The sequence below is a fragment of the Trichosurus vulpecula genome, chromosome 7 (genome assembly GCF_011100635.1).
Source record: "Trichosurus vulpecula isolate mTriVul1 chromosome 7, mTriVul1.pri, whole genome shotgun sequence".
NCBI lineage: Eukaryota > Metazoa > Chordata > Mammalia > Diprotodontia > Phalangeridae > Trichosurus > Trichosurus vulpecula.
Window position 1 is genome coordinate 256,049,985 of NC_050579.1, and position 72,089 is coordinate 256,122,073.

The 72,089-nt window shown below is 40.3% G+C and overlaps 2 protein-coding genes, 1 non-coding gene and 1 pseudogene across 6 annotated transcripts; 2 read left to right on the forward strand and 2 right to left on the reverse strand.

Annotated features, from left to right (window-relative positions):
- Positions 1–4,711: 4,711 nt before the first annotated feature.
- PGBD2 (piggyBac transposable element derived 2) lies at positions 4,712–19,241 on the reverse strand. 4 transcript variants are annotated; one of them, XM_036765989.1, is made up of 4 exons: positions 19,033–19,241; positions 15,271–15,332; positions 7,931–8,000; positions 4,712–6,802 (listed from the first exon to the last, which is right to left on the reverse strand). In XM_036765989.1, the coding sequence occupies exons 3-4, from the start codon at positions 7,945–7,947 to the stop codon at positions 5,044–5,046; spliced, it is 1,776 nt and encodes a 591-aa protein (XP_036621884.1). In that variant the 5' UTR covers positions 7,948–8,000; positions 15,271–15,332; positions 19,033–19,241; the 3' UTR covers positions 4,712–5,043. The 4 variants fall into 4 exon arrangements, with proteins under 4 accessions (XP_036621884.1, XP_036621886.1, XP_036621885.1 ...); XM_036765991.1 differs by having other exon boundaries at positions 4,712–6,797; positions 19,033–19,215; XM_036765990.1 differs by lacking the exon at positions 15,271–15,332 and having other exon boundaries at positions 19,033–19,215.
- Positions 19,242–28,808: 9,567 nt separating this feature from the next.
- On the forward strand, positions 28,809–29,270 carry LOC118858737 (annotated as a pseudogene).
- Positions 29,271–33,825: 4,555 nt separating this feature from the next.
- LOC118857902 (L-amino-acid oxidase-like) lies at positions 33,826–58,441 on the forward strand. The gene is made up of 8 exons (XM_036768372.1): positions 33,826–33,999; positions 37,977–38,013; positions 42,487–42,704; positions 43,294–43,406; positions 45,962–46,163; positions 53,330–53,398; positions 53,996–54,132; positions 57,613–58,441. Exons 1-8 carry the CDS (start codon positions 33,826–33,828, stop codon positions 58,439–58,441), a joined length of 1,779 nt encoding a protein of 592 aa, XP_036624267.1.
- A 4,933-nt stretch (positions 58,442–63,374) lies between these two features.
- On the reverse strand, positions 63,375–63,482 carry TRNAL-CAA. Its single transcript has 2 exons — positions 63,445–63,482; positions 63,375–63,420 (listed from the first exon to the last, which is right to left on the reverse strand). It is a non-coding gene; the product is annotated as a tRNA-Leu (tRNA).
- Between the last annotated feature and the right edge of the window lie 8,607 nt (positions 63,483–72,089).

Genomic DNA, 72,089 nt, shown 5'->3' on the forward strand with positions numbered 1-72,089 from the left:
TACAAAGTGTAATGGTAATGAAATAGGAAGATCTTTGCCATTCATTGATAGGCCTACGTGAGCTGCTTTGAGGTTGGGTCATATGGAAGCTGATGGTAGAAGGAGCTTGCCCAACAAGTAGAGCAGGAAAGAGCAGAGCTGAAAGTGTGAGACAGAACTGTTGGAGAGAGGCAGGCACAGGCAGAGCAGCTGGCCTGAGTGAGAGAGGGGCATTTTGCCTAAGGGAGCTTGTTTGTGGGGAGGCCTGATGGAGGGAAGGCTTGGGGATGGTGGTGCTCCCTGCATTGGGAATGTGTATTAACTTCTTTATTACTATGATGGATTTGGCTTTCTGGTGTTTGAATAAATGTCTTGGTTTCATCTTTGAGCCAGAGAGTCTGTTATATTTTGCAATTCAAACCTGAGAATATGCCTGCATATTCATAGCAGTGTCTGTGGGTATTGCATTGGCGATATAAGCACTTGACAAATATTATCCCATTTGACCCTCACAACAACATGTAAGGTAAGTATCTTTGGTAATTTTACCAGTTTTAAAGATGAGATGAAGTAACTTGCCCTGGATCATATATATAATCAGAATCCTGATCCTGGCCTAACCAAAATTAGTATCAATTATTTGCCATATTACCTAGTACACCATTTTCTTATTTTTACATGTGAATGTTTATGTATGTTTGATTGTCACTAACTAAAGCCTAAACACTATCATTAAACATTGGAATTTCAGAGCTCTTCAATGTCCACAGAAAATTTTCTAAGCGTCTTGACTTTTGGCTCTGGCTCTCAGGTACTTTTGGTTGTTTGAGGATTCAGAGTATCATCCAAGAATAGACAGAAGAAATGAAGGAAGAGCTGAAATAAGAGATTAAAACTTAAGTTAGAACACTTGAAAAAAGAACAAACAATGCAAGAAAGTTTAAAACCTTACCCACATGGTCAACACCCTGAAAAAGAGAATGTTGCATCCAAGTCAATGGTTCAATGAAACAACATATGTTACAAGAAAGTGAAAAATCTAGTATCAAAAATGACTGACCTGGAAAACGGGATGGAATAAGAATTTAGGCATTAATTGATTTCCTGAAAACCATCACCAAACAAAAACCTGGATACCATGAAATCATAAAAGAAAACTGCCGAGAACAATCAGCCGCAGGGCAAAGTGAAAAAAAGAATATGACACTCACCTCCTTTAAAAAAACACATACACGCAAACTGAACATACTCAGAAATGTCACAGGCACAATTCAGTTTTCAGGTCAATTAGGAATACTACAAGTGGCCAGGAAGAGATTAAGCACTGGAGAACCATAAGCAGGATCCCACAAGACTTGACAGCAACCACTACATAAAGAGGAAATCTTGGAATCTGATATACCAAAAATCAAAAGACTTATGACAAAAGGCTTACAATAACAATAAATAATAATAACTTATCCTACAAATTTGAGTATAATTCCACAGGAGGAAATAAAACCATTAATAAAATAGAGTACTTTCATGTATTCCTATTGAATACATCAGAGCTGTGGAGAAATCTTTGAAAGAGGAAGAGTAGAGTGACCAGAATCAGAGGAACAATTTACACAATGAGCACAAGAATAACATAAGAGGAAAAAACTTTGTAAAACCTCAGAAAACTCAGAATTTTGGCCAAAGCATGACTTCAGAAGACTGATAATTATGCCTGTTTGTTACAAGAGAGGGCTTCTATTGCGGTAGGATTGAGTTGGGGAAGGCAGTTAGTGAGAAGTGACAGGTATGAAAAAAAATCAATACAATTTTTTTAGTTGAAATAAGAAAAAGAAATTTAGATTGAAACACGAATGGCAATTTTGTTACTAATTTGTTAAACTATATATGTGTATGTATATGTATATGTAATATATACACATATATCTGAATGTATATGTTGTATGTTTAAAGTGTGCCTGTATATATATATTCATATACATATATCTACGTATATAATCTGCGACTTGCAGAGAAGAGAGAAAAACAGTGAATGAAACACTGATGTGAATTCCTTTAGGGCACAGACTATGCTTACCTTGAATATCCTAGCATATATAGTATATACATATATAGCACCTAGCATATATAGTAGGTGCTTTAAAAGTTTTCCTTGAATGAAGACAAATTTGATACTTTATAGATATTGAGGGTTCTTTTTTGTACTGTTCTCATCTTCTTATCTACACTGTTGTCTTTTTCTGATGGAAGTCGTTCCCTTAACTTTAGCACTGAACCTAAAACATCTAAGGAAGACTAACTTATTGGATATGTAACTAAGTTCTTTCACTCCAGCAAATGTCTCCTGAAGTGTGTGTCCTATGGCCACAATACAGGTAAAAATTACATTAAACATGTAAAAACATCTTTATAATGACCAATATCTAAGACTTAGGATCTAAATGCTTGTTGGAAGAAATGAATTGTGACAACAAAGCAAGTGCCCAATGTTTAGGAAATGACTAACTGCTATATAACTATAACAAAAAATTATTATACCATGAAGAATGATGTAAATGAAGAATCCATAGAAACATGCTTATACTTGTTTTAAGGCGAAGGAAAGAAATCAAAGCAGAAAAAACCAATATACACATTGACTCCCTAAAATGACATAAATGAATCAATATAGAGAGGCAATAAAGTTGTAGTCCAATACAATAGCTAATCTTAGTATTATACTGTCAAAGTTTCCTTCTGTTAACATATAATAAATTATATTCTAGAGTATGTGTTTTATGAGAATCTGGAATGGGCCATGGCCTTGGACAGAAATAGACCAAAGAGATTCTCATTTTTAACCTCTTCAGTTTCCATGAGATTATCACTTCATGTGACTCACAAACTTATATACCCAGATTGTCTCTACCTTGAGTTTCAGTCTTGCATCACAAATTGTCTGTTGGACAATACAAGCTGGTTTTCTTGGATACATCTCAAACTCAACATGTCCAAAAGAGAACTCATTATCTTTCCCCCAAAACCCACCGTTCTTCCAAATCTTATTTCTGTCAAAGGAACCACCATTCCCCCAGTCTTCCATGTTCTTAACCACCGTATTATCCTCCACTCATCACTCTCCATTACCCTATACATCCAACCAGTTGCTAAATCTTGTTCCTAACTCCACATTTCTATTATCTGACCATATCTTCAAGCCATGAGCTTGGTCCCTGCCCAACCTCCACTTAATGGCTGTATTTTGGGCACTCCCACCTTAAAGTGAATGTCAGTGGTAACTGTTTCTCTTTGGAACAGCAACCCTAAGGGTCTTCCCCTCCTAGCTTGATTTTTTTTTCTTTTCTTCTAATTAAAGGGGCCATCCCTTCACTCACTTCTTAAAGTGGCCTATTCACTGAATGGATGTTACCTCACTCTGAGTATGTGAAAAGACATTAGCCTTAAAGGGCCAGGGTCTCCCATTGCATCCTGGGTCATCTCCAGTCATCTTGATGAATATCTGGTCACTGGATCCAGATGGCTCTGGAGGACAGACTGAGGCTGGTGACCTTGCACAGCCCTCCCTCTCTCAAACCAAAGTCAACTGAAAGTCATGCCATCATTTCCCTGAGGTCCTCTTTGAAAATGAAGGACAAACACAACCTTCCTATAGCTACCACCTAGGTCCCCATTAGGCCTAGAGGACTGCAATGGCCTCCTAATTGTTTTGGTCTCGACAATATCCCCACTTAACTCATACATCTGTGAAGTGATTTTCCTTAGGGTCAGATCTGATCACATCACTGTCTTATCAATGAGCGGTTTCCTTATTGTCTCAAGGATCAAAATATAAATGCCTCTTTGATATTTAAAGCCTTTCACAACCTACTCCCAATTTATCTTCACGAATATATGCATGTGCATGTATATATGTATGTATGTATGTATGTACACACACACATACACATACCTATTTCCCTTTGCTTCCAAGTCCAGTAAAATTGGCCTCCTCTGTTCTTCACACACTGGACCTTTCCCATGACTGGAATGCTTTCTCCCTTATCTCTACCTTACAGAATCCCTTTTCCTTTGAAAGATAGCTCAAGCCCCAACTTCTATATGAAGACTTTCTTGCTCACCAACCCCCACCCCCAACTGTTAGTGCCCTCTCTCCCAAACTGGCATTTAATTACTGTGCTGTCATATTCATTGTGTATAAATATGTATATATGTATGTATTCATAGACGTAATCTTCTACAACTATGTAGAACTATATACAACCAGGTGGCAGAGTGCTGGGCCTGGAGTCAGGAGGACCCGGTTCCATTCTGATCTCAAGACATCAGCTGTGACCCTTATCATGCTTGCCTCAGTTTCCTCAATTGTAAAATGGGGGTCATAATAGCGCCCACTTCAGAGGGTTGTTGTGAGATACTTGTAAAGTGCTTAGCACAGTGCCTCACAAACAGTAGGTACTTGATAAATGCTTGTTGCCTTCCTTTTATGTGTCTTCCCTCATTAGAATATAAGGGTAGTGATTATATTATTTTTTTAAAATTTTTTTACCTGTGCCTAAAATAGTGCACAGCATATTCTAACTTCTAATGCGTCTTGATTGATCACTGATTTCTAGTTATTGCCTATATACTCTCCTCACTCATACCCAACCATATTTAAAAAAATAAATAAAAACAAAGAGGATGGAAGGGCATAGAAATAACAATGGTTCAACAGCATATAACCAAGCATTTCAAATAACTAAACATCGACTCTTTATTTTTTTTGTTTTTACTATATTTAGGCACAAGACACCAAAAATGGGATTTTATTTGGGAAAAAAGCGAATGATGAAATGAAGGGGAGGGAACAAATAATGCAAAAACAAACTATTAGAAAGTCAAGTCCAAAAACATTTTTCAATACACAAGAACAGAAATGCTGCTCTAACTACTATACATAATTGAATATTATTACATATTAATTGAAATAAACCTTTGGATATATAATGAGTAAACTTTAAAATGTTACACTCTAATGGACTGCAAACCATTGTTTTTTTTTTCTTTTTGATGCATGTCCTCAAGTGGTTATTTTATATGGTATTCTCTGAAACATTTTGCATGAACACCTTTCTGGCATTTTTCACATCTGGTGTTTGTCTGAGAATGGCAAAGGGCACATCGGGTTCGCTTATCTTGGTGAATGATCCAATGACCAATCATGTCAAATCTGCTCTCTGTTTCTAAACGTCTGCTCCTTCTTCCTTGGGATGATGTGTCAGCATTGCTTTCCAAATAGACACAAGCAACATATCTTCTGAAAGCCAAAAGGTCTACCTGCGTCTCTTCACTACAGATTCTGTGAAGCTGCCATGCGTTGTTTAGAGCTGCGTCAATAATGTAACCTATAAAGCTAGAGTACCATTTCATTCCTCTAATTTTCACCTTATACTTGGAGATATTTTGGTCCATTCTGGCAACCCCTCCCATCTTCTCATTGTACAACCTTACCAATGACGGCTGATGTACCTGAGTCCTAGTTTTGGATGCACTTGAATAACGATTTGTTAGTCTTACAGGTTCTATTCCAACTGCATTGGAACATACATCAATAACACTGCTATCATGCCAACGACACACAATGATTTCCTCACTTTCATCCACTTTGTAATCAAATGAGCCTTTTTTCATTTTTTTAAAGTCTTTGGGATCTTTGAGTGGGCACCTCTCAGTCATGTATTCATGGACAGTTCCTGTGGCCTTCACTCCCCTTTCCCTCAAAATGGACATCAATTTGACACTTGTAAAAACTTTGTCAAAAAAAATATGGTATGGCAGAGAGCCTCGTGCCTGAAGTGCATCTACAAATTTTATCACCATACTTCCTCCTAAATCTATATCCTTTTCTGGCTTTGTGAATAATGTTCCCTGAGAGGGCTCAAACCAGACTAGGTACCCTCTGCTAGTTGTTCCACACCAAATCTTATAACCAAATCGAATGGGTTTTCCCTTGTGCAACTGCTTAGATCCACGACGTCCAAAATATTCACACATGGATTCACCAAAACTATAGTATTCCTCTAGGGGAGCATGCTTTTGGAAATTCTGATTCATCAAAATTATGAGAGGCCTTACCTTTGCAAATCTATCACTCTCATCAAGTTCACTGTTATCAGCAAAGTGTAAGTATGAAAATATTAATTCAAACCTGTCCCTTCTAATTGCATCAGCAACAAGGTGATGATGTGAATCAGGAGATGTTTCCCAAAACATTCTCCTTCTTGGATAAGAAATATAACCACTCAAAATCAGTATACCCAAAATGCACTTTAATTCCTGGGCTGTAAGACCCAGGTTGACATTTTTCTGCCAAGCATAACGATTGGTTTCATTGACAATGAAATTAATTGTTCCTTCATCAAAAAACAATTCGAAGAGTCCAACTGGGCTCAATTCCTGGCTCTTAAGATACTCAATATGAGGATCTGATGCAGACCAACTTACAAAGTCAGGTCTAATATCTCTTTTAGTCCAAACCCTCCTTGGTTCAGCAATTTTCTTCTGCCTCTTTGTTGATGGTTGTAGTTCAAGTTCGTCATTGTCTTCCCCAGTATCAGAGCTATCTGATACCACAGCAGCATGCAGCATGCTTCCAGGCAAGTTCCCTCCTTTATGTCCATCTTCATCCCCTGAGTCCTCATCAGTGAAGTCTCCTGTGGCATTATCAGGTGGTGAGATGAATATAATTTCTTTCTCTTTGGTGGATTCATCTTCCAGAGAATTCAGAACTTCAAGCAGCTTAGCAGATCTCATCTTAGGGCTAAACAATTTTCCAGATGCATCTCCTCTAAAAGTACAGAACACAGACATTACTGGGAGGGAGAATACTCTGGATTAGATCATCTTTAGTTGCCTATTATTATTATTTTTTGGAGGGGGGAGGGCAGGGCAATTGGGGTTAAGTGACTTGCCCAAGGTCACACAGCTAGTGAGTGTGTCAAGTGTCTGAGGCCGGATTTGAACTCAGGGCCTCCTGACTTCACTGCACCACCTAGCTGCCCCCTTTCTTTTTTTTAGTTGCTTATTATTTTTAAAGGTGATACTACATAGGAAGAAAAGAATATTTCCAAATTTTTACCCAGGCACACAGCAACAGGAAAACAGAAGCAAATGATGAATAACTGCAGATTTTGCCAAATTTTAGACTAAGATGCTACCTCAGTGAACACTGAGTTCCCACCTTTCTTTTTTCACATGAGAAAACTAATGCCTGGGTGGGTTAAATAACTTATCCAAGGTCATACAACTAATGAGTGGCACAATCAGTCCTAGGATACAGGTCTATTAATTCCCAATTCAATGCCTGTTCCACCATACCACACTGGCTGCTTCAAGTCCACAGAATTCACAAACCAACCCTCAAGCATTAATTTCCAAATCCTATCATTAGGAAAACAAGCATGACTTACGCAAGTCCTTGGAAACACTAGGCAGTTTTTCCAGGAACACCCCCCAAAAAGTATACATCATCTTTTTAGATACAGAGTGGGTAACATACCCATTGGTGGCACTCAACCATTCCCTATAATATACACTCTCTCTGTTTCTATCCTTTTTCATCTCTCTTTACTGTTTCCTTTACCTTTATCTTCCTTTCTTCCCATTTCTCTGATTCCTGGGCATTGCTTAGTTGTACCAGCAGCACTTTAAGATGCTGACTCTTATTCTCAATAATAAATTTTTTGTTCTGGCCCTGTGATTTCATCAGTGTCTTAGAAAGTTGCCCAGGGAATTAAGAAATTAAGTAATTGACTTGTCTATAGTCACACAACCAGTACATGTCAGAAACTAAACTTGTACACAAAACTCTTGACTCCAAAGTCAGCTCGCTATCCATGACACCACACTGCCTCTCTATTACTTAAATTGAGAGTAAATATTGTCAGAATATACTGTACAAAATGGTAATTCCTACCTTGAAGTTGATGCCATGATGAGCTGGGGAAAACAGATCTTTCTTCACATTCAAGAGTCCAAGTTTCTCTCTACAACAATAAAAAATAGTGTTTTTGAGAACTGAATCTTAATTCAAACACTTTCCTAAAAGATAAACACAAAACTTTAGACAATTTAAGCCTAGAAACAAAAGTTTCTGATTCGAAGTCTTCTTTCATCAAATGACTTCTTCCATTCACCCAATATTCAACAATATTTATTAAGGACCTACCACATGCAAAGCATTGTACTAAGGAAAATAAATCTGTTTCACAAATTTTTGTAAGTTATTAGGAAACAAAAGAAGTGGTCTTTTAACAGAAATATGCTGAAATAGTCTTGGAAATACTACTACTGTTTAAAAAGGTATTTTATTTTCAAGCAGGTATTAAAAATACATTCCTCAAGTGTCATAGTCAGGAAATGATTGAGGGGAAAAAAAATAACCAAAATTAAGAGGAATGAGCAAAAACTGACTAACAGTTATCAAGAACTCTAGGAGGCAATGGAGGCAACTAACAGGAAATAGAATCTTGGAAACACTATGGTATATGAAGTGGAAAATAATACCCAAATAGGAAGCAGAGGCTCTGGGTTAGAATTTTGTCTCTGAAATTTACTACCCAAATCACTTTACCTATCTGGGCCTTGATTTCTTCATGTGTAAAATGAGAGGCCTCTGAGGTCTCTCCTAGTTCTAGATCTATGATCCTATGACAGAGCTGGCCTAGATGCTCTCCAAGGTTCCTTTTAGCTCTAAATCTATGATCTATGATTTTTTTCATAGGAACCTCAGAGGTCATCTAATCCAAATTTCTACCTAATTCAGCAATCTACTGACAGATGGTCATCCAGCCTCTGCTGGAGTACTTCTAGTACTAAGGAGTTAAGTACTTCAAGTTCCAATTTTGGATAGCTTAAGCTCTTGGAAAGTTATTTAAAAATCAGTTGTAATGTTTCTTTTTTTTTAGTTGTGATGTTTCTTTATGACTTCCCTCAATTGGTATGAACCCCACTCAACGGAATACAACAAGCTTGCTTACTTACTCCCTCCTTTATGTGACAGCCTATAAATAGTCAAAAGCAAAAATTAAGTCAATATTTATAATCTTCTTTAATGAGCCTGCATCTCAGAGCTCATAAAAGTGAAAACAAGCACTAAGTCTAAAGAAGGAATTATTGGAGGCTAGATCAGTAAGACAGCTACATCCAAGAAGTTGGCAATTAAGACAGTTTTATGTGTGTCCATATTTGCCAATATGACAGGTAAAGAAGGTTCCGGAAAGATCTTTGTAGAATGGTCAACAGTCCAAGGTAGAACTCTTTGGGAAAGCCAGTTTCCACCCTCAGAGGCAAGAATATGAAGTGGAGTCTAAGAATACCAATGTACTTGGCAATATAAATTCAACTCAACTAGACAATATAGACTGATCCTCCATCCAACCCAGATTTGACAGAGCTAGGTGACTGAGGACATCTAGAAAAGGTTGAGCTAGGTAAGAGGAGAAAAGTAAGACATATTTAGTTCAAGTACTACATCAAAGACAAAGCTTAATTGTTAAAATGTATATTGCCATGTAACTTTTCTCTTTATCAATTTAATTTCAATAGAGAGGAAGTCCCAATAGTCTTAGCTTTTCGAAAAAAAAAAATTTAGTAGCTTTCAAAAAAAAAAAGAACCAGTTTTTTGCTACTTAAGCTTTAATCATTTAAAAGTACACCAAGACTTCTTGGGGTGCCATGTATTTTCCTATTAGTAGCAAACCCTTTTAAAAAAAGCAGCTAATTTCAGGGATCAGGGTTATGAGCATCCCTCCACAAAAGCAAAGCTGGATCAAAGAACCCAATTTGTGGTAAGGGGTAACAGCAGCAAGAAATTATGAGATGAAGCCCTGGGGCTTGCTGGTTAAGGTTGAAGCAAGGCAATAATTTTTTGTTTCCCTAACCGATTCCCAATCTCAATTCCCAAAGAAGCTATCCCAAAATTCTTCTCTCTTCAAACTTCCTACACCTTCCCCGACCACCACCCTATCAGTTGAGGACCTCAATAAAGGTGAATATTTTCTTTTCTTCACCTCAAAACCCTCTCATATCATCTCTCTCCTCTCCACTTTCCTCCAGTCTCTGATAATTAAGTGGTCCTTTACCTTTAGTTCATTGCTTCCTGTTTTTTCCCAGCAGACTTCAACTTCAGTCATCCCTCATCTTGTTCTTTTAACTTTCAACTTTTCCTATTAGTTCCTTCCCTTCTGAGCCGTTTAATGTTTGCCTCAGTTTCCTCCACTGTAAAATGGAAATGCTACTAGTACTTACCTCCCAGGGCTGTTGTGAAGGATCCAATGAAATAACATTTATATAGCGCTTAGCACAGTGCCTGGCACACAGTAGGTGCTACATGTTGTTGTTCAGTCGTGTCCAACTCTTTGTGACCCCATTTTGGGGTTTTCTTGACAAAGATACTGGAGTATCTTCTCTAGCTCATTTTACAGATGAGGAACTGAGGCAACCAGGGTTAAATGACTTGTCTAGGGTCACACAGTAAGTGTCTGAGCCTAGATCTGAAATCAAAAAGGTGAGTCCTTCTGGTTCTAAGCCCAATCCACTGTACCACCCAGGTGTCCTATAAATGCTAACTATTATCATTATTATTACTGCTACTTTCAAATATGTACAGTCTCCTTAAAAAATTCTCACTGTCCCCTCTAACCACATTTCTATATTTCTCCTCCCTTTCTAGATTTCTATTTCTCTCCTTCCTTTTTCTAGAAAAAAACTATCTACACTCACTGCCTCCAATTCTCATTCTCCCACTCCTCTACCCTTTCCAATTTGGCTTCTGATTTCATCAATCAACTAAATCTGCTCTCTCCAAAGTTATCAACAATCTTGTAATTGACAAACTTGTTAGTCTTTTCTTAGTTTTCAATCTTTTTAACATCTAAGCTACATCTAATCCTGCTGACCATCCTCTCCTCCTGGATAAATATCCAGAAAAAAGTTTTCTTTTCTCGGTTTTCCTGAGACTACTCTATCAAAGTTCTCCTGCTACCTGTCTCACTGGCAGCTTTTCAATCTCTTTGCAGGTTACTCACTCATATTATGCTCTCTGTTGGTGTTCCTCACCCTTCTCCCTTCTCTCTACACTTCCTGTCTTGAGTTATTAGCTCCCATTGGTTTAATTAGTATCTCTATGCAAAGGACTCACAGATCTCTATGCCCAGTCCAAGCGTCTCCCTGAACTTCAGTCCACATCAACAGCTACCTCACATTTCAAACTGGATGTCCCAGAGACACCTCAAACTCAACATGTCCAAGAGAATTATCTTCCCCCTCAAATCCCCCTTACAAATCTCCCCATTCAGCAGAAAGCACCACCCTTCTTCCAGTCACCCAAAATAATAACCTTAGTTTTCCCACACATGCGATTAGTTGGCAAATCTTTGTCTCTAATTCGACTGCTCTCTGATACAACTGCTTCTCTTTGTTCATACCTACTACTTTAGCTCAAGCCCTTATCTCTCACCACCTAATGCTCTCCCTGCTTCAGGTCTCTCAACATTCCAATTCATCCTCATACTGTTGTTAAAGTTACTTTCCTTAAGTACATATCTGACCATATCCCTCCCTTACTCAATAAACTCCAGTGACTCCCTTACCTTTCACCTTTCAGATCAAATATAAAAGCTTCATGTTTTAAACCCTTTCATAACTTGGCCCCAATCATACATTATTCTCTTTCCCACACTCTCTAGTCCAATCCAACAGTCTTTTCTGTTCCTCACAGGGCAGTCCATCTTCTTTCTGTTTGCCTTTGAAGTCACAGATCTTTCCTACCTCCTGGAATGTCCTTCCCCCTCACCTTCTGCTCACTGACTTTCACAGTGAAATCATCACTTTTAATATGAAACCTTTCCTGAACCTTCAACTGCTTGTGCCCTCTTTGCCTAACTACCTTGTATTTATTTTGTATTTATTCTGTACACATTAATTCTATTATGTGCATATATGTACATATGTGTATACACACATATGTGCACATACATAAACATATATCTCCTATGACAGAATGTAAGCACCTTGAGAGTAAGGATTCTTTTATTCTTTGCATTTGTATTCCCAGTGGCCTGCACAGTGCTTGACACACAGTAGGCACTTAATAAAAGCTTACTGATTGAAGGAAAAGTGTAGCACTATAACTTGATGGAAAAGTTATTGGATTTAGTTCAATCTTTTTTGTGTGTGATGGACCCCTTTGGTAGAATAATGTCAAAGACTTTTCAGAATAATGTTTTTAAATAATCAAAGGAAATGATAAATTTCAGTTAGAGGTTAGTAAAAATAAGATGTAAAATCTTTCCCAATCAAATTCATGGATCCCTGAAATCTATTAGGTGCTAAAGCAGGGGGAGGAGAGAGGGAAATCTGTAGACTCCATGTTAAGAACCCCCTGATATAGTGGAATATAACCCAGGGACAAAGTTCAGTGGAAAATGGCACTGAATTAGGAGATGAGTTCTACAAAGTACTTTTCAATTCAATAAACATTTATTAAAAGTGCCTACTATGTGCCAGGCACTGTGCTAAGCACTGGGGATACAAAAAGAAGCAAAAGATGGTCCCTGTCCTCAAGGAGCCACTAACTAGCTATCTGACCCCTATCAATGTTTCCAACCACCAGTCAGAGCTACAAACTTGAACCAGTCCATGAAACTTTTACTACCAAAAGTCCCTATTTCTCAAAAACTATAAATTTTTAAAAACTGACTTCCTCTTGCATATTGCTCTTCCTACCTTTGGTTCCTCCCTCCTCCTACCTCTCCCCCCTCCCCCCGCCTTACCTAACTGCCAGAACTTCTTTGGAGCCAAGGAGAGATGGTAGCCTCACTGACGAAGATAGAAAAACTAATAGTAAAGAATTTAGATACTTTAGAAGTCTGTACTTCAGTCTGGGATGGCCCAGATAAAGAATAGGATCATTAAGTCTCATTCTATAATTTTATGAAAACCAGATAAACTCATACAGCCGGCTGCTACTGCTTCTAACGACAGTTATCAAGATTAGAATGTCAACTCTCGTAAAAAGGGCCTTTAGAAATCACTTCACATACCCCAATTCATTTTGATGATAAGGACACTGAAGTCCAAGGAGTTTATATAGCTTGCTTAAGGTCACACAGCTAATTAACAAAAGGCCAGGGCTAGAACACCCAGGTCTGTATTCTTACCACTGCCATTTCATTGTAAAAGAGAAGCAATTTCTTAGTTCCAACATACTTTTGTTAATTTTCTTAAATGTAGAAAAACTACACAGGAAACTATACAACCATGATGGTCATGTAAATAGAAAGAAGAAATGTATATGAAAGATGTTGCGGAAGTAGAATTAATAATATTTGGTAACTGATGGACTAGGTACCTAGTTTCCTCTATACCATTCGACAATGACTGACCACTTCCCACATGCAGACCCCAATACTGGACACCATGGGAAAACACAGAGGATGAAAAAGACTAGGTTCTTCGTCTGGAAGAACTAGCTTCTAATCTATTGGGGAACTACATTACCAATGCATAAAGAATTCCAATTCTAATGAGGGAGCCCCTCAGTCTAACAGAGGAAACAAAGTCCTTGCCCTCAGGTAACTTAAAGTTTAAAGGAAGAGCAGAAAATATGCAGAGAAGAGTATAATTCAATACACCCAATTCTCTGATTTAAATTGAAGCCCTCCATGACGAGAAGGTAGAAAAATTTTCTCTCTAACATATGGTTCAGAGGGAATTGTGCCTTCCAGAGCTGTAGAGGAAGAAGTAAGCTGAATATATTACCAAATATTTATGCAAGTGCAAAAGGGCACCTACGGAATTATCTCCACAGATACAAACACAACCTCAATGCCTTAACTTTAGCTAAGAGAAAGCAACAAAAGATGAAGTGGGAATAAGTGGTGGTGAAAGGCCCCCACTGAACATCTCAGTAACAAATCAATAAAACAAATACAAAAACAGAAGTATTTCCTCCTCTCTTACAAGCAGAAGAAAATTACTTTTAGAACCTAGGACAGGACGGTAGGCAGGCAAGTAACAAGCGTTTATTAAGCAATAACCATATGCCAAGTCCTAGGCTAAATACAAGGCATACAAATACAATTAAAAGACAGTCCCTGCCATTAAGGAACTTACATTCTAATGGAGACATAGAATCATAGAGCTAGAGTCAGAATCGATATGAATTCATTATCACTTGAATCGTATACCCTGCTAAACATTCCCACATTCTGCTAAAAAAAACTACCTTAGAATTAGTTACAATTAGATAATAACTGACTCCTCTGCTCCTAATCACAGACAAAGCAATGGCTCATACCATGATTTAGACAACTTTTTTAGTAATCCCTAATGATCATAGGGATGAATAACTGAGTAGGGAGCTTCTCTAGGCTACTACAGCCTAACTATAATACTCAAAGTAGCTATGTCACAGGGTTGTTGTGGAGCTCAAATGAGATAATGTATGTAAAGCTCTTAGTAAACTTTAATGCACCATACAAGTATCAGCTGTCTCACATGACTGTTTTGAAGAAAACAATTTGTAATCCTATGTACTATACAAATGTTCAGCTATTATCATTATTTGTTCCATCCTTTTACTGCCAATCTTCTAGAAAAGTCTAAAAACAATCTATATTTTCTCTCCATCATCAAAACTCCTTGCAAATTGGCTCCCATCCACACTGCTTTCTCTGACTTGCTAAAATGCCTGATGCAAGTCCTTTCTCAGTCTTCAAAAATCCTGACACCTTCTATATACCATGGAGATAAGTGATCACACATTTCTCTGAGATACTTTTGCTCCCCAAGGATTCTGAAACAATATTCTCCTGGTTATTCTATTTCTTAAACTATTCTTCCTCTGGCTGATCTTCCTTGTGTCATTTCAAGAGGATTACCAGAAGGCTCTGTCCTTCTCTGCTTTTCCTGGTACAGTCTCCCTTGGGGATGTCATTCATTCTCATGGATAACCTCTATGCAGAAGACTCCCAAATTTATATCCTCAGTTCAAATCTCTTCTTAAGTCTCCAGTTCTATATTACCAAATGCCTGCTATGCATTTAAGCCTGGATATCTTGACATCAACAGCATCTTCAAACTGTTTCATAGGTTTCAGAGCTCAAGGTACTTCAGCAATCATATTGTCCAACACCTTCATTTTACACTGTTCAACTCAAAATAATTATTAAATACTTACGTACAAGGCACTGTATTAGGAGCTTAGAATGTATTTTTTAAAAAACCCGTAGTCCATGTCCTTAAGGAGCTTACCTTTGTGGAGAAGGTTGTAAGAAAAGACTTCCAAAGTCCATTCTAGCTCCATATCTATTATCCTAGTAAAAAAAAGCATAAGGTTTAGAGTCAGAATATCTGTATTCAAATCCCAGCTCTAATACTAATACTTTCTGACTGTATAACATTACATTAGCAAGTCCTTTAACTGAGCCTCTGCTAACTCACCTAAAAAAAGAAAAGTATTTTATCAACCTTAAAACACCATACAAATGTGAATTATTATTCCACAAGGGGATACAATAAGTACACACATAAATATAACCAAAGGTAATCTGAAAGGAAAAACACTAGGTCCTTGGGAAAGAAGCAGAAGGAACTCATAGAAGGCTTCATGATGAAGTCATATCTGAACTGAATCTTCAAGGAATGTAAAGATTCTGATGGATGAAGATGGGGAATTTGTGCAAAGGCAGAGCTGGGAGATGCAATGCTGAGTTCAGAATCTCAGTCAGTTTGGCTACAAACAAGAAAGAGGAATGGTGTAAAATAATGCTGTCAATGTAGGTGAAAGCAAGCCTGTGGAGAACTGATAAAGCTTGACAGCTTCGTGGAGGATGGACTGGAGAGAAGAGTGAAAGGAGACCTAATCAGGAGGCTATTACAAAACTCTAGGCAAGAGATGAGGACCTGAACTAAGGTTGCTAGTGTGGTGAATGAAGAAATGATAATGAACACAACAGACATAGAGATTGAACTACCAAGATTCAGCATACGATTAGATATGAAAATTAAGAGATTCTGAAGAACTGAGAATGACTCCAAGCCTGGATTTAGGAATAAAAATGATTAATTTCAGTCTGAATATATTGAATCTGTGATGTTGACAAAATATCCACATGGAGATATCCAGTCAGCAGTGACTAATATGGGATTGGAATTAAATGAGAAATTTGGGTGAATTAAGTAGACTGTTTAGGACACAGTCCCACATTTAGCCAGTAGGAAATAGATGAATATCTATAAAAGGAGACAGAGAAGTAAGTACACTGATAACCAAATCAATGGGGACAGAGTAAAATAAATGTTTATTGGTATACAACAAATGTTACAATTGCTTAACACTTGCAAGAAGTGGATAGTAAGCAAGTATAAGGAAGCACACACAGATGAGTCTTTTTAAGTATTGTGAAAGTGAGAAGAAATGCAGAACAATCGCTTAACAGGATGACAGGTGAAGGTTCTTTTATCTGTAGGCAGCAGAGAAACCAGTAGATAGGGCAAGGTTAAAAAGGAGACAAGGAAAAGGAATGATACATGAGGCAAGCTTCTAGAAAGGGGACACCATCATGAGCACACAGCCTTGCCAAAGGAGAATCAGCCATTCATCAGAGACTGGGTTTGGAGATGAGGATTATACGAAAATATGACTGAGTTCACAACAGATGGTGAAGTTTTCAATGGGGCAGGGTGATCTCCTGAGAACCTCAGAAGTATGGCTCAAAGAAAAAGGCCAGAGTTGGTCTGGAACAAAGACTTTGGGGAGCTCAAGAGAAACAGGTGGTAAAGAATAAAACTTTTGCCATGTAGTGTTAAGACTCATGTATGATGAATTTGCAGTGGACTCAAGATGGCAGTCTGAGCAATTCCTCTCTCCTCAGTGGTAATAGCACTCACCTCTTCCTGATCATGTGATGGAGGAGGACTGCTACATTCCAAAGAGAATTCAAAATTTCCAAAAGTGAACTCATCTCCTGTCCTCCCCAATACAAAAAAAAAGGTCCCTCTTTCTAAATTCTCAATTTCTGCTGTTTTTCCAATTTCAAAACCTGTCAAAGCTGCCTCTCCCTTTTTTTCATCTCCAAATACAAATCACCAAGTCCTGTTGAGAATACCTCCACTGTGTCTCTCAAACATGCTCTTTTTCACTCCCACAGTCACTATTCACTATACCATGCTGCCTCTCCATCATTAAATTGGTATTTAAATTATGTACCAGTCTTTTCTCCTTTGCTCTAGAGATAAGCTCCTTGAAGATAAGAGGTTTATAATCTCAATATTTCATTACTGTATTTCTAGCACAGTGTAAATGCTTAATGAATGTCATTTAAAAATGAGAAAATGACAAGGTTAAAGAAAAAATGATGATGGTAGGAAACCATGTGTTTCTAGCGGTGCTCGAGACCCCAAACACCGACACACTGGGAATGTGTCATTAATAAGAAGTATATATAAGGAGTGAAGTACAACCCAAATGGGTGGCATCACTATCTAGTTTTAACAATTATTAATTTTTTTTACATCATCCATATTAACCTACAAACACACACATTTCTCATAATTCTACCACGGATTTTATCAATCTTCTTCTATGTGGAAAAAGATACACAAAATAAAAGCCTTTTTCTAACCAATAAAGAAACAAAATTAAGCTTAAACTATATGAAAGGCAGGTGGCAACATAACAAAATAGATTTTGACTGTTCAGTGGAGATGTTTTACAGTAAACTGTTAGGAATTTAAACTTAAAGGATCATGCAATCAAAAACTGAAAGGGACCTTATTGATAACGCTGTTCGGCCACTTATTTAATTCTAACGATGAGGAAATGCGGTTGAGAGTGGTTAAGGAACTTGTCCAAAGTCAACCGAGGAAGTAAACGCAGAGCTGGGTTTCCAATCCCAGTCCTCCAAAACCGATACTGCTTCCATTATACCATACCGAGAAAGACCCTATAAGGGCACATGAGCTGAAGGGGAGCGAAATGAGCGGAACTAGAAGAATAATTTATAAAACACACAATATTATACAGGAAAAATTTGAAAGACTTGACAAAAGTCTGATCAATGTTATGGTGAGCCTTAAGCCCAAAAGAATGAAGATGAAAAACACCACTCACCTCCTGACGGAGAAAGATAAATGACTTAAAATACAGAAATACATTTCTGGATGTGGCCGGTATGGGTATTGGTTTTGCCGACTAAGCAGCTCTAATACCGAGGGACAAGCCTGTTTTCCAGGCTTGGTTTTGTTTTTCAATTTGCTCAAGGAGCGAAAGCAGGAGGGGCTGATTATTTTTTAATTGAAAGTATAAAAATAATAAATTTTCAAAAATTGAAGCCTACGGCAACATGCATAAAAAACCCTGAGAGGCACAGATCAAACCACGAGTGCTAAATCTGGGGGCAACCACTGCCCGAATTCACCCACATAAAACTCGAGCGCTTCCGATCTTAAATCAAGTCACAGCCATTCCCACCAGCACCGACTCCACCTTTTAAAGCGATTCGCAGGGGCAAGGACAAATCCGGCCCAGGAGTGCTCGGGGAGGACCACCGGCAAGGACTTCCTGGGCGGGCGCGCTCTTTCCGCAGCCCTCCTTTCTCCGCCCCTCGGCCTCCTCCCTCCCTCGGGGGCAGAGACCGAGCAGAGCCGGGGAAGGTGGGAAGCGCGTGCGTCCGGGACTCTAAATTCGAGGCCGGCCTCGAGCACGATGCAAACCCAGTTGGGGGGGGGGGGGCGGGGCAGGGACAGGGGCCAAGCATATTCCTCTCGGGAAGTCCTGGCGCAGATGGCAGACCCCTCAGCGGTAGGGACTGGAGTCTCCCTGTCCTAGGGGGCCGGTAGTGGTGACAACACGACGTCATCGTGACGAAAACCTGGCTGGGACCTCCACCCCCCCCCCACCACCAAAAGGGGGATCCCAAAGCTTCGTTAAGTGCGAGGACGGGGTGTCGTCAGGATGAACTGAACCAATATCTTAGTAAAGAAACGGAATAACGGACCATAAATGACGCCTACCTGCGGGGGAAAGGGACGAGGGAGGAAAGCGGGCTCTCCCCCGGCCACCAGCCCCAAGCATTACCTCTACGCCGCTCAGTACAGTCTGGGCAGAGCCCAGCTCAGACAGCCCGCAGCGGGGACCAGCAATGCGGGAGCCCGGACCTGCGCAAACCCGCCGTCTCGTATGCGCAACCTCCGGCACAAAAGCTGTTAGAGCGCGTTTCTCCGGGAGGCCCCGCCCCTTCCGGGCTGCTTGGCATGGTTTCCGGGAAGGCTCCCTAAGTAGCTGCTGCGGGAGGCTTGGGGCACCGCCGGCCTGAGCGAGTTACGGGGGGCGAAAGCGGAAGCCGCCGCCTCGTTCGTGAGGCGTTTCCAGGCTACGTCATCCCGACCTTGCAGAAGCAGGTGGATTTCTCCCCACGACTTCAAGAACGCAGGCGGGTTGTGCTTCCTCCGCTCTGCGGCAGGGGGTTGCTACTTGACGCGTTTCTGCCGCCACTCCGTGTATCTGAGCCGGGAGCAGCGTCCCACCTGGAGCGGCGGCCAGCGTCTCACCTTCCCCTTTTTTCAGGGCTAGGAGGCCGGGGATGGCGGAGGGCCTAGAGTGCCGGACTTCCAAGTTCTTAAGATCCGAGTTCAAGTTCTGCACCCGATGCTTGAATAGATGTGTGACCGTGGTTAGACCGTTTAACTTTTGGCAGCCACAGTTTTCATCTTTGTACAATGGGGGTGATGATCTTAGCCTCCTTCACAGGTTTGTTGTGAGCATCAAATGAGAAGGGTGTAAAATTCTGCAAACCCTAAAGCATTATTCTTTATGTGTTATAATGACCCTGGCAAGGTTATTGTTTTCAGTCTCTCCCCATCATTTCTGGTGTAGGGTTTCTTTGCTTTGTAGCATGTTTTGTGTGTCCCATTATCCCATCCATTGTCTTATCTAATCTCATTTTACAGTTGATGAAGCTGAAGCCCAAAGAAATTGGCTTATGGTCCCACCATAGCGGGACTTATTGAATCTAGGCTCTCTAAACCAACAATTCTAGTTCTCTTTTTTTCTAGGGAGGCTAGCCCATAGGATGAATTGTTCATATCAATGTATTGAAAAGATCACTTACCCCAGGAGTCCTGAGTTATAAATACAGCTACTTTACATATTCAGTCAGCTCCCCAGTCTAAGCCTCAGTTTCTTCTTCTGTGGTCACTCAGTTTGAATATAGATGAGTAGGATTATAGAGTTTGCAATCTGAAGGAACCTTGGGAATCCTCTGGTGAGCTCCTTGAAGGCGGGGACCTTGCTTTTGCCTTTCTTTGTATCCCCTGCACTTAGCATAGTGCCTAGCGCATTGTTTAACAAATCCCTATTAACTGACTAGTCCAAAGATTGATATAAGTAACTTAGCCAGGTTTCCTTTGGTCTTGTTTTCTTTTTTAAAGAGAAATAGGAAAATTCCAACCCACACGTTCTTAAGCAAAACAAAGAATAGGGAAAAAAGAAATTTAGTCAAATATATGTCAAAGTAAAACAGTGACAAACAAAAATAACCTTTTTTTTTGTATGGCAAGTGAAGTGATAGGGCAAGAAGGAATGCAATCAAAGAGAAAGGAGAAAAGAGTATCTATATGAAAGAATGGGGACTATATTAAGAGGTAAGGAGATGGAAAGGAAGATTCAATTACACCCATTCTAAAGTCAAATTCAACAAGCATTTATAAAGTGCCACTGAATGCCAGATACTGTACTAAATTTGGGGGATATAAAGAGAGCCAAAAAAAAAAGGACCCTGTTCTCAAGGAACTCAAAATCTAATACAGGAGACAACATGTAAGCATCTATGTGGAAAGCAGATATACACAAGAAAAATTAGAGATAATCTCAGAAGGAAGGCACTAAGATTAAGAATGACTGAAAGGTTTCTTGTAAAAGGTGGGCCTTTAGCTGAGACTTGAAGAAAGCCTGGGAGGGCTGGAGGCAGAGATGAGGAAAGAGAAATCCAGGCACTGAAGACAACCAGTGAAAATGCCCAGAGGCTAGAGATGGAATGGAGTGTTTGAGGAACCACAAGGAGGCCCTTGTCACTAGATCCCAGAGTACCTGGAAGCCTCTGGAGTTTACTGAATGGAGTGGAGTGAGGGGAGAAAAGTTGATGTAGTCAGACTTGTATTTTAGGAAGATCAATTTAACAGCTGAGTAGACTAGAGCAAGGAGAGGGAGACCAGAAAGAGGTGATGAGGGGAGAAGGGGACATACAAGAGATACGAAAATTAAAAACAATGGGATTTGAAGACTGATTTGGATGGGCAGAAGAGAGGGGTTAGAGAGTGAGAAGTCAGGGATGAGACCTAGGTTGCCAGCCTGGATGATAGGGAGGATGGTCATATCCTCAATAGTAATAGGGAAGTTAGGAAGAGGGGAAGATTTGGAGAGAGAGATGAGTTAAGATGTCTGTGAGACATCCAGTTTGAAATGTGAGACCGGATGACAGAAAAAGAAATAGGTCTGAGTGTCATCTGCCTAGGCATGACAGTTGGACCTATGGGAATTGATGAGATCGCCAAGTGAAACAGTATAGAAAGAAAAGAAAAGGAAACCCAGGACAGAGCCTTGGGAGATACCCAGAGTCAGCAAGTGTGACCTGGACCAAAATCCAGCAAAAGAGACTGAGGGGTGGTCAGAGACTGAGGAGAAGCAGGAGAGAGTAGTGTCATGAAAACCTAGAGGAAAAAAATAGTGTAAAAGAGAAGGTGGTGACTGGCAGTGTCAGAGGATGCAGAGAGGTCAGAAGGATAAGGATTGAGAAAAGGCCATTGGATTTGACAATCAGATCATTAGTAACTTCAGAGAGAGCAGTTGCATTGGAGGATGAGACTTAAAACCAGAATGTAAAAGGTAAGAAGAGAAGGAAATGATAGAAATTAGAAGCACTGATTGTAGATGACCTTCCGAAGGAGTTTTGACAAAAAAGGGAGGAAAGATAAGAGGATTATCTCTATTAGATAATAGATAATCTCTATTAGAGATTAAGTGAGGGTTTTTTGAGGATGAGAGAGACTTGGGCATGTTTGTAGGTAGAAGAGAAGCAGCCAGTAGGCAGGGAGAAACTGAAGATAAGTAAGAAAATAGGGACGATGGAAGGGACAGTTTGCTGGAGACAGAATGGAACAGCATCACTTGTACACGTACAGCAATTTGGCAGGAGAAGGTCCCCCTCTTCATGTAAAATAAGATTAAAAGGCTAGATAGTAGGAGAAGGCACCTGAGTGATGTGAAGTGAAGAAGAGGAGAGAAGCTCTCAGTGAATGCTCTCAATTTTTTCAGTGAAATATAAGACAAGTTGTCATCTTTCCTTATCATTATCCACATCCCGTCCTCTGTTAATATACCCCAGGACTCTGTTATCTTTCTATAATTTCATCATTTCTTATGGGTTAATTTATCATCTCCATGCAAATAACAAAGTTTACAAATATACTCATCATCACTCCCCTGACCTCCAGTCTTATATCACAAACTGACTGCTAGACATTTCTACTAGATGTTCTTTTATTTTCTTAAACTCAACATGTCCATACTGGAACTCATTATTTTTCATTAAAACCTGTCTTCCTAACCTCCCGGTTTCTATCAAGGATGTCACCTTTCTCTGAATCACTCAAATTTTTAACCTCCCTCATCTCCCATATCCAGTAAGTTACCAAGTCTTCCACAGTAGCTGTAGTATCCATACCCTTTTGTCTGTTCATGTGATCACCGCTCTTTTGCCTGGACAAATAGCCTCCAAATTAGTCTACCTGCCTCTAGTCTCATCCCTCTTCAATCTGTCTTCTATATAGTTGCCAAATTGGTATTCTGATGATGACTCTCCCCTCCTCAGTAAGCTCAGTGCCTCCCTTTTGCCTTTAGAATTAAACACAAAATCCTCTGGACATTTAAAGCCCTTCACAGTCTTGTTCCAGTCTACCTTTTTTGTTAGTAAATATTATTCTTCTTTATATATTCTATGTTCCAACCAACTTGGCCTACTTGTTTTTCCCCCTACTCAGCATTCCATCTGTTTCCATGCCTTGGCACAGATTGTCCTCTATTTGTGGAATGCTCTCACTCTTTGCCCGTGTCTTGGAATCCATAGCTCCCCTCATGGCTTATCAAGAACCACCTCCCACATGATACATTCCTCATTCTTTCCAGTTGTTAAGGCTTTTCTCCACTCTACTGCCATACCAAATTATTTTGCATTTATGTTGTATAAATTTTGTGTAAAACCTGTCTTTGACTACACCTAATGTGGGCAGAGATACTTAGGGAAAGTGACTTAGCCTCTTTTTTGCCCAGACTCTCAAGTTCCACTCCTGACTCTGACTTTAGGATTGAGGCATCCTTATCCTAACTCCCATTCTTACAGATGAGTCTTGAGTCCCAGGATAAGGCTCTATCTCCCTATTAGGGTCCTAGGGGGTATCCCTAAGGGAGTCAGGTGTGAATATCTAATGCTTGATATAAAATTTAATATCAATTCAAGCCCCCTCTAGAATGCTTCTCTGTAAGATCAACAGTTGAGAATCATTAGGCGGCCAGCCTTAAGTAGCTTTTAGAAAGGGGTGCTACAGCAAGAACATTTCGTACAGAGCATTCCTCCAAATGTCAATAATACCCTTCCCCACAACTACATACAAAGTCCAAGGCAACGTGGGTAAAAGCTTAGAGAGCACAGATGGTAGAGGAATACTTTACAGCTCCTGGTTGTTGGCTGTCTTTTGTTTCTGTCTGTGGAATACTCAAGAAGTTCCCCTTGGTTCGATGTAGTTTCTTTGCCAGGTTCCTTTGTGGAATTGAAAATTTTTGTCTAGCCTGTCCTTAGTTCCCAATGCCATCGCTGCCTTCAGCTAATCTGGAGATGCCACTGGAACACTGATGTTAACATGGGAAATTCACAATTCCCTGGATCTTTTGAAGTTTTCAAGGCCCTCTTCCAGCCAAAAGGAGTTTGTTATTATTCGGACAGAGGAAAGGAGACCTAGCATAAAGGCAAAACTGAGGCCGTCTTTTCCCCCAAAAGCAATTCCTTCTTCCAGAGTTTAGCTGAAAGCCACACTTGGTCCAGTGTTTAAAATAAATCAAATGGAAATGATACAGAGTGGAATGAGCAGAACCAGGAAGACAATTTGTATATTAACAGGAATATTATACGGACAAATAACTTTGAAAGACTTAGGAACTCTGATCAATACGGTGACCAACCACAATTCCAGAGGACTTGAGATGAAACACACTACCTACCTCCTGACAGAGAAATAATGGACTTAGAATATAAATTGAGTTGTTTCTTTCTGGACATGGCTAATGTGGGGATTTGTTTTGCTTGACTACACATGTTTGTAACACGGTTTTATTTTTCTTGACTTCTTGATGGGGAAGTGGGGATGGGGGTGGGAGGAAGAGAATGTAAATCTAAAAATAAAGTAAAATTTGAATTAAAAAATCAAATCTTAGCTTTTAGAAAACGTTATTTACTGATATATATTAGGAACAGTTGATACAAAATATCTCTCTCCCTCTCCAAAAAAAGGGGGTCTAGGACATGCTCTTCTACAAGTACACACAGGTCCATGGCAATCACAACTTCGTGAAACTTATATGAAGACTAGGTTTATCATAAGAGAAATGGAACATGTATGTGGAACTCAAAGAGTCCACAGTCCATACAGAAGTTTGCATTTTTATAACAGCAGGACAAAAGAAGGAAGAGATACTAGAAATTTCCAAGTAAAGGAGCATGGCATGGGAAGGGGAAAGGTGCAGTAAAAGTAGGGAAAAGACAAAAACCCTCCTGAAGGGGACAAATAAGGGGATGGCAAAAACCACTTTGTTTTCCATTGCGAACTGCTAGGCTGTAAAGATAGGATGATCTGCTTATCTACACACATCCTAGCTTAGCCGAGAGCAGACTGGCACCTGTTTTGACTCCCAAGGACACACGGGGAGTCCAGTTTGGGATGCAAACAACAAATTATGCCCCCAAGGGAGAGGACAGGGAGACTTTGATCTTGACACATTCAGAGCCTCCTGCACGCTCTGGGTCCGGTGTTTCTGGAAAATATGGTAACTCAAAAAGACAAGTTCAGGGAACCCCTTAAGATCCACGAAGAATGGTCTAACCACATAGAACACACATGTAGCCAAAGGGTAAATTCAAAACTCATAGTTACTGTAAGTTTTTTTCTTAGGTCCATAGTCAACATTCTACTCTGAGGCAAAGGATCATGCTCTTTTAAGATGCTTTCTCCCTCTGTATGTCTTTTCTCTGCTCCCAGTGGGATGTGTTGGCCCAATATCTCCTATGACATGGTGGAGGGAGGGAGGGGAGAGGAGACAGAATAGAACACTCCCTCTGGGCTTACCACCAACCCCATTCCTTATTGCCGTCTAACACCGGGGTGAGGGTCTGCCTTTTCAAAGTACTCCCAAGCCTAGAGTCTTTCACCAATCAACTGATTCACTGACAGACCGATTTATGCTAAATTCCAGCTATTCAAAGCTTCCAGAGGTGTTTAGTTTGTTAGCTTAACCAACAAGCTGTATTGTCTTCTTGATCTGAAGAGGTCCATATCTAGTAATGGGATCTCAGTGAATGAGCCATTGTGCTACTATACTTAAAACCTCATCAAGTCCTTACACTGATTATATTGTATTAACTGAGATTGGAGTATAGAAAAGCCCTTATATGCTCCAACCTTCCCCTGTTAAATATATGCAGTGTTCAGCCAATCAATTATGGTGCTTTTGACAAGTCTGTATTTCCAAATACTGTATAGCTCTCTAATGACTTTAGCAGGTTCAAGTATTGTCCTTTTCCAGTGCCTTCCCCAGTCCCTTGTACTAGAGGTTCTCAGAAAAAGTCTGTTGATCTGCAGCCACAAACAACTGGAAAATTAACACCCTGTTACAAGGATACAGGATCATCATAGTTGATAGGCCTGGGGATTACATTTATTCCCAAATACACGACAAAAAAATCCCTAATTTTTCAAAACACCTGTCTTGGTGCTTGCAAAGGCCTTTGCCAATTCAAAGGCAATAGAGGGGGGGGAAAAAGGAAAGAAAATTAAGCTTCTTCTTGGAAGGAAAGCCTTGTCTCTACAGAGCTTCCGGAACACTAGGGCCTTGTGTTGGCAAACAAGATGGGCTCTTAGCACTCAGTTGAACCAAGTGCCCTTGAAGAGTTTGGCTTTTGTTTTCTTTGATTAATTCAGTGTATTTCATTTCATTTCTTACTAGGCGCTAAGCCCCAGGCCCAAACCTATTAGGTGCTAAACTTATGTGGGTGTGAATTGGTAACTAAGGTGGAGCCCCAGCTGGGGCTAAATAAGGCAGGCCTGATTAGATCTTTGCTCCCAAACCCCTAATTACTAGGTGCTAAGCCTATGTGGGTGTGAAGCTCCCAGGGTACTAAGGGGAGGTGCTAACTCAAGAGCCAATCATAGGAGCCTAAGTTCTGGTCGCTCAGATGACAGTTGATAACATCTGAAACTGTATAAAAGGAGAAGGCAAGAGCTCTCACTCGCAGGGCTCTCACTCTTGATGGTACGCTGATGTGGAGACTCTGGGCAGCTGTAGTTAAGAGCCCTCTAGCTTGCCCCAATGTCCGGACTTGGTTTTCTTGGTAACTATGAATTGTATTTGGTCTGTTTGTAATTTGTTTGTATTTTGCTCTGAAGTTCAGCGTGCTGGATTTTTCCCCTGAACTAAGTGAATGGTATTTGTATGCTGAATTAAAGTAACCTTGTTAACCCCTTAACGTTTCTTTCCTTAGTAAAGCAGATCAAAAGAACCTGGGCTTTTGCAGCGTGCTGGTGGCATTCTTGTTGTTGGGCTTGTGTTGGTCTTTCACCCCCACAACAGCTGCTAGCCAGATTGTTAACAGGCTCCTCCCCACTTACTTGAAGGTCACCGGGTCAATCAACACAGCACATTTGAGGGCTGCTGCTGTGAACATATATACATACATACATACATATATATATATATATATATGTCTGAATTGTACAGTATAATAAGCACTCCATTTACTCAAAACTAAACCTTATTCAATAAACTAAAGCATTCACAATTCATAACAACATAACTTATTACCAAGGTGGCCACATGGCCTTAAACAAAACATATCATTTGGTGTATGTAATATACTGTCCCAAAACACTTGTTTATACAATCAGGGGATCCCAGGACAGGGTGTTCCCTTAGCACATCCCCAGAGGTATCAGAAAACATAACACACTCCACCTCTAGGTCACAGTAGGTTACAATCCCCTCAATCCAAAGTGTCCAATCTTGGGGGTGTGTCCTTTCTTCCACACTGCTGTTGCAGGCTCCCACCTGGCACTCTCAGGTGCATATATGCTCAAATGAGCCAAAGAGTCCAAGTCCCAATACTGCTTCAGCTCCCTGCCATCCTTCTAAATCCTGAGGGGTGGCTGGGTGACAAAGTTTTCATCTTGACCAGGGGTAAAATTTAATTTGGAGCCCTGCTGCTGCAGGTCTGTGGGCCCACCATTCCCCAGTCCTGCCTGGATCCTGAAGCAGGTAGCTCTCCATTCTTGTTCTGGGGTGGGGGGCGGCGGGGTGCTAGCTCCACTTAAGCTCTTCCTCTCCAGCCATAGCCTTGGCTTTCAAAAGAAACTTCTCTGGCTCCTTTGTTATCTCTGTAGGAGCTTTAGCTACCAAAAATAGCACAATGACTGGGAAGCAAGGACAACTATCCCAGTCTCACTAAACCTCATCATGCTTGTTTTCTATTCATGCTCAGCACTCAGAGCTCAGTGCTCATTGTCCCAATGCTCAATGCTCATTTTCTTCATCTTCATTTTCTCTCTTTACGTTCATTTTCTTTGTCATGCTCATTTTCTTCTGCTTCTGTTCTCATTTTCTCAATGCTGTCTATACAGTTCTACTTGGCATCTGATTGTCTAGAGCTCACATGTGCAAAGGCATGAGAGCCCATGTGTGTAGCCCACATGTGTTATCTGAGTGGCTCAGTGCAGAGAGCCCACATGCATAATGCCAAACTGCCCACCTAATTGACTTAGCGCCCAAAGACGTGAAAGCCCTTGTGCCTCAGCACCTAATGTGTTACAACTGTGGATTAGCAGGGTTCAAAGGAGATTAATCCCTCAGATGTTTTTAATTTAGCATAAGCCTGGGAAACTTAGCCCCAAAAGAAAAACCACAAAGACCCCACCTAGCTTGCCCTCACACCGGGGTAGACACTGGGGGATTTTCCACTTGAACTTTTTGTCTGCACGTTCAGTTCTGCCTCAGCTTCTCCTGAGTCATCGGTTCCTTCTGGCTTCTCAGCCAACCAGAAGATTTTTCATCGTCTCAAACCCTGAGTAATCATAGCCAAAGCTAGCTTTAAAAGTCCCCCCCCCCCTTTTTTTATTGGTAGCACAGGTTCTGTAATTCATCAAGAAAGGCCAATCCAAGCAAGTTCCAAAGACTCAGCACTCATTGGCTAATCTTCCGTTACACTCTTTCCTCTGTTAAAAATTTGCTGTCCACTCCGGCTTCTGTTGGGTCAGCGGCTGCGAAGTTTCTGTCCCGCGCCCTTAGCCTACAGCGTTCCGGCCGGGGCCGTTGGCCGGGTCTCCCGTCGTTAGCGGGCGCCCTTCAGAATCTCCCTCCCTCCTTCTCTACTTTCCCCCCTGCCCCTACTCTCGGCTGGCCGGGGCGGGGGGGGGGGAACCGTTGCCCTGAGTTCGACGGCGGCTCCCTCGGATTCTTCACCCGGAGCAAGCACGCGATGAAGCACCTGCCCTATTTCTGCCGGGGTGAAGTGGTGAGGGGCTCCGGACGGGTCTCCAAGCAGCTGGGCATCCCCACAGCTAACTTTCCTAGTAGTAGATAATCTTCCAAGTGACTTATCTACTGGAATTTACTACGGTTGGGTCTCTGTTGGAAATGGAGCTGTCCATAAGATGGTGTTAAGCGTAGGATGGAACCTATACTACAAGAACACTAAAAAACCTGTGGAAACTGACGTTATACGTACCTTCAAAGAGGACTTTTATGGGGAAATCCTTAGGATAGTCATTACTGGCTACGTCAGACCAGAGAAAAACTTTAGTTCACTTGATGCCGTTATTTCAGCAATTCAAGATGATACTGAAGAAGCTAAGAGACAACTGATTTACCAGAACGTTTGAAACTCAAAGAAGATAATTTCTTCCATATGCCAGAAAGCAAAATAATGAATGGCCACTGATCAAAAGCCTTTTTACTTCCTTGTTCATTTTTAGCTTGTATTCCACTACTCTTTATCATTGCTGCAGCCTTGTATTTGGTTAGCTTAAGAATTTTCCCAATAGCTGTGAATTAGTTTATACAATACAACGTTAGTTGCCATTTCATGATTAAATTAATGCGATATTAAACCCATCATGCAGCAATACCAAAAAGGTTCGTTTAAAAATCAAGATTTTTTTAATATGTCGAACTATACAGAAGCTTCGTGAAACACACTACAGTAAAAGCAGAGAGCATAAAAGCAGAGAGCATCTTTACGTTTTTTATGATGGAAATATACGCATATAAGTAAAAACTGACAGGCTTAGCTCTATTTGCAGATGAGAACAGAGATCATTCTAGTGGCCACAGATTCTCTATAATACTTCTGATTTCCAGCTAATTCTGCTAGACCTAGATGCCATGGAGAAGTAAAATGTGCATTGTGTGAAGCTTTAGCAGTCTAGTGCCCTGAAAGGAAAAATGGTAGTATTTGTATTTGATAGGTGTAGTGTAATATATCTTGTTTGTTAAAGATGAGATTTTGTGAAACTTCATTTTATTTGGGATTATTTACTAAAAAGGAGTTTCTTATTAGGGTCATATTATTGCACTGTTTTCCATTTTAAATTTATTTTCAATCCCTGAATTCTAAGGATTTTTTAATTTTAAAAAATAGTTCAGAACTATAGCTTTCAATTTTTCATGTGTTTTCTGTCATTTTATTATAGGTGATGTTATTTGTATTAAAAATTATTTAAACCTTTTACTCCTTAAACTTTGATTTCTTTCTGTTCATAATCTTTCCAATTTATGATCTTTATGCATAGTGTTGTATTTAGTCCTTTCTCTCTGCTACATTAACTCTGAACAAAAATAGATATGCAAAGGTTATTGGATTCCACTTCAGAAAAACAAAACTTTAAATATTGCAACAACCCCAGTTTTTAAAGTAACTCATTAAAGTGGGGGTGGGGGATAGTCAGAATTAACCAGTCAGATAGAAAAAGCCAAAGTTCAACTGTTTCCCAGAGGGAAAACATTTAAGGGCCAATTAAATCAGAGAATATGTTTCTAAAAGTTATTTAACTTATTTTAAATGTAAATTATGTAAAGCTTGTGTAAGCTCTGCTGTAATTACAGTGTTAATGCCAGTCTTACTAATACTTGTAACTTGCAAAAGGATTTAGAAGGTTTATAGGTTAAAATTTTCTTTAAATCTTCCCGTTTTAATCTCATGTATTTTTCCTCTTTTTAAATAAACACCTGAATTTTTGACCAGTTCTTTTTTTTTTAAAGAAATGCTATTGCAAACATTGGATTTTTAGGAAAATCGAATAGATCACCTCTACTTTATAAACCAAGATAGAAAAGAGGATTTAGAAGAGATCTTAGCCATCCCTAAATCATTTCTGTTTGTTTTATAGGGAACTTCATTGTGTAGTGCCTTAAAGATCAAAATGTTTGGTAGACATTATAAGAATGTTAAAAGAAAAATAAAGTTCAGGCTTATAAACAATGATATCCCTTGAAGAAAACTGTTGTTGTTTTTTTGTTTTTTTAATGGAAAAACCAATGGAGGATGAGTGGATGACTCACTTAAATTAAGTGTTTTAGATTACTTTGTAAAGGACTTATTTTGATGGAAACAAAGCAGTTCATGGGATTATTGCTTTTATTTTCCAGGTTTTAATATTTAAGTGCCATTTAATCAGCAACCCCATAATTTATTGTCTAGTGATGTCAGTGATTTTACAAAGATTCAAAGCAAACAATTATAAAGTACAACATGCACCCATATTTATTGTTGGAATAACTTTAAAATAGCTCTCTACTTGTATCATTTATCTTGCTGTTATAACATTTGTGAACTCTGAAACCTTTTGTATTTTACTGCTGATTAGCATTTTGTTAAGTGTCAGCCATTACTTTTTGATTGGATGTTTATTGTTTTTGATGTTTGGACTTAACTAGGGATTGGTTATAAAACTGATTTAATGTAGTACAAGAAATGTAACTTGCAGGGGGAGTGGTTTAATTACAACTAATAAAACATTAATGTTTTCAGAAATTAAAAAAATTTGCTGTCCTCAGCAAATCAGTTGGGGTGTATTTTGAATTCCCCCATATACCTAAACCGGAATGGTTCTCTGGAGTCCTGGGGAGGCTTAAGCATTGTCCTTTTTAAATGACTCCCCCAGTACCTTGTATTGAAGAATCTCAGAAAAGTCCATGCAGAAGAGATCTAATACTGTCCCAAACTAACAAGCAGAAATCATAATTTTTCTCAAATACGGTTATGCAGATTCTATGAAGAACATTTTACAAAGCTTATTAGAGATGACTGCTTCCCTAGAACTTAGAAAGTGCCTGTTTTGGTGCCTTTAAAAGTCTTCCCCAACCCAAGGGCAATTAAGAAAAGAAAAAAGGAAAGAAAATCAAGCTTCCAAAATCATACAGAAGCTTGAACTTTAAAAGGTTTTCCAGAAAACATGGGGTTCTCTGTTCATCAATTTAAGACCTGAGGTTGACTTGAAGTTAGTCCTTCATCCTCCTGTGAGAAACTAAATTTCCTGAGTAAAAACTATTCCATGATTCATTTAGGTCAGAAGGCCATCTAACTGAAGCATCTAGAAAAGATCGAAGTGTGCCTTCCTACAGAGAGAATACCAAAATTTTGCTACAAATCTCTGTATTATTGTTAAATCTCCTTGGAGAGTTACACATCTTTCCTATAGGTCCCTATACCAAAGGGCACCAAAATTTTCCTTAATGGATTCCTCCTTACTGCAAGGAAAATATGAATGGAATTTCAGTCACTCCACAATAGGTTCAGTTTTGAAAAGAAATAAAACAGGGTCAGGTAAGTCCCAAACCTGTGGGGGTGTCCCAAAATGGATTAAGCAGTTTGTGTTCATTACTCTCACCTCCCTACCTCCTACTGACACCCCATGTATTCCACAATCCAGATACATTGCCCTGCTTTCTGCTCCTTACACAAAGCAATGGTCTCCTGTCTCCATGCCTTCTCAATGGCCATCCCTCATACGTGAAAGGTTAGTGCCCTCTGGAAAACCTAAGCTGCTAATTAATGCAAGCTAGAAGAATTAACCCAAAGTATGGACTTGGGGATAATTTGAGTCCTTTAGCATTGACAAGAATTCGCTGGACAGATTCTCCACCCAGAATTGTCATTTTTGGATACTCTAGTTTCAGATATCCTCTAGAGAAAAACTAAAATTTTTGTGTTCAAGTTATTCCCTTTATAAGTGGTTTTGTGCAATCTGATCTTACTTTACTGTATCAGGTAATACTTATTAGAAAAGTTAATTGATGTCAACTGGTTGATTGTTTGGGGAGGCAATCAGATGCAGTATATTTGGAAGAGACAGTATTTGAAGGCACAACCCCTCAGAATTATTCCTAAAACAGTGTACTGGAGCCAGCTTTAACTAGCTTGTAAGTGATTACAAATCAGGGCTTGATTTATTGTTTTGTTGATTGTCTAAAATTAAGAAAGTTTTAATGATGTATAGTAAACTTAAAAGTGTATGTGCTTACCAACCCACCCCTTCGTGGAAGTGGGAGGTCCATAGGCGTAGCATGTTTCTGACTTTTCTGATGTATAGGGTTTGTGCAGATTTCTTCTTCTTCCTCCTCCTCCTCCTCCCCCTCTCCCTTTCCCTCTTCCTCCTCCTCCTTTTCCTCTTTCTTCTCTTTTCTTTCCTTGAAAAATGTTTGTTATATAGGATGACTCTTCAGGAGGCTATGGAGAGGGATACTGGGGAAAACTATTTTTAGAAGTATATGTGTACGTAATTGAGAAAAAATTAAGTATATATGCATACTTTTTTTCTACAGAGATCCCAGTATTCCTCTATAAACATTGCTTGAACTTAGTAGGAGAGCGGTAAAAGGCTAGGGGAATTGTCATCACCACACAAGTGACCTGATGACTGTAGCCTAATAACAGTAATAATAAGAATAACTGACATTTTTGTGGTACTTTAAGATTGCAAAATGCTTTTCTACCTTTATCTCATTTGAACCTCAGAACTACCTAGAACCCTAAGAAGAGCAGTAGTTTCTTCCCCTCTGGGAATCTAAACTGACAGCACAATGTGGGCTGGGTGACTGGCTTGATTTCAGAAAAACCTGGAAACACTTGCATAAACTGATGCTGAGTGAAGTGTGTAGAACCAGGAAAACACTGTAAACAGTAACAGCAACATTGTGCAATGACTGACTTTGTTAGATTTAGCTCTTCTGAGCAATGCAATGATCTAGGACAATTCCAAAAGACTCATGATTGAAAATGGTATCTACATCCAGAGAAAGAACTAAAGGAGTCTGAATGCAGATAGATGCATAGTATTTTCTCTTTTTGTTGCTTTTTCTTTCTCATGGTTTTTCCCTTTTGTTCTGATTCTTCTGTTGTATCCTCAGTGCTTAGCACATAAGCACGTAGCAGGTGCTTATTAAATGTTCATTGAATGAATGAATGGAAGCCTGAAATCAGAAAGTAGTCTGGAAGAATGAGTAAGAATCCCACAGTAAAGAGTTGCTGTGGCAACAGGGACTCTGAAGATACAATCCCAGAAGAAGAGGATGACTCCAAAATATCTACAAGAAAACCTTCAAAGAAATACACTGCTTGTGCACAAATGCAACTAGGATTTTTGGAAGAGTTTATAAAGCAAGAGTTTTTGGTTTGGAGATCTTTGAGAGCTAAAAATGTTTTTATAAATAAAATGAGAACACTTGGAAAAATTGGTATAGAAATGAGATCTATAGAAGAAAGAACTGGAAAAGGAATTAACAGCTTGGTAGAAGTAAAAACCTTATCCAAGCAACATGCTCCCTGAAAATTAGAATAGACCAAATAGAAGCCAATAGCTCACTGAGACAACAAGAAATATTAAAACAGCCAAAAGACTGAAAAAAATAGAAGAAAATGTAATTTTTGCTATCTGATAGCAAAAACAACTGACCTAGAAAACAGATTGAGGAGAAAAAAATTTAAGAATCATTGGATTATCTGAATGTAGTAGGATGTCATGAACAGCCTTCCAAATTTCATTCTGTTTGTCTTCTTGGCTTCACACAAGATAGAACACACACCAGAGATGATCTAGGTCCTAGTCCTGGTTCTGTCACTAACCAGTTATGTGACCTTGGGCAAATCATTTCATTTTAATTTTACCATCTCCAAAATAAGTGTTTTGGACATGTAGCGTAGGCTACAATCCAACTATGCACTACAAACAATATGACTTCCATGATCCCTTCAGCTCTAAAATCCTTATGTTTTTATGATTATCTAGAATGCTCTTTCAGAAATCTAGCCCTCATTCTTCCCTTTGTACTTTCTTCCTCCTTGCAACACGATCTTCTAAGGAGTGTATCCACTTTTCATAAATTGGCTAGGGTGGAGGCGGGGGGGCGGGGTAGTGTCAGGAGAGGAGGGAGAGAGCAGAGGGAAAGGAGAAGGTGTCACACAAAGGAAGGGCCCAAGGATTCTCAAACTCTTAATGATACTCTTAGCTGGCACCTCACTTATCTTTACTATCCAAACACTTTGAAGATATAATCTATGTCTGGGTGACAGAACTGGATGGTGTTCGAAGATCAGACACTATGAAACTTAGGTTCCTAAAGGGACCAACAAATGTATTCTCTAACACTAGCTTAGAGAAATGATCAGGGAATGCCTTCCTTTCATTCTAACTTTGGAACAGATCAAACTGAAAAATCTGAACATGAAAAGCATTAAGCTATCTAATTAAGAACGAGCCTTCTACCATTGAAATTTTCTTAAAATGTGGTTATTTTCCAAGGAGTGCTATACTGATTACTGATGGTAGATATCTCAGTTCTTATTCCTCAGTCTTTTGACTTTGTTCTAATATTTCTTGTTACCTCATTGAATCATTCAGTTTATTTTATTCCATTTTATTTTCAGGTTATCTTCTACTTAGGTAAGGCTATTTTCTGATTGCATTTTGAATCTTTTGTTTCAGCTCTTTTTTCATTTTTTTCCATTCACTCTAGGAACAGTTATGTTCGCTTAGTTCATTCTCTTTTTCTGAGGTCATATTCTTGATTTTTTTGTAGTTGTTTCCTTCCTCTGGGATGTTATATTGGTATTCTTATAACATATAATAGAGCATGGTAGTTGGAGTTTTCTGCTTTTTGATCATGTTTTCAGCTTCAGTTGTTGTATAATAAGTTTATGCCAGGGCCAGAATGTATTTCTTCCCACACTCTTGTGTGGCCTGGTTACACCTAGGTCCCATCTCCTACTGCAGTCCTAGAATAGTTCTAGAATATTATATGGGACATCCTGATCCTACTGCAGTCAGACAGATTCTGCCTTGCCTTAGTCCTAGTTGGCATGGCTGAGTTTCGATCCTATTTCTCCAACTGTAGTTCCTGGGCTGATGGCTGCTTAGGTCCAGGTCCTGCCTTCTTTCACAACCCTAACCTGGAACCAAATGCTGACCTGAGACCAGGAGCTAGATCTGTTGGGACCAAGGCCCGATCTACTGCTGCGGGCTCTATATAGCTTCTGGCTCTCTTGAAGCATCTTTACCTTCATCACACTGACCTTGTCCACTTCCTTATGCAATCATTTCAGGTTAAGCCTATAGAGCAAGACCTACTTAAGATCAAGCTGGCTTCAGGCCCACTTCCTAGATGCGTCCCAGACCCTGCCTCCATGGGCCTAAGCTGAGTCTCCTTGCTCCTTTCAGATGGCCTTAACCCAGCCCCTGCAGTAGACTTTGTTTCAGGTACCATTTCCTTATGTAGTCCTTTGTGGGGTAGAAGAAGTGATATTTCCCTTTAGTTCTTTTGCTTCACATGGTGTTCTTCATATTAGTAAATGTTTCTTGGGGGAGCCGAGTTTGGCCACATTCTTCCACATCCTTCCAGAGCACAGAAGCTGGCAGTCCTCCTATAGTTATTTCTGAGCTAAATGTAAATTAACCAATACAAAAACGGGGGAATGGGAGAAGGAAAGGAAATATCCTTGATCTGTAAGAAAATCATTGAACATAAGGGAAGAAACGACCATTGGGAGATATTAAAATGCTCAAATGAATGAACCCTAATTATAGAGCCAGAAGAGACTCAGTCTAGTAGTCCAACCCTCTCATTTAAAAAATAAGGAAATTGTGGCCTTGTAAGATCAAATGATTTATTCAAGGTCACACAGGTAGTAAGCATAAGAAGTGGGATTTGAACCATGGTGCTCTGACTCCTGAGCCTCTGCTTTTTTTCAAATTACTATGCAGAATCTTGAAGAATAGTAAATAAATAGAAAGAAGAGTAATCCTAAGAGCAAAGTGGGGAAAAAAACAGGGATTCTATTTTCTGTACCTAGAATTCCTTTCTCATCTATCCTTTTCTAATTGCTCCCCTCCACCACCTCTGCCTATCGATATTCCATCATCCTTCAAATGATGCCATGAAGCTTTCTCTGATTTCCCTACTCAGAAATAATAGATTCATAGAATGATAAGTAGGACTTTAGAGATCATGTAATTGAAATTCTTTTTTTTACAAATGAGGAAACTGAGGCCAAAAGAGGCAAAATGATTTATCTAAGGTCACACAGCGATCTTTTCCATCTCAGAAGTCTAACAGCATTTTATCTGTACCTTCATGCATTTCTTATGTTCTATTTTGTATGGTAATAATTTGCATCTTATTTCTCTTGCTAAGTTAAGCTCCTTGAAAAAAAAATACATCTTCCTCAGCACCTAATGCAGTGTTCTGTATCTATTAAACACTTAAACTTTTGTTGAGTGAATGAATTAGGATATTAGGATAGGAGAGAGATAATTGGAGAATAAGAAGGAATAGGGAGACCTAGGGCAGGGAGTGGTAGCTGTGGGATGTGGCTATAGATTAGAAAGCATTGCCTGATGGAATCCAAAGTGAAAAGAGAGAATTCCTACCCTCGGTCCTTCCATTTCTCCTGTCCCCTCCTCATTCTCTTCCCAATCTTTCTGATTCATCTAACTCATCTGCATGCTCTAAGATTTTCAGATGCCTCTTTTCTTCTCTTACTTTTACTTTTTTCTCAGAGACCATGGTTAGGAAATATTTTGGAAATTTCAGATACATAGCACACAACACGTACTCCAAACAAAGAGAGTTTATACAAGTCTGTCTAAAGCCACAAAACAGTATGTTGGGAGTGGGGATAGAACTGGTGAATAGCAGGGCGTAAAGCTTGTGAACAGGATTCATATCTAGGACCTTACAAGCAAGTGGTCAATAGCATCATCTGTCTCATAAAATATGAAACTAGAAAATGGCAGGGGCTGGGGTGGGGAGAAGGGCAAGGACTGAAAATGTTCGTTGCTGTGGGACTCTTTATCATCAGGGGTCTGAATGAGGTTTCTCCTTCAAGGAGCTAACACCCTCTACCACCACAATATCGAAAGAATCTAAAATCTAACTGTGGTTGTTTTCCTCCTGTCCTGTCTACCTGATACTTCGTTCCTGTTTCTCAACCCTTGGAGGGGAATGACTGATGTAAGAGTGGGAGGAAAGATGTATAATTAAAGAGGTGGAGGTTGGGAGAGTTCAGAAGAAAGAGATAGAAGACAATATATTACCAGCCTTTGACCCAGTCTCTCAACAGAGTTATCCAACCTGAACCATCCGGAGGAATAAGATTTCCCTCCGCATCCTGAGAACTATGGAGACCCTCTGTGAGTAACCAAAGATAGAGCCAAGATGAGAGTGCAATGGGAGTCTTTTCTTTCCCTTAACTTTCTGCCCTGCCTTTCCCTTCCCTCTTTCCTCTCAGTCTTCCAGGTATCGTGTACTTACTGCTTTCTGGGGTTTAGTAGGGCAATTTCACATACACTTTCGATTCTTCATACTCCTATCTTTCAGTGCTAAAGGGAATCCCTAAAACAGAAAGATGGGGGTGATCTCTAAATCCAAACACAAAGACTAGCGGATTAATGCAACCTGCCAACCATCAAGGATCCTTTTCCTCAAAGAAACAGGTTATGAGGCTCTCTCTTTTATCCTACTAAGAACAATTAGCCTTACTTTCATAAGAAATATAACCATTTCCTTGGCTAAGGAAAGAATAACGATCTATTATTTACGTGACTGTGGACGGATAGCTTAGTTGAAGAGAGTATGGGGCCAAGGAAGTCAACATTGAAGGCTTATAGACCATTTCACTTTGGTCTTGGCCCTGCTACTAACTAGACTCTGGGTACTCAAACTGTGGAGATTTTACTTTCCTCATCAGTCAAGTTATGAACTTGAACTAAAGGATTTTAAATATGTTCTCTGGGATTCACTCTTAACCACAATGCCTGGCAGAGAGACTGGGTAAGAGAATGTGATGGCTCAATGTAAACCTGTCTCTACTACTAGAAAAGCTTATCTATTACAGACTGAGAATTCCCTTCTTGTTAGGATTATTGGGATAAGTAAGATCTTGAATTGCTCAACATCATAAGCATCCGGCATTGAAGGTTTAATTGGGCTATCACTAGAAGTCAGAGTAGTTTTCAAGGGTTGGAATTCTATATTACACTCAGACCTAATCAAATCACATTTTTCTAAGTGGGGTGAAAAAGGAAAGAATATAGCCTGTTTTCTTACTCCTTAAAGGAGGGGACTGTAGATAAGTCCCCAAATTGGCATATTTCCCATGGTATATGTGTTGATATGTGGCACGCATGCAAGAACATATATATGTGCATACATGTATATGTTTATATGTGCTTTCCAGGGCGGACTAGAGGAAGAGAGAGCATTAGGAAGGAAGTCTTAGGCCTCCTAATTTCAGAGGAAAAGTAGGAGAGGAACTCAGAGAAGGTACCCAGCGATGGAGAAAAAACTGATACATTCCAGGAATAGGTTAGAGGGGTCAGGGCTGATCTCAGAGAAAAGAAGGTTTGGCAAGGATACTTCATTTCAGGTCATTAATCAATAAATAAAATGACAACAAAAGGATCATAGGATTTAGATCTGGACGGGACCTTAGATCTAATACTCCCTTATTTTGTAGATGAGGAACTGAAGGCCAAAGAAGGGAAGTGACCTGCCCAAGGTGACACAGGTAGCAGTAGTAGCAGAGCCAAGATTCAAATCCAAGTATTTTTACTTCTAATTCAATGTTTGTTTCAGAACATTATGCTTCAATTTCCTTCTCCTCCCCCCACCAAATAGAGGCTGGAAATGGGCATTCTGTAAATCCCGTGACACTCCTACAGATGTCGCCTTCTCTAAAAGCCCTTCACGTCCTAGTGCATAGGTTTGGACCTGGGAACAATTATACATAGTTGGGCTTGCAAAACAATCATGAAGGCTTGGAAATAAAATGTTAGGTAAGTGACTACAATGAACTTTGGTTAGGAAAGGCAAAACTGGCCAAAAAAAAAGTCATTTGGTTTTTAATGGCAGTAGGGAGCAGGAAAAGGAAACTGATAAAGAAACTGGTAGCTCTGATGGGACTAAGGAAGTTTGAAGGCTGGCAGTATTTCTCCTGTAGCTGTGATTCCACAGCATAAAGCCCTTCGTCTCCCACAAGCGATCTCTTCTCACCTGTTTTCCTGGTGCACCAAGGTTTCTCTCTAAATCCTCTGCCAACGTCACAGCTTCTTCTCCACTCTCTGGATGGTGATCACGGACCTGGGTCTGCAGTGAATCAGGCAGGATAGTCAGGAACTGCTCCAACACCAGGAACTCCAGGATCTGCTCCTTTGTGTGTATGTCAGGCCTCAACCACTGATGACAAAGTTCCTGGAGTCGGTTCAGAGCATCTCTTGGACCTCCTGTCTCCTGGTAGCAGAGTTAAAACTATTATGAATAGTTGTAGGGTCTATAGGTTCCCAAATTTATTTTGCCCCCTTTTAAAAAAAATTACTCAGCACACCTCCCCCCACCCTGGAAATCTTCTTTCTTTAACCCTTTAATGGTTTTTTTTTTAAATTTGTGTCATTTCAAAAAATATAAAATATACATTTTTAAATGATGCATCTTAAATTTAATAATTTATTGTAAATTTGTGGGGGGTTTCCTGCATTAAAATTTTGATGATGCAATACTGCATCATATTGCAAACAAGTCATTACACACACATATTCCTGACGATGCTTGCTGGACTTCCCAACAACGCATGACCCTCTCACCTGCCAACACTTGTTTGTTGAGACCTATTGGCAGACTTGACCACTGATACGTTATAACTTGAATTTTGTGTTTATTTGGAAAATGATGTAATCATTATGACTTTAACTCTGTTACACAACAGATGAAACATGTATGAACAGTTTTCAAAAATTTTCTTCTCTTCTTTCCTTACACTTCCACTGCCCCCTTATTTTTCTTCAAAGCCCCCCAGTTACATCCAAGGCTACTACCAACCCCACCTCATTCCAGCGGCCCCCAGGGAGCAGTATCACCCTCTTTGGGAACCTCTGGATAATGAATGTGTGTGTGTGTGTATATCCTGATATATATGATGTGTGTGTAACCTGATATATCCTTAGTATTCAGCACAGCGTCCTACATGCAGCTTATTCTTAATAAATGTTTGCTAAAAGACTGAATGAAGTAAAAAAAAACCCAGGAATCAGAGTAAGACCTAGCAGCCTAAAGAAAGCCATTCTTAGAGATCCAGGCATATCCTAAATCAAAGGAAGGGTGGCATGATGGGCCCCCACTCTGAAGTAAAGAATGGAAGACTGGAACAAATGTCCCACCTGCCATCCTTAGAAACATCTCCTTAACAGAACCAGATTACAAGATTGTTCCCTCACTAAAAGAGAAATAGGCAAAAAGAAACAGACATCGTCTTCATATGGATTGGGATGAAGAAACAGTGAAACTAGATCTTGAAAGAATTTGGGGTATGAATAAGGAACGTGGAGTGGAATGAAATCTTGCTGTAAAGTCTCCTTTTTTACAAGGATGAGTCTTTTACAAGTCCTCCAATCTATCTTTAAGAGCTCAATGTCTTTAATGGATCTGGAGTCAGGAGTCCTAGCTGTGTGACTGTTGAAATTCACTTAGCTATTTTGTGCTTTATTTTCTTTATCTCTGAAAATAGAGATAATTATGAATAAATGAAAAAGCATTTATTAAGCACTTACTATACTAAGTTATTTTCCTTCTAGGGTTGTTCCGAGGAAAGCACTTTGTAGAGCTTAAAACATCATATAAATGTAAGCTGTGATTTTTAAAAGTTGTTGCCAGTTCTGGGGTTCTCCCAACCCCAGAGAGGGCAGAAGAGACTCTGATAGGTTGTGTCATTAATTTAGTGACGTATCTGTATTGTGGTTTCATGATGTGTTATGATGGAACCATCTCAAAGAATTCAGAGTCAGACCACCTCTAATCCAAGTATAGGCATTTATTGAGATCGACATCTCTCATGAAGCAGAACCAACGACTTCAGAGAAAGCAAGATTGATTTTTACAGTGTAAAAATGAAATTACATAACAGAAATTATGAATATTAAAAAGGTGAGAGGGGTTTGTTAAGAGATTAGGTAATGGGGGAGGGGTCCCAGCCACTGTGGAACTGTGCATGTGATTAACCACAATGCATATGGAAAAACCCACTTGGGGTGGTACCTATGTATGATAATGATATTACAGTAAGCCTCTCTATGTCATAAGTTCACGTAAAGGACAGCTTTTGCTATTACTGTGTAGGTGCTTACTTAGGGAAAGTCACTTCTATTGTTTTGGGGTCCACATGCTGCTCAGGCATACCAGTAGTGCTGTTTTCTGATTGGCTAGGTATTGTGGTCCTGTCTGAGACTAGATGGATGTGGTTGTGGTTCAGTGCATGAACACACCTGCTGTTTCTGTGGGAGATACGAAGAATGGGTCAGAGGGCAGTGGCTAGCTAGAGGCAGTAGGTGGGGTCCTATCACAGGGACACGCCTGCTGTTCTGTGAGAAATATGAGTTCATGGACACACCTGTTGTTCTAGTGAGCAGTGAGGCATATATGAAGAAGGTAGAATATTGAGTGGGTGGGGAGGTTGCTAGGGAGGCGCAGCGGGCTGGCTGTTCAATGGAGCCTATAAGGAAGATAGAATATTGGGGCTGGGGGCAGCTTTATTAGGATTCCATCATCTGGCATCTCAGACATCTGTAGTGTTGTAGCTATTCTCCTCACTCTAGTCTCTCTTCTATCATGCCTAGTGAAACTGTTCTTCATGAGTATGGCATTGCTGAGCCCCCACTCCCAGGCTTTTAATAGTGAGCTGGTGAAATGCTTTGATGACCCCCAATACGAAGATCTGATCAGGCTATGGCGGGATGGCCTGGGAGCACCCGCTGAGAAGAAAAGTGTGGTAGTGATTGGAGCTGGCATAGCCGGGCTTACTGCTGCCAAAGTTCTACAGGATGCTGGTCACCAGGTATATGAGCTGGGGATGCTCGGGCCTAGAGCTTCAGATTTAAGACAGAGGGGAATGAGAAAGGGAAGGCAGTGGGGGTGGTTGTTCAATCGTTTCAGTTGCATCCAACTCTTGGTAACCCCATTGGCTGTTTTCTTGGCAACGATATTGGAGCGGTTTACCATTTCCTTCTCTAGCTCACTTTACAGATGAGGAAACTGAGGCACACAAGGGTGAGTGACTTGCCCAGGGTCACACAACTAGTCAATATCTGAAGCCAGATTTGAATTCAGAAAGATGGGTCTTCCTGATTCCAGACGCCACTCTCTATCCGCCGCACCCCCTAGCTACCCCAACAACAACAAAGAAATCAAGAAAACGTGAAGGAGAGTGGGCTGGATGGATGGCTGCATCCCCATGTCTTTAATCCCAAACCTAGTAAAAGAGAGAAGTCTAAGATGGAATGGAGCTAGTGCCTGTACCTGGGATCTGGGAAAAGGGAAGAGAGGTGTGATAAGGACGAGATCTAAGGGATGTGGTTTCTTGTGTGGGGATAGGACTTATGGGGAAACCTGAAATCACTAAGGCTGGGCAGAATATATCTTTCCAGGTTACTGTGCTAGAGGCCTCTGGGCGAGTAGGTGGCAGAATTGAGACTCATCGAGTGCCTGGGGCAGAGTGGTATGCTGAACTCGGTGCCATGCGGATCCCTGCCAGCCACAGGTAAGCAATTATTGTAATCTCTTCCTAAATGGACATTCTTCTATCCCCAGTCTTCCTTCTTGAATCCACCCTTTACACAGCTACCAAACTTGGAGTTCTAAAACACAGATCTGATTATGTCATTTAAATGACTCCCTGGTACCTTTAAGATAAATACAAATGCCTTTTTTGGCATTTAAGGCCCTTCATAATCTACTCCAACCTATCTCTTTAGGCTCATTATACATTTCTCCCCCCCTCCCCCCACTTCACTCTATTTTCCGCCAAACTGACTTATTTGTTGTTCCTTATATGCAACATTCAGTCTTCCCTCTCTGGGCCTTTGTACAGTCTGTTCCTCATGCCCAAAATATTCTCCCTCCTCACCTCCCTTCTTGGAATCCTTAGTTCCCTTCAAGACTCAGATCAAGTGCCACCTCCTTCAAAGAACCTTTCCTAATTTGTCCAGATGTTAGTCAGTCAACAAGAATTCATTAAGTACTTACTATGTGCCAAGCACTGGGACACAAAAAAAGTCAAAAACAAAACTTGTCCTCTAGGAATTCACAATCTAATAGAGAAGACAACAAGCAAAAACTATGTACATGCTATATACACAATTGTTGTTTGTAATCTCTCTCCACCCCCACACCCATGCACAAATTACTTTGTATTTACTGTGTATCTATTTCATATTTTGAGAAATAGTATGGCATGGTGATAGAGAGGTGGCCATGCAGTGAGGAGGAATGGAACTCAAGTTCCATTTCTGACAACATACTAGCTGTGTGTGCAAACAAGCCACTTTACCCCTCAATGCCTCAGGCGTATCTTTAAAGCTATAAGTTGCAGAGCTCTTAAAGATCTGCATTCACAGAGGTAGTTTCCTTATCAAGAACTCTCTACATGAATAAGATCACAGGTCCAAACAAACTATTTTGTATTTGCTAATCTGCACATGCTGCTTTCCCCCAATAGGATGTAAACTTCTTGAAGGCTGGAGTATTCCCTGCATATAGCACAGTGTCTAACATCTAGGAGGCACTTCATAAATCCTCATTGAATTAAATCGAAGATCCTTGAAATGACAAGGACAGGCCCAGGAGTAGGAAGAGAGAGGGAGCTAGAAGGGACAGCTTAAGGAAGAAGATAAAGAGAGGAAAAAATATCAGAGAAGACTTAAGGCCTGGACTACAGGAGAAGCATCTATTAAGTGACTTCTCGTTGTTTGTTGTCAAAGAGGACCATGACATCAGGGAGGTGATACCACAAAATGCAAGTGAATTGGATTTAAGTGAGGGAGGGCTGTGCAAAGTCACCAGCCTTGCTTTCTCCTCCAGAGCCATCTGGGTACAGTGGCAAGATATAGATCAGGATGACTGAAGATGGCCCTGTATGCAGGGGGAGACCTTGGCCTTTTGAAGCTAAGGTCTTTAACAGGTTTCAGTTTGACTGAGGCAATGCCTATTCGGTGATTAAGGCTAAATAAGAAATGAGGCAGATGATAGTTTCTATCACCTAGTCAAAAAAAAATCAATCTGGGAATAGAAGACCTTCAGGGTTTCTGACCAAAACAGAAACAATTGCTATTAACATTCACTACCAACTTGGTTATTAGGTGCCTGCTATATATTTGGCACTATGCTAAGTGCTTTACAAATATTATTTTATTTGAACAATTGCTTAGCCCTGGACCAAGAGCCAAGAGGTCTGTATTGAAATGCCGGATCTGCCTAACACATAGTATGAACATTTCAAATCAAAACTTTCTGCCTCTGAGGCTCAATTTCCTTATTTATAAAATGAGGGATTGGAATGAATGCTCTCTAAAATGCAATCCAGCCAGTTCTGAAATTCTATTGTCAGTTCATGTGAATGCAAAAATGTCGTTTGGAAAGTCTAAAGCCTGCACTAAGTAAAAGATGTCATCATTCAGTTCTCTGATGATAGGAACAAGAAAAAAAAGAGAAATGTTTGCAGCAAGGAAGAACGAGAGCTCTGAAAGACTTTTCTAATAACATGGTAGATTCTGGGATGGAGAAAATGGAGGCTAGACCATCTGCCTTCCTAGAAAATTATCAGAAGATATACCCTGATCTGTGTGGACTAAGGTTGGGGGGTGCAGCCTCTGTACAGAAGCGGGTAAATGGAAGGTAAAACCTCCAAGTAAGGAAATTTGATCTTCTGTAAAAGGAAAAAAGAAAAATACTTCTTTCTCCAAACCAAATTCTCTCCAACACACACACACACACACACACACACACACACACACACACACATACACACATTCCTCTAAAGAAAACTGAATTTTTCTATTTAAAGTGCTGAAAAACTCAAATATATAAAATATAATCACAATAATACATGTGGCATACTAAATAAATAAAATAAAATAGTGTGATTGTTAAGTAGCCAGTTCTTCACCAGCCATTCCTGTCTTACCATGAAGAAATGAAAAGTGAATTGGGGGTAGGTATAATGAACAAAAGGAGCGATGGTACATAGCATAAATTTACTGCTTTCTTCCTGAGTCTCTGCCTTTCTTCATGAACTCCTCTGACCTCTGCTCCTACCAGGCTTTCTCGTGAACTCATCAGTCAATTTGGGTTGAAGCTGAATGAGTTCTCTAGATATGATGACCGAACGTGGGTCCTCATCAATGGAGTACGTCGACGGACTGGGGAGGTACAAGCTAATCCTGGACTCCTTGGCTACCCTGTCCGGTCAGATGAAAAGGGGAAAACAGCTGACAGATTGTTTGATGAATCCCTGAGGAAGGTAAACCTTGGACAGAGTTGGGACATCCAAGGTAGGACCTACCCTAAGAATACTAGGCAAATTCCCAGGAAGCCTGGCCACAGAGTCCCCAAACTCAGGCTACTGCTATTTCTAAAAAGTTTAAACAGTGCAAATTTTCCCCTCTCCCTGGATATCTTTCTGGTGAGAGTCCAAACCTATTCAGCATTTGCTCTACATATCCATTGTTATGCTTAACAATGAACACAGTGAAGAGATATGAATTAATGAATGGGTTAGTGAATAAATGAAAGAAACATTTTTAAACATTTACTGCCAGGTATGAGAGAACACACCTGTAATCCCTACTGCTGGGAGGCAAGGCTGTTGAGTCTGAGTTGAGTTGAGTTGAGACTAAAGTTGATTGGATATCCTGAGTCCCTAGGAATGGGAGGCCACCATTGGGAGGCTTAAGGAAGGGTGAATTGGCACAGATCAGAAACAGAATAGATCCAAACTTCTGTGCTGATTGGCAATGAGATCAGCCAGTAACTGGTTGCTGTCCTTAAGCTTCCAAAAAAAAAGCACTATGTGTTAAGCATTAAGGATAAAATATTAAAAAAAAAAGTGGTTTTTGCTTTCAGAGAACTTATACTGGAATTGATAGAGGCAACACATATAAGAAGTTTCAACTTCTGGGCTGGACCTGGAGGTCCTAAGGTTTCAGTGGCAAGACCCAGGAGAACTTAGCACGCATCAAAGTCCACCCTACAATATGAGGTGCATGGAGGGGAGTGACCCACCACCAATGGGAAGGGGGAAGTATGTCTGAAGATATTTACTAGATATATAAGAAGGCCTCACTCTCAGAGAATTTATAATCTATTATGAGAGACCCTTCCCGCTTTCAGGTTGTTTTCTGTCTAATGGAACAGTCCCTACCTAAATTTAGGAAGCATCCTGGCTGATGAGGAAAACAGCTACATCTACTGGGGAGCTTTCAATCTAATGTGAAAGCAGGAAACACAATACACATGTAGCATCTCTTAATAACACATCTATTCATGGTTTAACTGTTGATATTCTGCATAATTAATTATGCAACTCATGGCCCACGAGTCCTCATACAATCCACATTATTGCCAGACCATATGTGACACATAAACTTAATATTCAAAGACATAAAACACAATAAATAGCAAGTAAAGGAAATTCGGTTTTTAAAAAAACGTTCTCTTCAGTAATACATAAATGGATTCAATTTCTTAGACCTCTAGCGAAATTATTACCTAATATCCCTTCAATTTCCCTGGTTCCACATCATAACCGGAAAATTATGCAATTCACAATGTACAATTCCAGCAGCACATATTTAGAATGCAGTGCCTTCTATCTGACGGAATTTTGGTGGAAAATTTATAGAGGGAAGCTTGGGAATTTGATAAAGCTTAGGGACTCTAGTGTAATCAAGGGTCCAGCTATGGTTCCTAAGTTTGTGAACTTCATGTTCTTTTTTTTCTCTTTTTTTAATTTAATATGTTTAGTTTTCAGCATTGATTTTCATAAGAGTTTGAATTACAAATTTTCTCTCCATTTCTACCCTCCCCACCCACTCCAAGATGGCGTATATTCTGGTTGCCCTGTTCCCCAGTCAGCCCTCCCTTCTGTCTCCCCACTCCCTTCCCATCCGCTTTTCCCTTCCTTTCTTGTAGGGCAAGATAAATTTCTACGCCCCATTGCCTGTGTATCTTATTTTCCAGTTGTGTGCAAAAACTTTTTTTTTTGTTTTTGACTATCTGTTTTTAAAACTTTGAGTTCCAAATTCTCTCCCCTCTTCCCTTCCCACCCACCCTCCCTAAGAAGTCAAGCAATTCAACATAGGCCACATGCATATCATTATGTATAACCCTTCCACAATACTCATGTTGTGAAAGACTAACTATATTTTGCTTCTTCCTAACTTATCCCCCTTTATTGAATTTTCTCCCTTGACCCTGTCCCCTTTCCAAACTGTTTGTTTTTGATTACCTCCACCCCCATCTGCCCTCCCTTCTATCATCCCCCCCTTTTTTATCTTCTTCCTCCTTTTTTCCTGTGGGGTAAGATACCCAATTGAGTATGTATGGTATTCCCTCCTCAGGTCAAATCTGATGAGAGCAAGATTCACTCATTCCCCCTCACCTGCCTTCTCTTCTCTTCCTACAGAACTGCTTTTTCTTGCCACTTTTATGCAAGATAATTTACCCCATTCTATCTCTCCCTATCTCCCTCTCTCAATATATTCCTCTCTCATCCCTTAATTTGATTTTATTTCTTTTAGATATCTTCCCTTCATCTTCAACTCACCCTGTGCCCTCTCTCTCTCTCTCTCTCTCTCTGTATATATATATACACACATACATACACACTCACATATACATATATATACATAAACATACATATAATTACATATATATATGCATATTCCCTTCAGCTACCCTAATACTAAGGTCTCATGAATCATACACATCATCTTTCCATGTAGGAATGTAAACAAAACAATTCAACTTTAGTAAGTCCCTTATGATTTCTTTTTCTTGATTACCTTTTCATGCTTCTCTTGATTCTTGTGTTTGAAAGTCAAATTTTCTATTCAGCTCTGGTCTTTTCACTGAGAAAGCTTGAAAGTCCTTTATTTTATTGAAAATCCATATTTTGCCTTGGAGCATGATACTCAGTTTTGCTGGGTAGGTGATTCTTGGTTTTAATCCTAGCTCCATTGACCTCCAGAATATCGTATTCCAAGCCCTTCGCTCTCTTAATATAGAAGCTGCTAGATCTTGGGTTATTCTGATTTTGACCACCGCCTTCCTCAGTTTACCCTCCCTCTTTCTTCCCCTCCCTTTTCTTACCGTTTCCCACTTGCTACTTCTCCTCTCCCTTCTGACCACCCACCTCCCTTTTCTCCCCCCTTCCCCTCCTACTTCCCGTAGGACAAGTTAGATTTCTAAACTTATCAGGGTATGTTATTCCCTTCTTGAACTAGATCAGATGACAGTAAAGCTCAAATACTGCTCTTCTCCCTCCCTTCTTTCCCTCTACTATAATATGTTTTTGTGCCACTTCATTTGGTGTAATTTACCCTTTTCTACTACCTCCTTACCGCTTCTCTCATAGCCCTCCCTTTATATCTCTTATTTATATTTTATATCTTTACATCAGTTAATTTATACAGGCATTCACAACCTATGTACATCCCTTTCAATTTTCATAATAGCTGTACCATTCTCAAGACTGACTTATATATGTATATATATATAAAACATACATAAGAGGATATAATCCCACATAAAGATGTAAACAACCTGCCCTTATTGGTTAATAAGGTTTGTGGGGTTTTCCCCCTGGTTACCTTTTTATGTCTCTCTTGAGTTTTGTATTTGGAGATCAAATTTTCAATTGAGTTCTGGCCTTTTCATCAGGAAGGTCTGGAATTCCCTTATTTCATTATGTCCATCGCCTTGCCTGAAAAATTATGCTTAGTTTTGCTGGGTACCTGATCCTTGCTTGTCGTCCCAGCTCCTTTGCCCTTCGGAATATCATATTCCAATTTCTCCTGTCTTTTAATGTGGAAGCTGAGAGATCCTGCATGATCCTTACTGGAGTTCCACAATATTTGAATTGCTTCTTTTTGGCTGCTTGCAGTATTTTCTCCTTGACTTTGTAGTTCTGAAATTTGTCTATAATATTTCTTGGTGTTTTCAGTTTGGGATCTCTTTCAGGGGGTGATCGGTGAATTCTTTCAATGACTATTTTGCCCTCTGGTTCTAGGACCTCTGGGCAGTTGTCTTTGATAATTTCTTCGAAGATACTGTCAAGGCTCCTTTTTTCATCGTGGATTTCCGGTAGACTGATAACTCTTAAATTGTCTCTCCTGGATCTATTTTCTAGGTCAGTTGTTTTCCCAATCAGGTATTTCACATTTTTTTCTATTTTTTCATTCTTAACGTTTTGCTTTACTACTTCTTGGTGCCTCATAGATTCATTAGCTTCCACTTGCTCAACTCTAATTTTTAATGAGTTAGTATTTTAATTTTGCTTTTGAGTCTCCTTTTCCAATTGGTCGATTTTACCTCTCAGGGTGTCATTTTCTCTCTTTAGATTCTGTATCTCTGTAGCCATTTCACCAATCTTATTCTTTAGGGACTTGATTTCGTCTTCTTTTAGCTCCCTAATTTGGTTTCTAAAATCCTCCTTTAGCTCTTCCAGCAATGCTTTTTGGGCTGGAGACCAGTGCACATTACCTTTTGAGGTATCAGACACGTCTATAGTGTCATTGCTGTTCTCTTCCATATTGGTGTTTTGATCCTGCCTGTCTCCATAAAAAGAATCTATTGTCCTCGGTTTTTTTGTATTCTTCTTCATGTTTGTTGTTTTGCCTTTTCCTGGCATTACAACAAATTTCTGCCTATGGGGCTCAGGTCTCTCTGTCCCAGCTTTCTTATTCTGGGGATTGTGAGTCTAGAATTATAGCCTTCAGTTTCCTGAGGTGTGGGGAGGGGTCTGGCTCCCTGGTGTCTCACTCCCTATGGGTGTTTTCCAGCACTTGCTTTTCAGCAATGGTCTCAGCTGTTTGTTGTTTGTGCTGGTCTCTGGCACTTCCCCTGGGGGAGCAAGATTACGTCTGGGCTCCTGGCGTTGACCCCTGCCGACTCTGCCCCTCTGAGACTGATGAACTTCTACTATTTGACCACTGAAGCCCCACTACTTTCTGCTCAGTTCCAGCGTTCTTTTTTTTTTATTCCCCCGAGGAATTCTCTGGGTGGGGAGGGGAGGGATTAGAGCCGTTTACCTGTCCATTATGCCTCCAGGAAGTTCAAGAAACCGCATTTCATACGTTTGGGCTGCAAGAGTCAGGAGTCGATGTTTCCAGGCTGGTGGCATTGCACTGCCTCTCGTCGCTTCCACAGACTGCCGTCCTGTGTTGGGAGGCCTGGGGATCTCCACCGGTTTCGGGCGCCCAGCTTTCTCCCAGCCTGTCTCCCACATGGATTTCCCGGCCGGCCGCCTCCGCTTTGGTCTGGAGCAGCTCCGCAGCCGAGCATTCTCCGAGCCTACAGATTCGTGCCTTCGGTCCTTCAGACTCTCCCAGCTCAGAGATCTGCCCCATGCGGACCGCTCGCAGTTTCTGACTCTCTCAAATCTGCTCAAATTCACTTTTTTATAGGAATCTGACAGACCTTGTGAGAGAGCTCCGGTAAGACACTGCCTTCATGCGGCCATCTTGGCTCCGATCTTGGATTATTCTGATCGTGTTTCCACAATACTCAAATTGTTTCTTTCTGGCTGTTTGCAGTATTTTCTCCCTTGATCTTTGAGCTCTGGAATTTGGCGACAATATTCCTAGGAGATTTCTTTTGGGGATCTATTTGAAGAGGCGATCAGTGGATTCTTTCAATTTCTATTTTGCCCTGTGGCTCTAGAATATCAGGGCAGTTCTCTTTGATAATTTCTTGAAAGATGATATCTAGGCTCTTTTTTTGATCATGGCTTTCAGGTAGTTCAATAATTTTTAAATTATCTCTCCTGGGTCTATTTTCCAGCTCAGTGGTTTTTCCAATGAGATATTTCACATTGTCTTCCATTTTTTCATTACTTTGGTTCTGTTTCATAATATCTTGATTTCTCATAAAGTCACTAGCTTCCACTTGCTCCAATCTAATTTTTAAGGTAGTATTTTCTTCAGTGGTCTTTTGGACCTCCTTTTCCATTTGGCTAATTCTGCCTTTCAAGGCATTCTTCTCCTCATTGGCTTTTTGGAGCTCTTTTGCCATTCGAGTTAGTCTATTTTTTAAGGTGTTGTTTTCTTCAGTATATTTTTCAGTATTTTTTGGGTCTCCTTTAGCAAGTCATTGACTTGTTTTTCATGGTTTTCTCGCATCCTTCTCATTTCTCCTCCCAATTTTTCCTCTACTTCTCTAACTTGCTTTTCCAAATCCTTTTCGAGCTCTTCCATGACCTGAGACCAGTTCATGTTTTTCTTGGAGGCTTTTGATGTAGGCTCTTTGACTTTGTTGACTTCTTCTGTCTGTATGTTTTGGTCTTCTTTGTCACCAAAGAAAGATTCCAAAGTCTGAGACTGAATCTGGGTGCATTTTCACTGCTTGGCCATATTCCCAGACAACTAACTTGACCCTTGAGTTTTTCAGTGGGGTATGAGTGCTTGTAGAGTAAAGAGAACTATGTTCCAAGCTTGGGGAGATGCACCAGCTCTGCCACACCAGCACTCCTCCTTCCCCAAGAACCCCCAACCCGGACTGGACTTAGATCTGCAGCAGGCTCTGCACTCCTGCTCTGATCCGCCACTTAATTCCTCCCACCAGGTGGGCCTGGGGCCAGAAGCAACTGCAGCTGTAGTTCTGTAGCTGCCCCACCTCCACTGCCCCCAGGGCAGTGGCCAAACCACGAACTCCTTTTTCACTCTGTCCCCAACAGCTTTTCCCACTAACCTTCTCTGTTGTCTTTGGTGTTTGTGGGTTGAGAAGTCTGGTAACTGCTGCAGCTCACTGATTCAGGGCACTAGGGCACGCTCCACCCGGCTCCGGGTCTGGTTGGTCTGCACCACCCACGCTGGGCTCTGCTCCGCTCTGCTCCCAGCTCCATGGGGGATAGACCTCACCCAGAGACCATCCAGGCTGTCCTGGGCTGGAGCCCTGCTTCCCTCTGCTATTTTGTGGGTTCTGCAGTTCTAGAATTGGTTCAGAGGCATTTTTATCGGTTTTTGGAGGGACTCAGCGGGCAGCTCACACTAGTCCCTGCTTTCCAGCCGCCATCTTGGCTCCGCCCCCGTGAACTTCATGTTCTAATGGATCTATATGCTCCCCTTCTTTCTCTTCCTCCATCTGTTGTTCCACTACTTCCTTCACTCAGGACTACTTACATGGTCACCTAGTTGTCCAACTTTTAAAATCACAATCATCAATCACAATCCTGATGATATCACCATATTACAGCTAGCCCAAGGATGGGGGAAATGAAGCCCTAGTGTCACATCCAATACCATACTACACAGAACAAATACTCTCACAAAACCAGTTTATGAATGCTAAGGGAAGAGTTGGTGGGAATGGCGATATAAGACAGTGAACAAAGAAGAAGATGGGAGTAAATCATGAGAAAAGTGAGAATTCCCTTCTCAACATTTTTTCTCCTCCCCTTCTCTGCCCCAGGTGGTGGAAGAGTTGAAAAAGAGCAACTGCAGCCAAATACTAGAAAAATATGACTCTTTCTCTACTAAGGTCAGTCTCTTGGTGCCACTTAGCCCCATTGGCCTTCCTGCCCTCCCCTGCCACCCACAAAAATTGAGAAGAGATTACAGTTAATCAGATTTATCAGACTAGCACAAATCCTTACTGAGGTGGGATAGAGGTTGTACCTCAAGCATTCAACATAATAAACCTTATATATGCAGCACTTTAAGGTTTACAAAATGCTTCCTTTATGACAACCCAGTTAAGGAGGTTGCACAAGCATTTTTATCTCCGTTTTACAGGCTCAAGAAGTCATATAAGTCACCTCCTGCTGCACAGTTATCACAGCCACACAATGTGTCAGAGCTGAGATTTAACTCCAAATCTCCTTTATAAATCCAGACCCTTTTATCCTCCACCACCCTGCCTCTCTTCTGTGGGAGTGAAGAGCTCTAAAGTGGCCTGGCCTGGCCTGGCCTGGATCAATCCAAGCTACACGGATTCGCTGGTAGCTCTGTCTTTCCAATTCAGGTTCCTTTCCTCCTTGAGTGCCCTACCTAGAATTAGAGAGATAGATATTGTGATCTCTCACAAAGCGAAGATTTTCAACCTCTGATTTTCTTTCCCCCTCCGCTGCCACGGCAGGAATATCTGATTAAGGTGGGAAATCTGAGTCGGGGTGCAGTACAGATGATTGGAGATCTCATGAACGCTGATGCTGGTTACTATGAAGCCTTCACTGAGACCTTAAGAGGAGTTATTTTCTTCTTCCACAATCCTTGGTGAGGTCTGGGACAGGATGGGCCGGAGAAGTGGAGAGGGAGGAGAAGTAGGAGAAGCATGGGAGAACTGACCTTTCACTCACCTAAATGTAGACAGCCACAGAACTAGGTAAAATGACAAGGTTAGGAAGCTATCTATCAAGCAATGACTACATTAGGTAGTAGGTCAAATGGTACTTGTGCAGCAGGACCTAATGGGACTCTGTCCAGACCTTTCCTGGAATGCTGTGTGGAAGTCAGTATAGTGGAGTGGGGAGAACACTGGACTTGGAGCCCAGGTCCAAACCTTGGCTTTGCCATTTGCTCCCTTGTGACCTTGGGCAAGTCATTTTATTTCTCTGGGTTTTAATTTACCCAATTGCAAGATGAAGGAGTTGGATTAAATGACATCTACATTTCCTTCCAATTCTGAATCTATCATTCTATGTGATCCCATAATCTTGGAGGGACTTTGGCTGTGTTTGCTGCAACGTGATGTTACTGTCTCTGAGCAAGGGGAAAGAGAAAAAAGGAAGAGGAAGGAGAAGACTTACCTGGCAGTGGGGAAAGGTGGTGTTAATGTACATATTGCAAGCTGGAGGAGATTTTAGAATGTGTGCTTTTGTTTTGTTTTGTTGCTAACTATGCTCTGATACCTACTCTCCTGGCATGAAATTGTGGCTTCTAAAGGGCTATACCAATAGAATCTCTGGCAGAGGATCCCAAGCTGAAAAGTGTTTGGGTCTGAGTCCCAGGACTGTTTATCTGTAGTTAGTGGACCAGCCTAGATGAGGGCACAGAGGCTCATGACCATGAGATTAGCCATCATATAATGAACTACTGTTGTGATCTATGTCAGTGAAGGGGAACATGAACACTCACGAAGTCACAAATCCCTGAAATGTCAGACTTTGTTTTGGAAAACAACTGGCAAGGTATATTCTTCCATCATTTCCATTTCATGCCCAACTGTATACATCCCTCCAAATGGTAAAACTAAGGGGCAGCAATGCTTAAAGCTTGAAAAAATGTAGTATTAGGAGAAGTAAAATGGATTACTACAGCAACTGGTAGGCTAAAAGTATAAACAGGTTCAAAATGAGTTAAGATAACCTGACTAAAGTCAGGACCCAAAATACTCCATAGCAATTCATCTACAATGGGTCATTAAAATCATGGAATGTTAGAGATGAAAGGAATCATTTGTCCAATACACTGATTTGACAGATGAGAAAATAGTGGCCTAGAGAGGCTGTGTGATTTGCCCAAGATTGTAGATGAAGGAGCTAGGACTAGAACTAGGTCTTCTGATTCTGATTCTCTAATTCCATTTTCTACTACACTGTTTTTCCTAGATATTTTGAGTAAAAAACTAACTTTTGAGAAAGATGATTATCACTACCAGACATTGAAAACTGGACAAGATAGACCTTTCTAATGTAAATGCAGTTCTAGTTCCATATTAATCCATATCCACATCTATAACTATCAGCATAATTATTTACCCAAACTCTTCATCCACCATGCACAGTGGGAGAATAGAATAAGGTGAAAATAACCTGTTCTTCTGTGAATGACTCATATAGAACCCACTTCGCTTTGTGCTTTCCCTCTGGTCTTGAAGGACCAAACAATCTTCCCAATGCATACCAGGTAGGATAAAAGCATCAAGACCTAAACAGAATCTTAGAAATCATCTAGTTACACCCACATTTTTACAAATAAGGAAAGTAAGGCCCAGACAGATCCTATAAATTGTCCAAGTCTATGACCTTTCCATTCTGCTATTTATCAGAAGGGGAAAAATAGCAAAAGTAGAATTGGAACCAACATCATCAAACTCCAGATCCATTGCTCTTTCTACTAAACCTCACTACTTCTAGATCAGGGGTTCTTAATCTGGAGTCTGTGAACTCTTAAGACATATATTTTGAGAAATGTATAAATACATTTACATGTAAATAATGTAATTAGTTTTCTTTGTAGGCCTATCTATGTTATTTTATGCATTTAAAAACATTATTTTGAAAAGGGATCCAGTACAAAAAAGAAGTTAAGAACTCCCCTTGTTCTAGACAAAATCAATTTCAACAGAAATGAAATTTAAACTCATGCCTTCATATCTCAGAACCCAGACATATTTTCCCTATTTTCCCTTGTTTTCTAGATATGGAAAAGGAGAACCTTAAGTTGGGTGTCTTAGCCCAGTCGGTTATACTGGCACCCAAAATGCTGACAATTTCATGTCATCAGACCACAGAGCAATAAAAGAGTAGCCAACCTACAAGACTTAGGACCTCATAAAGAGCTTTATGTACAAACGTCGATGCAGTGTGAAGGGAAGGAAATGTCATTTTTAATTACATTCATACTATAATTACAAATGCCATTATATCCTTAGAAAGACCAAAAAAGATATTGCTATAGAGAGACATATAAGGATGTTAACCAGCTAGTAATAGTCATTTTCATATCAAGACAGTTTAAGTATTCAGATCTTTAAAATAATATCATGACCCTTTGTCAATTATTTTCATGAATTCATGCTACTACCATGATTGATCTAGGAAAAGTAGGAAATTATCAGAGAGGCAAATTTCAACTGAGTAAGGAAGAATTTTCTTACAAGTACTGTTGTTTTAAAAATGGAAAGGGCTTCCTTTCAATCTGGCAAACTCCCTGCCATTACTGGTATTCAAACAACATCTGGCTAATAACCTGTTGAGATCATATAAAGGCGAATCCTGCACTGTGTGGGAAGCTAATCTCCAAGATACTTTATAATTCACAATGTCTAAGAATCTGTAATTCTTATTCTATTGATTAAAATTCTTGTCTGCAATTTCTAATTGCATCAAAGCTTATGATCTAGTAAAAAAAAAGACTGATGAATGTCATACATTACATGTATAATCCAGCAACTAATCCACATTCTCCAAATCTAAAATAACTCTGATGGTGGGCCCCAAAGAAATGGAAAACATTCTGCCATGCCTTCCAATATGATCTGCTGGAATAGAGTGTTAAGGAGCTCAGACTGTTTCATCTCACTTCTAATTCTGCTACAGGGCCTCTTGAGGAGGGAGGTGCCCTTGAGTAAACACTGTGATTAGTGTTTAGTGATTCCCAATCTCAGTTTTGCAATATCCCCAATTACCAGAATAAAATATTGAATAAAATTAGTTTTACATCAACATTTTTAAAATAAGCCATATACATCCACTGAGAAGTTGTGTAGAAAGGAAAAGGAAAAAGGTAGTGATCCCTAATTAGTTGGTAGCATATATATGAGGACCCCAGATCTTTGTTACCAGAAACTGGCAGGCTGACCTGGTACCAAAACAGTACAGAACCCATAAATACACACACACACACACACACATCCAGTACAAGTGCCCCATTTTTCCACTTGCTAGAACCCCTCAGAGGACCTACTCTAAGACTAAATCTATATCTGCCTCATCCTTTGCAAAACTATCTCACCATGTTTCTTCCTTTTAGGTTTGAGGAAATTACTGGTGGCTTTGACCTGCTCCCAAAGGCCTTACATGACTCCCTCATCCCTGGCACTGTTCACTTTCACTCACAAGCAAAGGAGGTAATAAGGGATGGGAACTACGTCCATATTGTCCATCAGACACCTGATCCACTTCGGCCTCATGCCCGCCTGACTGCCAACTATGCCATTGTGGCCACAACAGCTAAGGCTGCCCGGCTCCTCCATTTCCACCCACCTCTGTCTCCAGACAAAGAAGATGCCCTGCGTTCAATTCACTACAACAGTGCCACCAAAGTGATCCTGGCTTGTACTGAGCGCTTCTGGGAACAGGATGGTATTTATGGTGGGAAGTCCACAACAGACCGTCCCTCCCGATTTATCTACTACCCCAATCATGACTTTCCCAATGGCACTGGTGTCATCTTGGCCTCCTACACCCTGGATGATGACTCTACCTTCTTTGCTGCCATGGATCAAACACGGGTAGTGGATGTAGTGCTCGAGGATCTGGCTGCCATCCACAATCGCCCCAAGGAAGACCTTCGAGCTATTTGCCCTTATTCAGTGGTCAAGCGTTGGAACCAAGATCCCTTCTCCATGGGCTGCTTTGCCTTCTTTACTCCCTACCAATATGTAGACTACTCCCAGGAGCTCTTCAAGCCTGAAGGGAGGATATACTTTGCAGGAGAACACACCAACCTCCCTCATGGTTGGATCGACACAGCCATCAAGTCTGGACTCCGGGCAGCCCAGAGTATCCAAGAAGCTGTGGGATTATTGAAACAGGACAAGGAAGCCAGGAAGGAGACGAGGCCTAAGAGTGAGTTGTAACTAGTGAAAAGGCACTTAAAATGGAGATGATCATACCTATTGGTTAGTATTATCTCACAGGATTATTGTGATGCTCACTGAAGTCCAATTCACCTACACGGCATGGCATCACCACCCTGATGCCACGGTCCTCTTAGAGAGCAAAGGGCAAACAACAATGACGATGGTGATCAAACAGAATAGTGTCTGCAAACGCGCTCCTGAAAACGTTAAAAGACATTCCTGGCCTACTGTACATGTTCTTGGCTGATTCCCTAATCATGGTGACGAGCTGAAGAGACCTGCCTACAATTTGTCTCTCCTTGGATACAATGGTGCACATTTGTGAAATAGATGCCTGGGTGATATCTTCAGCTAAGTAATGAGGAATAGAGAAAAATCAGGTGGAAATCAAACCCCAAACCCTGCTCTATATTGTAACCAACTGAGCTAATTAGCCCAATAACTAGTAGTAACTAGTCTTTAAACAAAGACATCACATTATCATTCGTTAATCGCATTTAAATGTCAGCTGGTACAAAATATATATTCTAAGGGGACTAATTGACCTAATATTACCATTTATTAACCAATAAACCACATTAGCAATTAACACAATAAATAGGTACCAAATTTAAATCTGCTCATTAGACAACATAATATGGATTCTAAAAAACAGGAGACTTTATGTCTTTCTTGGAGTTATAAGCCTGCCATGTCTACCCTCACACCCTTCCCTTAACATGGGTCTCACTGCAGTCATCCTGCCTCTCATCTTGATACTTCAGCAACTTTTTTCCCACATTGAAATCCTGAGAGATGGAGGAACAAACAGAATAAATAGGAACAGGCAGACAGTGGTTTGGGAGATAGAGGCAACCTAATGAGTTAGAGTCATTCTTAGCAACCCAGTTTTAGTTGTATCATTAATCAGTCCTTCTAGGGACACAAAAAGGTGCACAAGAAGACAGAAGAAATAAGAAGGATGGGATGTGGAGTGACTGGTAAACTGCTGGCCAACTCAAAGAGAACATTTCACAACAATTGTCTAAACCTCTGGATTTGTTGACATAGGCGAACTCTGTCATTCTTTCTTCCACCACAAGTATAATCTCCCCCTCTAATCTGTTAAATCCTTTTAACCAGAAGCAGTTCCGAAGACCACAGTTTATAGCACTTAAGATGTCACCATCTCAAAGTGGCTGTTCTATACAGTACCTTTTCTTCTCTCCTCAATCTACCTATACCAACTTTTCTCCCTTCCCTCTTAAGAGAGAACTTCATCTCATACTTCACCCAGTTTCACACTTCAAATCACCTTAGCACCACCAGTCTCACCAGTTTTAGTAGTTTAGGTGGCCTTTCTCCTTGCCCTCTATTTATGCCCCTAATCACATGCCCTTCTGTCTCCTCTGTCAATTTGTCCCTTTGACACCCACTTTCTCTTCACAATTTTCTTTAATTTTCAACCTCTCCCTCTCCTGCTGCTTAGAACTCCCTGTTCTTAGAAAATTCCACCCCGACTTCCTTTCAGTTAGCCTGTATCTTTCCCCTTCTCGGGCAGACACCTAGAGAAAGCTTTCTATAGTCACTTCACCTCCAATTCACTTCATTTTTGCAATGACTCCTGTCCCCACTATTTAACTAAAGCTGCTCTTTTGAAGTTCACCAATGATCTCGTAATTGTGAAATACCTAGGGTACCTCCTCCTCACCTGCAGGGCCCACAGAACAGCTACCCCAAGATAGTTGCTGTTGTTCAAAACCATAATTCCCTGTGCCTCCAGAGAAGCCTTTAGTTTTTTTTTCTCTAGTTAACCAAAACATTATCACAAAGCAAAGGTATCTGATACTTTTAAAGGCAGCTAGATGGGGCCTTGACATGGAATCAAGAAGACCAGAGTTGACATCAGTAACTAGGCAAGTCATTTAACCCCTGCCTCAATTTCCCCATTTGTAAAATGAGGATAATAATAGCATCTACCTCCAAGGGTTTTTGTGAAGATAAAATGAGATATTTGTAAGGCTCTTCGAAACTTTAAAGCACTAGTAAATGCTACTTAATATTAGTAGTATAGCATAATATGATATAATGATAATATAGTAGTATAATATAGTTTAATACAGTATTCTAATAGTACAGTAAGAAAATTGCAATGAGACATTCCTCCTATAAACCCAGAGCATATTCTATCACAAATGCACATACCATCAATGGGAAGAGTGGACATACATAGGGATCATGCATGGAAGCATACACATAGGGAGCATATGCGCTTAAGATTCATATGTAGAAGGAAAATTCACACTTCTTTATACTGCAGGACTACTAATATCTTCTTTCTGCTCTTACTGGGTTTGCTCCCACTAGACGTGGTGTCCATACTGGGCATATTGCTAGTTACTTGGTGACACAATCTTTGCTGGATTTCTTCTCTTTAGGACCACTGTTAGATTATTTCAGCTCCAATCTGCCAGGGTAGGTGTCTAGAACCTCTTCTTGTTAAGAGCAGATTGATTTCTGTTTAGTGATAGCCAACATACCCAGCTAACAAAAGCTAGTTGGTGTGATTCTGGTTTTTTTTTCTTTTTTATAACTAGGTCTGGATTGAAATCAAACCCATCTGTTATAGATAATTATCTGTCAGCAGCAAAGCCATGTTGCTTTGGTGCTGAATTTTAGCCAGGAAAAATAACAAAAACAAAAGACTATCTTCCTAAATTGCCTTTCTTATTATCCCCAATGGTTAGCACAGTAAGCCCTTAATTAATGCCTATTGACAGACTGACTAAATTTGCTAAATCCAATGTAATTTTCTCAAGTACTATTGACACACACAAACAACCCTCCTCCCTCCATTCTGAATATTCTGTGGGTCTTTTGTAATCATGCTGTGATGGTTTTCTTCCTATCTACCTTATCTTTCCTTTTCTGTTATCCTTTGATAAATTGTCCATGTCTTGCCTGCTATGTATGGATGTATCCCAGGACTCTGTCCTCTCTGTCTCTCTTATCTCCCTTCTACTTTGTTTTTTGGCAGTCTCATCAGCTCCCATGATCTATCATCTCCATGCGATTAACTCCCAGATTTACATATCTAGCCTGACTATATATGTAGCCCAACTCCACAACCCAAGGCTCTAACCTCAGTCCTTTTCTATTTTCTCTTTACATTCTCCCTAGGCAATCTCATTTACAGTGTTTCCGCTGTTTTCATTTATTACCTCTAAGAAAATGGTCCCCAAACCTCCATCCCGAACCTTTCTATTGAGTTTCAGACTAGCATTTCCATTTGCCTGATAAAGATTGCTACTGGCACTTCAAACTCAACATTTCTAAAACTGAACTTATCTTTTCCCCTAGTTGTCCGTCTCCTGATATTTCCCCGTTAATGGAACCACCATTTTTCTAACCTCCTATTTCCTATAATTCTCACCCACCACATCTCATCAGTTGTCAAACTTTATCACTTTAAAGTAAAAAATTTTTTTCGTATCCAATCTTCTTTTCTCTTTCCACATCTATCACCCTAGTTCGGGCCTCCAGTAGCTCTCTCATGGACTATTAAAATACAGCCTCTACCTGCTCCAAGTTCCACTTACTGGAATCTATCGTTCTCATCACTTCCAGATAATTATTCTAAAGTACTACTTTGATCAGCAGTCCACTGCTGAAAAACTATCAATGCCTCCCCAATGCCAGATGAATAAAGTCCAAACTCCTTAGCTTGGCATTCAAGTCCCATCGCAATGTGAAGGGCTTGAATGTCTAACTTTTTGGCTTTAGATCACGTCTCTGCTGTCTGCTGTTTGCCATTCATAACACCTGATCTCACTCAGATTTTGCTTAGTGGCAGAGTACGCAGCATGCTAGATTAGTAGCCAAAAGCTGGCTTCATCACTTGATTTTGGGACCTTGGGAAGCAGCCTAACTGCTCCGAATCTCAATTTCCTCATCTATAGAATGGGAAGGTTGTTGGAGGTGGGGAAAGAGATCGTAATTTTAGAGCTGGAAGGGATTTTAGGGTGGAGCTAATCCATGGGTGGGTAAGTTTGGATTCAGTCAAAGGGCCGCATTTGAGGGCCCAGAGGGCCCTCATTTTCACAGAGGAAGAAACAGAGCCCCTTCCAACTTCCAAGTCACTGCTCTTTCCACTGTGTCATACACTGTTTTGTAACCAACCATAAAGCCAAGTCAAAAAGTCAACAAACATCTACCGAGCACCTCTGTGGCAAAGGCTGTACCAAGGGCTGGAAATACCGAGAAACACAACAGCCCCTGTCTTCGAGGTACTCCCGACAGAAGGGGGTGGGAGGAGGAGGGGGATGCAGAGACAACTTGCAAACACCTGTGTACAAACACGTACAGGATAAATCGGAAATAAGCTCCCAGGGAAGGAGTCCATACACGGCTACATCAGTGTTGGCTGCTGGTGGCTCTTGTGTCATCTCCCTCCGGTCTTGGGGTCACTGTGACTGCTGTGTCTTGGTGTCACAGCTGCGTGGACGAATCGCGTTGAATGGCCTGATGAGAACGTCTGGTGGGTGGTTCAGTCTCGTCGGTGCTTCCACGCCTCAGATCTCTGTTTCGTCAGATCGCGGGTATCGAGGGGATACCCTCTCGCAGCCCTTTCTCTTTCCGCGCTTCTCTTCTCTCTGCCTCCAGCCCAGCGCCGACTGGATGGAAAAAGCTGAGCACAGAAAAAAAGGAATGAGGAAAATTGGCGGAGGAAAGGGGAAGGGGGACGGGGGCCAGAGACCGTCACCTTTGTGATGGGAGAGCCGGAGGTGAGCAACCGCTGAAACACAGGCGGGACAAACCCCAGGCTTATCGAGACCCACGCACCCCTGAAAGACTAAAAAGCAGCTTACTGCTATTGATCACGGCTTTTAATGTCAAAAGAAACCAAACCGTATATGTCTACATATCACTGGTAGAAAGGAAAAAATTGTTGTGTCAGAAGTGGGATTTGAACCCACGCCTCCATTCGGAGACCAGAACACTCGGCTTAGAGAAGGAGAATCCTTGAGTCTGGCGCCTTAGACCACTCGGCCATCCTGACACTCGCTAACTGTTCTGCTAAACGACTTTGTTCAAGGATCGAAACTGGGAAGCCTCTGTCAGTTATATTTGTTCTAGTTTGTTTTCGACGTTTGTTCTTTTCACTATTTTTTTTTCTGTCTTTCGCCATCTGATTCACAGTTTTTCTTTATATCTACCTCTTTCTGCCCCATGACTTGGGAAAATACCGAACCCGTGAGGCTGTAATTTCTGCTGTTAAGACGTGGGAGCCACATTTGAACAGGCAGAATTTACTGAAACGAAGACAATCTATCTGTAATTAACTCTCTACATATTATTGTTTCCTAATATAGTTTTAAATCTGGTAATGCTAGGCCCCCTAGCTACTCCCTTAATTATTTCCCTAGAAATTCTTGACTTTTGTCTCTTAAAATCGATTCTTTTATTTTGTCAGGTTTAAACCTTTGGTAGTCTGAAATCACCACATAACATTAGGATAGAACCTAAAACCAAATTATCTCACTTACTACCTGTACAACTTTGGGCTAATCGCTCAGTAAATCTTTCTGGGCATCAATTTCTTCATCTAAATGAGGGGGTTGGACAAGATTGTCTCCAAAGTCTCTTCCAGTTAATCCTGTTCTTTAAAAAGGAATGCCCACTTATAAGCACACTCCTTTCTACCATATCAGTCCTTAAAAACACCTACCATATAAAGAATCCACCTAAAAAATATCTGTCATATATACGAAAACTAGAAATTTCAAAATGCTTTGACAGAAGATCTAACCAAACAGGAGAAAGTACCCAAGTCTTAACATTAGACCACCAAAGCACTCTTTTCAAATGAGAAACTTCTTAGATTAACACTTCTTCCTTCACCAAAACACTTTAGGAAGGGGCTAATATTGATCCTGTGTCTGTCTACTCCCAGAACCCAGCAAGGGTGAGTGGAGAAGGGTCCAGGTGTTCCTGCTTAAGGCTCTGGTGCCAGAGTCTGCTATGGCTTGCTCTTTCTGCTGCTGACACCAAGCCTATGATCCTCCTCCTTAACTTGACATTCAAGGTCCAACAGTATGGTCCTAATCTACTTTTTAAACTGTCACTCTCACTAATTACAAATTTTACCCTCTTAACCAAATTAGTCTTTTCAAAATCACTGTCCTTTAAATATATTTACACTCTCCCATCTTAGTACCTTTGTTTATAATATATCCTAATCTGAAATGTCCTCTATACTACTCTGCTTGGACCCAACTGTTAGGACCCAACCCTAACCATCCTTCAATCCTGGTTCAAATTCTAACTCCTTCATGAATCTTCACCATCAGAAAATAATCCTCTCTTTTCACAGAGCTGCTCTATTCATAGAATCACAGAATTTTAGAATTTCTGATTTAGATTTCAGTGGCCATCTACTCCTAAATGAAAAGGCATCCTCACAAAAACTTACTTAATAGAAGAAGTCATCCAAAGAGAGGCCATCCTCCAAAAGACAGGAAACCCACCAGCTCTTGAGACAGCCCCTTCCTTTCTGACTGCTCTAGTTTCTCCTGACTTCAAACCTAAATTGGCCCCTTTGCTTAACAACCTAAAATAACTAAATGAATTAACTCCTGCTGGTTGCTTCTGCTTCTACTCTGTAGTGACAAATAGGACAAATCTCATCTCTCTTTAACATGACAGACCTTCAAATACTCAAAGACAGCCATCAGGTTGCCCTGTGTCTTGTCTTGTCTTGTCTTCTCTACACTAAATATGCTCAGTTCCTTTAATTGATCATCAGCTAAGTGGCAAAGTGCTTAGTGTTGGGTGTGGAGACAGGAAAACCTGAGTCCAAATCTGTCCTCAGACATTTACTAGCAGTGCAGCCCTGGCCAAGTTACTTCACCTCTGTTTGTCTCAGCTACCTCATCTATATGAAACAAGCATAATAATAGCACCTATTACCCAAGGTTGTTATAAAGATCAAATAAGACAATATTTACCAAGTGTCTGACGCATGGAAGGAGCTATATATATGTCAGCTATTATTATACATCATGAACTCAAGATCCTTCACCTCGTTTCCTTGATTGAACACTTTCCAATTTATCAATCTCCTTCTTCAAATGTGGTGCCCAGGGCTGAACATGATACTACAGATGACGTCATATGAGGGCAGAGTACAGTTAGACTATCACCTCCCTATTCCTGGAAGTTAAATTATGCCCCTCAATCCAGTCCAAATATCCCAAGTGCTGCCACCTCACACTGCTGACCCATACTGAGCTTGCAGTCCTCTAAAACTCAGAGCTCTTTATCAGAACAACTGCTCTTTAACCATGTCTAACCCCATGTTGTACTTGTGAACTTGACTATTTGTACCCAAGTGTAAAACTTTAAATTTGTCCCTATTGAATTTCATATTATTAGATTCAGTATATTGTTCTATCTAGCCTACTCAGGATCCCTTTGAATCCTGGCTAACTTCTAATACATTAGGTATCCCTCCCAGCTTTGTGTCATCCCTAAATTCAACACGCATACTGTCTATAACTTTGTCCCAATCACTGATAAGAATGTTAAACAGCATAAGGGAAACACAGATCAATGAAGTACCTCTACTGGAGACTTTCTGCTACATTTACATTTACATTGAACCAGGACTACTGTGAACCTGGCCATCTAAACAGTTCTGAATCCATCTGATTGTATTATTATATAATCCATACCTTTTATCTTTTACATAAGAATAATATGAGATATTTTATCAAACTAAAACTAAAAGTCATCAGCTTAGAGATGATTGTTAAACCCCTGAGAGAAGATGAAATAATCTAGAGAGTACAAAAAGAGAAAGGCCCAAGACAGAGCCCTGCTTACCCCCCATGTATCTCTAGAGTGCGAGACACATATGATGATAAGGCACAGGAGACAGAGGAGACAGAGGTAAGCAGGAGAACCAGCATAGAGCAGTGTCACAAAAACCAAGAGGAAAAAGTATGTAGAAGTCAAAGGTAGTAAAGCAGGATCAGATTCTACAAAGGGGTCAAGAAGGAGGATGATTGAGAAATGGTCTTCAGATTTGATAACTGAGATTATTGATAATTTTGGAGAGAGCAGGCTATGTAGCAGTGCTATGGGGAAGCTTAGCCCTTTCACCTCCTTTCATAGAATCTTCATTCTTCTGGCACTTTCTGACACAAAATATCCCCTTCCTTACGTCATGCCTCTTCAAAGGTTCAAGAAAATAAGTATTGGTCAACTTCTGGTGGCATTTAAAATACCAAACAAAAATCTGTAACTCTTTTGCTCAAAGGAAACTTTTCCACAGACTGCTAAGACAGATAAAGGCATTTCCTAAAAGTTACTGTGTAAACAAACTATTATATGCCTTTTGTGAGATAATTTCAAATAGAAAGAAATATCTGTCAGAATAGCACATAGCATAGCAAAGATAAAAGATAGAATTGTAGTCCTCTTTTAATCAAATGCTGGATATAGATTGAAAATGTGTTTATGAAGGCAGAGTCAAGATGGCGGTGTAAAAACAGGGACTCACTTGAGCTCTTCCCCCAAATTCCTCCAAACACCTGTAAAAATTGACTCTAAACAAACACAAGAGTTACAGAACCCACGAAATGACAGAGGGAAACAAGTCTCCAGTCCAAGATGGCCTGGATGGTCACTGGGAAGGGTCTATCACACCATGCTCAGAGCAAAGCACAGCCCAGCCTGGACTGCGCCAGGACAGATCAGACTGGGGCTCCAAGAAAACTATGAATTGGTCTCAGTCCATAGAAAAGCTCAAAAAGGATTTGGAAAATCAAGTTAGAGAAGTAGAGGAAAAATTGGGAAGAGAAATGAGAGTGATGCAAGAAAATCATGAAAAATGAGGCAACAGTCTGCTAAAGGAGACTCCAAAAGAAGAAAATAACACCTTAAAAAATAGACTAACCCAAATGGCAAAAGAGCTCCAAAAAGCCAATGAGAAGAATGCCTTAAAAGGCAGAATTAGCCAAACGGAAAAGGAAGTCCAAAAGATCCCAGAAGAAAATAATGCCTTAAAAATTAGAATGGAACAAGTAGAAGCTAGTGACTTTAGAGAAATCAAGAAATTATAAAACAGAACCAAAAGAATGAAAAAATGGAAGACGTGAGATATCTCATTGGAAAAACCTCTAACCTGGAGAATAGATCCAGGAGAGATAATTTAAAAGTTAGAAGGGGGTGGCAGCAGTAGGAAGGGCATTGCAATTAAGAGGCTATTTCAAAAGTGGATAGTAATGACAGCTTACAATTTCTCTAGGATATTAGCATAAGTAAGGAGGATTTTGTAATCTAATTTTAGAGTTTAGTTTCCCAGGCTCCATTACCCATGACAAGTCTCTAGTTTCCAGGTGTTAGATAATATTTCCCAGGCCTATATAACTTGTAAACATCTCCACCACGGCCTCTCAGTGAGATATGGGGTGACATAATGTGATGATACTACACTTGTATTGAATGAGGATATTGCTAAAGTTAACCTGTGAGCTTAATGTTGGCAAGATGCCTTCTTTGTCTCTTGCCCTATAAGGCAAGTGGGCACTGGTCAGTGAGTGGGAACCCATAGGGGAATACGACTGGTGTAATGCTGTGTGTGCCTTGATTGGCCCCCATCAAGGCTTGCAGGGAATCTGTGTTTGCCTCAACCAGCCCGCATTGTGACTTAGGGGATCACGTAGGAGTTGTAGCTCCTACTATATTCTCACTGGCCCCTGTGAGAAGGGTGATTAGGGAATGCTGTAAGAGTTGCTGCTCCCATTATCAATAACTCCCTTTGAGAAGACTAGACTAGAATAAAATAAGTTCATTAACCCTCCAAAGCTGTCTCCCTGTCCTTCCTGTCTGACCAGCTCAAGAGTGAACCTGTCACTGTTAGAGGCTAGAGTCTTAAAACTACAGTACCTCCCATGTGTTATTTGTGAAATAGTAATATGAGTATGAATAGAGTATGAAAGTTATTAAAGCCATCATAGAACTAATTTAAAATAGGAAGTAAGAAAGAGAGGAAGAATCAGACTAATAAAAAATGTTTTCAGCATTAATGGATGAGGTGATGATGGTATCACTGACAGAGAGTAAGTTTTCCAGGAAAAGATGGCAACTTCTGTTTTGGATATGCTGGGTTTGAAGGCTTAGTAGGCCATATAAGTAAAACTGTAGTTTCAACAGTTGGAAATACAAGTCTGAAATTTTGGAAGGCTATTCAGGGCTTTAAGAGTCATCTGTATATAGGTGAAGTCATAAGTGATTAAGATTGCTATAACAGAGGCTATAGGAGAAAGGATCAGAAAGCTAAGGACTGGATTACTGGGGAATGTAATCAGGAAAAAAGAAAAACAGAAAAGAACAGCCATCGAGGAAGTAAGAAATATTAGGAATGTAATATATTCATGGAAGTTAAAGGAGGAAAATTACTAAGAAGGTCTTTTCTGAAATTTTTTTTCCAGAAGTATCAGTCAATTAGTAAGAGATTTACACTACAATTATAGTGAAGTCTTAAGAATATCAAAGGTCATATATAAACAACTAGGTATATACTATATGTGTGAGAAGGAAATTTATCATTTCCATATTAATTGGTATGCATAATGAATATACTAATAACTTAGCTTTCTCAAGCCTTGCTGGCTTGGGAGTCAGAGCTCACAATGCAATTTAAACTGATTAATCAAAACTCCAACAAAGATTGTAGAACCTGTTCCCATCACAGAATTCTGGTTCTGTACTCTAGAGGAGGTGGCCACAACCCCAAAAGATCTCACTCCAGAATTGGTATGGTGTGAGACTTTTAGGTTTCTTTGGGAAATCACTAAATAACTGCTTTGTAATCGACCTTCCTGCTCTCCTTCCCTCACCTATGATTTTAGCTAAGAGAACATTCCTCATTCTGAAATTGATTAATTAAATTACTTGACTACCGGCACTCTTGTCTCTAAGCCTGCTTTGTGTGGCTCTGAGTATTTTCAGGTTAGAGACTGGCTCAGTAAAAATCTTGTTAACAATACACACACACATATACACATACACACAAGCACTACACACTTGCGAGGTGTGTGGGGGGTATTCAGGAAGGACTAGCACACCTCTGGTTGATAGGGCTTGCTGAGCCCTTTTCAGGGTTGTTCATGTCCCACACCTTTGTTGTCCACCTTTTTACCCAATTCGCAGTGGCCATAGACCCCCAGTAAAACTGTCTCAGTAAATGGCCTAAAATCAAGCTTTGTAACTGACAGGCCTCTCAAATATATCTGTGAGTTAGGAGAATAGATGTCTACCCAAAGAACGTGAAGACTTCCCCTGACAAAATGGGCAGATGAGAACAACTTGTTCCAAGGGCTGTGAAGGCAACTGAAATAGGCACTTTTGGAACACTTAGACTTAGAACTTGGTCAGATATCGAAAATGTCAACAGCCTCCTAGGCCACCTCCAGTTGTCTGGACTTTTGTCTTGCCGCTGAACTTGGATAACTCTTGAAGAGAGAGAGAGAGAGAGAGTAAGGCTGACAATTTTGTGAAACTCTTACTTAAATCCAATTCACGAAGAAGTCAAGACACCACCCTGTGATGTCATTGGTCCTCTTTGAAATGAAGGATGGATAAGCCGCTTTTTGAGTCAATTTGCTCATGAAGTAAAAAGAAAGGACTGAGTTTAAGACAGAATTTTAAGGTCCTTTCCAGTTCTAAAAGTGTTATGAATTCTAATGGAATCTCTTTTTTGATCTTTCAGTTACATGTGCGAGTCTTCGAAATAGTACCACTACAAAGTAACAATAAAACAGAGCTGAACATTCAGTACTTTATAAAGAACAAAGAAATTAATAAACATACCTTCACTGCCTTCCTTTGGTGGAGAATATGGATGTGAATTTTGGGTATTGTCTTAACAGCCTTGATATAAACAGTGCAGTTTTAAAGCTTTTTTTTTTTAATTTTTGCTACAATTTGGAAAGGCTCCCCCCCCACCCACCCCAAGAGGATATTTGGAATAAATGCAATATAATATATTGCACAAAGATGTCAAATAAAATTTATTTTGAAAAAACCTCTTAAAACCCTTAATTACTAAATATAGTATCTCACTATATCATGATCCAGCTCCTTTCACCCTGACCTCAGCACTTCCCTTCTTGGAGTTCTCTTTAAAAAACAAAAACTGTATATCCTAGCTCTCAAGATCCAAATTCAACAGACTTTTATCTGTCCCAGTCTAGGCTCATGCTTTTTTTTTTTTTTTAAATTTTCAACTCTGCTTTCCACAGAAGTCCTGAATACTACACTTGTACGGAAAAAGGATATTGCTAAAGTTAACCTGTGAGCTTAATGTTGGCAAGATGCTTTCTTTGTCTCTTGTCCTGTAAAGCAAGTGAGTGGGAACCCATAGGGGAATATGATGGTGTAATGCTGTGTGTGCCTTGATTGGCCCCCATCAAGGCTTGCAGGGAATCTGTGTTTGCCTCATCCAGCCCCCATTGTGACTTAGGGGATCACACAGGAGTTCTTATTTTTCTTTCTTTAAAAAAAAAAAACACTCTGGTTAGTTGGGTTCTTATAATTGGAATTTATTTTACATGGTTGTCTCAGCATCTTCTATGTACGAACCCAGCACTTTACTAAATTTGTAAAAGTTATGTAGTGTGTGTGTGTGTGTGTGTGTGTGTGTGTGTGTGTGTGGGTGTGGGTGTGTGTGTGGGTGTGTGTGTGGGTGTGGGTGTGTGAAGAGAATGAAAGATATTGTGACATTACTCTCATACCTTAAGACTCCCAACTGGACTGACAAAACATCAAAAAACTAGAGAATGATGCAGTATATAATCTAATCAACGGCAAGATTGTGTGCTAACCTATATAAATTGTATCTATTGTGTCTAAATTTGTTGACTAAATAAAACAAGAGAAGGATTTATCAGGAACAAAATTAGTCCTAAGGACTGTATAAAAGGCCCCTGTTAGAGTGCTCTCTGAGCTTTTCTAATTTATGAGGAAGGTGGCAGAGAATAACCTGGCATGCTTGAAAAAGTTAAAAAAAATTTAAAAAAACCTGAATTTAGAGATTCTACCCTCTATATATGTGTAATGCTAACTACACCGCCCAACCCCGGGACTGGGGGGTGTCATTTATTTCACCCCTTTTTTACAGTTCTCCAATACTCCTGTAAGAAAGGGGTTTTTGGGGGTAGCTAGGGTCTTTGCCAATGGCTCCAGCTACCAAAGATAGTGTTCCCTTCCAATTGCAGGGATAGGTGTTGTGGAGGGAATTCTGATTTTTCTAATGATCAATATGATGTGTAATGAATAGATTTTGCAGAATTGCTTCGAAGCTTGTGAGTCAGATTCACAATGCAGCTTGCATTGATCAATCAAACCTTCACTGGCATCCTTCTACCTGCTACCGGAAGTGAAGCAAATCAAAGAAGGTAGAAGGTGTTCCCATCACAGAACTCTACAATTCTGTACTTTAGGGGAGGTGGTCACAACCCCAAAAGATCTGACTCCAGAATTGTTGTATTGTGGGACTTGTGGGTTTTCTTGTGGGAAACCACTAAATGATTGTTAGTAATCCAGCTTCCCTGCCTGCTTCCCCACTTGTGATTTAAGTATTTAACCCGTGTTTGCTCCA

Bases quoted from the DNA above. Each gene is read 5' to 3' on its own strand.
- LOC118857902 (XM_036768372.1), top strand. From the start codon at position 33,826: ATGAGTAAGAATCCCACAGTAAAGAGTTGCTGTGGCAACAGGGACTCT. The intron at 42,705-43,293 runs GTATATGAGCTG...ATATCTTTCCAG, and splicing joins TACAGGATGCTGGTCACCAG to GTTACTGTGCTAGAGGCCTC. The intron at 54,133-57,612 runs GTGAGGTCTGGG...TCTTCCTTTTAG, and splicing joins TTCTTCTTCCACAATCCTTG to GTTTGAGGAAATTACTGGTG.